General features: G+C 45.4%; 2 protein-coding genes across 6 annotated transcripts in view; one reads left to right on the top strand and one right to left on the bottom strand.

The window, feature by feature from the left end:
- The first annotated feature begins 12010 nt into the window (after window positions 1–12010).
- Window positions 12011–54637, top strand: LOC311243166 (UDP-N-acetylglucosamine--peptide N-acetylglucosaminyltransferase 110 kDa subunit). 5 transcript variants are annotated; one of them, XM_084332280.1, is made up of 22 exons: window positions 12011–12540; window positions 14986–15166; window positions 15935–16178; window positions 16838–16906; window positions 20610–20726; window positions 22429–22508; window positions 24490–24685; window positions 24773–24913; window positions 25468–25568; window positions 28861–29014; window positions 30156–30257; window positions 32468–32665; window positions 33123–33281; window positions 33410–33499; window positions 34148–34273; window positions 36571–36741; window positions 37288–37404; window positions 38436–38606; window positions 40972–41124; window positions 43606–43858; window positions 48471–48594; window positions 53519–54637. In XM_084332280.1, exons 1-22 carry the CDS (start codon window positions 12504–12506, stop codon window positions 53700–53702), a joined length of 3168 nt encoding a protein of 1055 aa, XP_084188406.1. In that variant the 5' UTR covers window positions 12011–12503; the 3' UTR covers window positions 53703–54637. The 5 variants fall into 5 exon arrangements, with proteins under 5 accessions (XP_084188406.1, XP_084188407.1, XP_084188408.1 ...); XM_084332281.1 differs by having other exon boundaries at window positions 32468–32647; XM_084332282.1 differs by having other exon boundaries at window positions 15016–15166.
- Window positions 54638–61058: 6421 nt separating this feature from the next.
- Window positions 61059–72089, bottom strand: part of gcna (germ cell nuclear acidic peptidase) — a gene marked incomplete at its 3' end in the record, with an annotated part of 38222 nt that continues 27191 nt past the window's right edge. Inside the window, exon 12 of the mRNA XM_084332289.1 lies at window positions 61059–61287. Coding sequence (XP_084188415.1) covers window positions 61059–61287 — 229 coding nt within the window. The remainder of the gene's footprint in view (window positions 61288–72089) is intronic.

The following is a 72089-nucleotide window of genomic DNA, read 5'->3' on the forward strand; positions in this document are numbered from 1 at the left end:
TAGGTGGGCTCCGTCACACCGACTACACCTCTTCTTGAGGCGGCACTCGGCTGCCATGTGACTGCGCGCACATCGGTAACAGCGCCTGTTGGACTTTATCCAGTGACTCACTTCTTCAGCGGTCATCTTCTTGAACAGGTCACATTGTGACAACCAGTGTTCCTTCTCGCAGTACGGGCACACCATCTTCCACTTCTCTTTCATCGAGGGGGTACTGTGGTTCTTGCTGCTCGGTACTGATTCTGATTGGTGCATGACAGTCACCGATCTTCGGCCATCGTTTGCTCTCCTAGGTCCCTCTCTGGAGCTTGGTGTGCTCCGCACGAACGTATCCAGCCGTAGGCTGCTGACTTCTCTCGCCAGGAAGTCGGCTAGGTCTAGGAGGGATGGCTCGGGACCGTTAGGATCACGGTGGTCTCTTTGCCGCCTGAAGCGCTCCTGTCGGGCGGGCGGCAGCTTCTCTAAAATCCTCTCGACGTTCGAGTTTGCGTATAGTTCGTGCATACCCTTTTCTCGTTGCGCCCCCAGCATCCCTACCAGGGATTGTACTTTGATAGACAGGTCGTCTAGTGAGCGATTGTCTGTTGCTGGGGGTAGGCGGTCAATATGCCTTATCTCTTGTATTACATAATCCCATATACGTCCATATCTTTGGTCTAGTGCTGCTAGAGCCGCTGTGTATGGGGTAGTAGAGGTGGCATAGGCCAGCGCTATGTTGTGCGCTCTGGGCACTTTCAGGTGCTTCAATAGGATAGCATACTTGTGGCGTTCATCAGCTACATCCACCATCATTGTCTCTAAGCACATCCGTAGCTCCGTGTACTGTGCTCGGTTCTCATGGGTGAAGTCTGGAAACGTCGGTGTGCCAATGTATGACGCCGTGGATGGCTGGCACATCGGTGAGCGTTGGAAGAGAGGCCTCCTGGGCGAGTCTCCTCTTACGCCTCTCGGTGGGCTGGTACCGGCAGGGTACCATGGCCCGCTGGTCCAGGTACTATTCCTCGGGACTGGTCGTGCGTCATGCTCACCCGTGAATAGAGTCGGGGGTCTGTAGCGCAGAGCCGCGGGGGTATAGCCTGGGCTGTACTGGACCTCCTGGTCCTGTGGAGTAATGTGCTGCTGTCGGGCTTGACTCTCCTCTTCTCCCTCTTCTTCCTCTGCCAGGTCTTCTAGATCCTGTAGTCGTCTATTTAGCCTCTCCGCGGTGTCCGCCGTTCCTTCCTTGTAGCTGGGTCTCACTTGGACCGGTCGGGGAAGGAGTTCGGAGGGGGGTGTAGGCTCTCTCTGGTGGTCAGGCTCAGGGTCGCTTAATCGGTTAGGGGAGGGTGCCCTTGACCCGTGTCTTGACAAGGCCCTGGAACCCCTTGTGGAGGGAGGGGGTGTTGCCCTGGTGATCAGCTGCTCCATTAGCTGCGCTTGTAGTCTGTCGCGCTCGGTTTGTAGTCTGTCGCACTCGGCTTGTAGTCTGTCGCGCTCGGCTTCGCGCTGGATGAGAGCGATGTCGCGCTCTGCTTCTCTTTGGGCACCGGCAGCGGCGCGCTGGGCTTCGGCGGCGGCGCGCTGGGCTTCGGCGTGGTCTCTTACCATATTCTCTTCCGTCTGAAGGCGTCTCAGCTCCAGACTTACGCGCTCTTCTTCGCTCCGTTGCTGCGCTTGGAGGCGTTCTCTTTCAATGGTAGAATGTTCGCGCTCGCTAAGCGTCTGTGCTTGGAGTCGATCGCGCTCCGTAGCGGCTGCTAGGCTGGCGAGGAACGCCTGTGCCAGCATCCTCTCCGCCTCGCTGGGGGAAGACGCTGGTTGAGGTGAGCCGCTCCTGGCAGTACCCGTTGGGGATGCGTTCCCCTGCGGGGAGTCCTGGAGTTCTATCTCCTCGGCGCTCTCCTCATCTTGTTCCGTGCAGAGTTCCATCTCTGGAGGGTTGTCTTCCTCCCGGAGCTCTTGGGGGACTACTTCTTCGGTCTTGGCGGGGGGTAAAGTCGTGTCAGTTCCCTCCTGGTCCCCACCGTGAGCTTGGTCAGTTACATTAGAACCCACTAGGGCCTCTGTGGTCGGGGTATCCTGGTTGATAGGGTCGGACATAATTTTACTTTCTACTTTTACCGCGTTTACCGTTTGTAGAAGGCTAGGTAGTATACTGGCAGCGTAATCCTCTAAGTACTGAGGTGGCTGTCGTCTACGCTGCGGGCGTTCTGCTTTAGGAGGACCGTTTCGTGGAGTGTTCATCATAGGCCATTTCAATATTAATACCACTATATTAATATTACACTAATTACCATCCGGCTCGAAGGACCAATTGTAACTGAGGGGTACAATTCCCTGACTGTATTGATAAGTATGGTATCATTAAACCACTACCGCTTTATGTACTTTAACTTCTGGCCATACAGTACACGATATCTAAATATGATGAACACTTTCCCACAATGAAATCGGGTCCACACAAAGGTAATAATCAAATATTTAATATATAGCAAAAGGTACATATAATAGTTACTATTACATTTATGATTTGAATGCACTTGTAAGGCAAATGAGTACTCGTAGGCAAATCAACACTGAATGTCCAATCTCTGGTTACGCAGGAAGCAAGTATACAACCTGGCTCTTAGGGAATTAGAACTATGGTACTCTTAATGATATAGCAGGATATTCTGGAAGGGGTCCTCCCGGTTGTAGGCCGGTAGGGGGGGTAGGAGAGCCGTCGGTAGTAGACCGTCTGGTCAACGATGTCTAGGGAGACTTCAAGTACAGAAGACAGTGCAGTAGACTCTTGATCCGCAGATGAATACACCTTGGTTCTCTCGTAGGCTGTAGCTCCACAGTGAAGAAGAAGCTAGGCGACCTCAGTCTCTGAGCGCCGACTCAACTTGACTCCTCTCGGGGGTAAATCCAACACTCACAGGCGTCTGCGATTATCCGCTCCACAAATCACAGTACCAAAGCAAATATATTCCAGCCGCATAGGGCTCAGCAGTCGTCGGGTAGGTAATCCAGTGTACATGTCCCTCGGTCCTCATCTAGATCTCCTCGGAAGAAAGCGCCATGTGTGGTCGGCCCCAGCCTGGATAAGACTCTAGATAACACGAGGAAGCGTTGGAGATGCTGGTCACTTTAGAACTCTAACCGCACGATGCACCATACACGATAGACTATTATTACTTAATAGAAATACGTCGCACTCGACGGTACAGTGCCAAACTCTGACAATTCAGTTATTAATTCGCACGAGGTCTCAATGCTATTCTAAGGCCAAACAGGCCATACTACACTGCACGCGGTATCGTGGGTGAGGCTTCACGTTCTGTTACTTAGTTGGGTAGAAGGGTAAAGGACTAAGGGTCTTCTACATTTACTTGCGCCATATTTATATGCACGGTGAACAAATAGTGCCACTCTCTTTTCGGTAGCCGTGTTCCTGCGCAGAGCCGGGGCTAGTAGAGACATGTCTCGTCGGTACCATTGAACTTGGCTCCAAGGGGCTTGTCCCCTGGCGCCAGGTCCTTGTCCAATAAGAGAATGAACTATTATGGGCTATAGTAGGCTAAAGGGATATTCCGTGTATATGTACAAGGAATATACAAGGGATATCAAACGATATACAAATACTATTCAATATATATCCATAAATAAATATATATATTCGGTTTAATCTGATCCTTCGTAACAGATAGGCTACCAATTTCCTGTCTGTGCGTTCAGTAGAAAGCTATCTGGCTGCAAGCGAGCCTAGCTTAGCAGAAATTAATGGAAGTGGATACGGACCACTAGCCTAGCCAGAATTTTAAACCAGGCTAGTGGTCCATATCTGCTTCCGTTCATTTCTGCTAACCTAGGCTAGCTTGCAGCCAGATAGCTTTCTACTGAACGCACAGAGGGAAAATTGGTAGCCTATCTATCTTCTCGTCTGATTCTGGAGAAGACATTTCCTATATAATTATGGCGTGTTCCTTTGAAATACCTCAAAATACTGCACAAATACTGTCATTTTGTCAATAAAAACACATGAGGGTAAAGCTATGTATTTCTTCATTGCATTTTCTACTTATTTTTTGGAGATAAAGGTGAGGGGTTGGAGGGAACAGGGGGGCCAGCCAGGGACAGAGGGGGTGAATGGACTGTGTGTGTGTGTGTGTGTGTGGGGGGGGGGGGGTGCTGTGGGAGCTGGTGGAGCTTCCCCGTGGAGTGATACAAGCCTGGGGGGGGGGGGGGGGGGGGGGGGGGGGCTCGGGTGGAGAAGGTGTCCGTCAAAACACTGCAATTGATAGCAAAGACTGACAGATGCTGTCATGACTGGTGTCACTCTCTGCTCCACATCATCACTCTCATCCGCGGAGGGGAGGGGGGAGAGGAGGGCTAGAGGGAGGGAGGGGCAGAGAGGGAGGAGAGAGGGGTCAGGGAGTCAGAGGGGGCGACATGGGTGATGAATGGAGAGATCCTAACAGGTCCTAACAGCCTCCTCACAAACTGCCAGCACCGGCCCTGACCTGCTCTGCAGTCCTCTCCTCGTACCGGCCCTCTCCCTCTCACACTGGGACCTTTGCAGAAACAGCCATGGTTGCAATACATAAGGAAACCCTACCCACCCTGGAAGACCGCATGCGGTACAGCTCTCAGGCCCGTAGCCAGACCGACATTTTCTACTGCGGACAACATCCCAAATAATGCGAGAGCTCTCTCTGGGGCCTCGCTTCATTTACGATACCGTATGATATTGCGATCCCCCTTTTTTTTTTTATCCACTTTTTCTCCAATTTTCTATATTTTTCTCCCATCCCAATTTCGTATCATCCAATTCAACCCTCCCCTGTCACGGACGCTGTTTCTTGCCTCCCACAAGCCGGCTGCAATGTGGACTAAGTCATACATAGCACAAGTCCCCTCCGGTACTTGAGGTAACAGCAGTCGCATCTTTTCACCTGCGCAGCTCGATCTCTGTGGCGAGGAGTAACGTGTGGGAGGCTGACGCTGCCCCCGACACTTCCTGATTCTACTGCGCAGGCGCACCAACCGACCTGTAGGAGTCGCTGTCCACAACGCCCAATCCCCACCCATCAGTTTCCCACCCCCTAATACGGCCAATGTGTATTAGTACGGACGACCAGCTAAACTGAAAGCAAATGTGGAGCGCTGGGCTCGAACCGACGAGCCCAGCGTCTCCAGCATTTCGTGGCGAGCGCCTTGCCCACTACGCCACGTAGCCGCCCTTGATATTGCGATCCTTTTCAATTGTGAGACTATGTTGTGCGTCAACAGTGAGCCGAGTGTATCGTATCATTCATGTCCATATCCTCGCCGAGATCAAGGAGTCACTGAGGGTTGTCCTCGGTTGGGTCGACTGCAGTTATGATCATGACAGTGTAGTCATAGAAGTAAAGGAGGTTTGTACTTAGGGCTGGAAAGTACACAGAATATGAAGGTATACCGTCATGGTTCCATGCAAAGGTATGGATTTTTACTATACCGTCGTCCATGAAAGAAATATAAATATAATAAAGGTATATATAGTATCTATACACATACTGTATATTTTTAAGTTAATCAAAAAAGAGTCCTTGTAGCAGTATTAAACGTAAAAGAAAATAGACCATTTTGAATTAAATATGACATGACTGATTGTCTTGTCTGTATGTCTGTTTGTAACATGGTTGTCCTATGTTTATCTTTTTTCGTAACGCAGTATTGTGTGTTCCAACACAAGATAAATGTCTGTATCAACAGACAATAAAGGACTATCTTATCTTATTACAAGATAAAGACATAAAAAAATATGTTGTATCACATTGTAATTTGTACCGGAAAGCTATACCGTCAAAATTCAGAAAGATATTGTGATATGATATTTTGGGCATATACATATATCTGTTCTCAAATAAGAAGTCTGATTTATTAGACGGACATTTCCACCCATCTGGCCTTGGTCATCGGTGTCGATGAAGCCCTGATGGGTGAAAAGTCTGTCTAACAAATCTGGGGTTTTATCTGCAAAGAGAAAAGCGAGTGTTGGCCTTCTCTACTTCTAGATATAATAAGTACACTAGGTGTGCAAGGCCTGCTCCAATTCATCTATCCATGACTGTCAAAACATCCACATAAATCATCTTCCAGTACTTCAAAGTGCTTGTATATTAGCCCACTGGCTGATGATCTGTCAGCAGCGTTTCTTCCCCATCCGAGCAACTCATAACCTATAACCCAGGAAATTAAAGGAACTTCAAACAGAAACCCCCGGTTTTACAGGGGGTGCATTTTTCCATGGTTGTTTTTTTTGGTTCAGGCAACAACAACAACTCCCAAACCACAAAATGTGTGGCTATAAAAACACGTTTGCAACAGTCGGCACCTGACAAATGTCTTAAATAAAGGCTAGGGTCATGAATCAAACAGCTAGCACCTGATGATTATAAGACCTGCGCTGGCAACTAGAGGGCCAACATTACCCCTGCCTGCCTGACGGAGCAGTTTCTCCACCCGACTGTTATCCGCACCATAGTTATCCTGCATACACAACAGGTTTCATAAACCCCTCTCATGTGTCAACTGAGGCAACAAGAATTATGGTGAGCTGAATCAGTGCATGTTGTTTGACAGTAAAAAAATTTTTTAAATAAAACTTCTCAAACATCTGGTATAGTGAGTCAATACCAAGCCAGGCCCAGCGTGTTGGTGTGTCAACAAACACGACAGAACTCCTCGATATACTAGCATGTGAGCAGGAAGAACAAATACATTATCTCAGCTCTCTCGTGGCTGTGCTTCTCATACAACGTTAGAAGATCACACTTCCCTTAAAGGAACACGCCAACATGTTGGGAAATTAGCTTACCATCTTCTCCAGAGAGAGAGACAAGAAGATATAGATACCAGTTTCCTCTCTGTGCGTTCAGTTGAAAGCTATCTGGCTGCATGTTAGCCTAGCTTAGCACAATGAATGGAAGCGGACATGGCCGGTTCCTTCGGGAGAGGTGTTAGTTGGACAATGCCTATAGGCTAACCGGCCATGTCCGCTTCCATTTCATTGTGCTGAGCTAGGCTAACATGCAGCCAGATAGCTTTCTACTGAACACACGGAGAGGAAACTGGTATCTATCTTCTTGACTCTCTCTGGAGAAGACGATAAGCTAATTTCCCAAAATGTTGGCGTGTTCTTTTAAGCACGGATCTTAGTAAAGACAAATACATGTGCAAGCTCTTGCGACCGTCTGACGGGGAAACTGATGTATAATCGTATAGGAAAGATGGTTATCTGATCATTAACACGCATAACTTGACAGTTGTTAATGTTCCTTTCCAATGTGGTGTTCAGTAGGCCTACAGAGAAATTATTGAGGTTATGGGAATAGCACAAAACAGGACCACAAGGCCCTGCAGAGCGGCACGGCCGGCTGGACATTCCACTGGAGGAAAACCCCCCGACCTGCGGGACATCTCTGGCAGCCGGTGCAGGGACTAAGACCAAAAGCATCATAAAGGATACCAGTCGTCCCAACAATGGACTCTTCTCTCTACTGAGGTCAGGCAATCGCTACTGCGGCATTAAAGGAAAACGCCAACATTTGGGGAAATTAGCTTACTGTCTTCTCCAGAGATAGACAAGAAGATAGATACCAGTTTCCTCTCTGTGCGTTCAGTAGAAAGCTATCTGGCTGCGATGAATGGAAGTGGACATGACCGGTTAGCCTAGGCATTGTCCAACTAACATCTCTCCCGAAGGCTAACCGGTCATGTCCGCTTCCATTCATTGTGCTAAGCTACTGAACTACTTTTCGACATTTAAAAATGTTTTACTGTATATTTTTGGCTGTATATTTTAGAATGTATATACATATTTCAGAATGTATATCCCTGACTGTATTTTTATTGTTATTTTAGATTTTTGACTATACCTAAATGTTTATTGGTGAGCGATCTGTAGTGTTGAATTTCCCTCAGGATCAATAAAGTACTTCTCTTCTCTTCTAAATATGAAAACAAGCACTACTCACTGACTGCATCTCAGAATGTATATCCCTGACTGTATTTGTATTCTTATTTTAGATTGTTGACTACCTAAATGTTTATTGTGAGTGATCTGTAGTGTTGAATTTCCCTCTGGATCAATAAAGTACTTCTCTTCTATTCTATCCTAAATATGAAAACAAGCACTACTCACTGACTGCATCATATACCCATATTCCTTTGCACAATCACTCATTTATACATCTACTGCTTTACTGTTTTCTTACACATGTTACGCATTGTACATTTAAGGGCATTTAAGAGTTTTATTTAGTCTATGAAGTATATTGAGTTCTTTATTGCTATTGAGGCTCATTGAGATTTTCATTGAGGTGGCTCTTTTCTTTGATGTGTAGATGCGTAAACCTAAAAGCAAGCACAGAGCAAAATTATTATTGTTTATTAAAATCTAACTTAACCCTTTCACTACCAAAGGGTTAAGCCTTTCACAGCGACAATACAGAAGGTCACTGCCACACGACAAAGGGTTAACCCTTTCACAACCACACTACAGAAGCCGTCTGTAGTGTGGTAGTGAAAGGTTAACCTTCTGTAGTGTGGTAGTGAAAGGATGAATCTAGCTGTCTTGGCCACATAGTAAATTGGTAATCATGGCCTGCGATGTCAATGTCTTGCCCGTCAAATGTCTCCAACAAGCAGATATTCCCTTTCTATCCCAAAACGAGCCCAAAGGTAGGCCTTCTAAACCCTGCAAATAATGTGGGTCAACGGCTCCAATTGGACCTTATCCTGAAATAAATAGGCTGAAATAATTTCGGTCACTCGTTTTAATGGCTTCACACACTGGCCCGGCAATTAAGGAGCACAACAAACCACAACATCGTCTCTGGGCCATCATGCTGAGAACGTATTAGGGGCACAGCCCAGATTGACCAGTGAGTGACTGAGCCTCTTGCCCTCACGTGTTTCCAAAAATAGCTTGTGTGTGTGTGTGTGTGTGTGTGTGTGTGTGTGTGTGTGTGTGTGTGTGTGTGTGTGTGTGTGTGTGTGTGTGTGTGTGTGTGTGTGTGTGTGTGTGTGTGTGTGTGTGTGTGTGTGTGTGTGTGTGTGTGTGTGTGTGTGTGTGTGTGTGTGTGTGTGTGTGTGTGTGTGTGTGTGTGTGTGTGTGTGTGTGTGTGAGAGAGAGCGGGGTCTGTTGTGGAGAGTTGCCACTTGCCCTTGAGGCAGGAGAAGATGTGTCCATGCTCTGACCGCCTGGCCAGTGATTACAGCTTTGCACAAAGATAAAGCATGTCAGATGCAATCACCGCACGGACACACTGCCCAGTGACATCATGCTCCACGCTAGCGACTGCCAGAGAGAGCTGTGGAGAGGGGAGTAAACAGACCCTGGACCCTACACATGCTCTGAGCACACAGAGCAGGCCTATAAGATGGGCAATGATGTCAACCCTTTTCCCATAGAAGGGCTATGGGAAAAAATGGGGGTGAGCCAAGCAGCGGTGGCCTCCTTTTCACCCTCCTCAGGCTAGAATGGGAAGTTAATGACTCTCACATCATAGGCCACACATCCTTTTGAACCTCTTTAGACATGTCAATCAGGTGGAGTGGATGGGGGGGGGGGGGGGGGGGGCATGGGTCTGTTTTCTCGCCTTTATTTTTGCCTATATTTGCAAAGTAAGAATGAACATTGCAGTGACATTGTGAGATGTTGGATAATATCCTTTACAAATATATATATATATGCCTTCTGGCAAACAGTTGTGGCAAACGTCTGATGAGTTTGCAAACTTTTCAGTTTTAGGCTACGGCTTCATCTGCTCATAGGCCTTATCACTGATAAACAAAGGGGGGGGGGGGGATTTTTGAGTCAGGTCAACCAAGTGCTCAGAGTATCATGTTGACCTGTAGCACATAAAACACCAAACCACAAATCATTTACATTTACATTTACATTTAGTCATTTAGCTGACGCTTTTATCCAAAGCGACTTACAAGTTCTGTACGACAAGTCATCAGGAAGGGTACAACTCTATCAGCTGAGTAACAATGTTCATCAAAGTGTTGCGTGTTACAGTGTAGGTTAGTTTATTAGGACAAGTGCATGACAGTAAAGTTAGTTGGGGTTAGATCCCCCCCCCCCCCCATTATTTCAGATAATGGTTGAAGAAGTGCGTCTTTAGTCGACGGCGAAAGATTGGACGGGATTCGGCTGTCCTAACTGGGGTGGGTAGTTCATTCCACCATTGTGGGGCAAGGACTGAGAATAGGCGGCTTCTCTTTGATGACCCTCCCGGAGCTCGGATAGGAATGGGTCTGAGACGGCCAGAAGATGCAGAGCGTATGGGGTCTTGAGGGTGTGTAGTTAGAGACCATTGACCGGAGGTAGGCGGGAGCGGTTCCCTTTGCCGCACGGTATGCTAGGTCGAGGGCCTTGAAGCGGATACGTGCAGCAATGGGGAGCCAGTGCAGGTCCCTAAGAAGTGGGGTGACATGGGCCGACTTCGGTAGGTTTGAGATCAGGCGGGCCGCTGGGGCGGATCCTTCTGACGTTGCTCAGGAGGAATCTGCAGGTTCTGGTTGTCGCTGCGATGTGAGCAGAGAAGTTCAACTGGTCGTCGAGGACAACACCAAGGTTCTTGGCGGTCGGGGACGCGGTCACAGCTGCATTCTCGACTGTGATGGAAAGGTCTGTCAGGGGGGAGGATTTGGCCGGCAGGTGAAGCAATTCTGTTTTGCTTAGGTTCAGTTTGAGGTGGTTGGTCGTCATCCAGGCGGAGATTTCGGACAGACAGCTCAGAGACGTGGATATGTGAGGGAGGGAAGGAGAGGAAGAGTTGAGTATCATCGGCATAACAATGATATGAGAAGCCATGAGATGTGATAATGTTACCCAGTGATTTAGTGTAGAGGGAGAAGAGAAGGGGTCCTAGGCCCTTCACAAGGCAGAAGACCTATTGTCAAGTTTCAAGTTCAAGTTTCTTTATTAGTTGTCATACAGAAGTACAGAATACTTTTATACAAACTGCTTCTTTCTGTTACGCTCCAGTCAACTGCACTGCAGAGGGAATCTGTGTAAATCAGATACAGAATAGGCTGTATACTGATATTGGCTGGAGTTTGAGTCAAGTCACTGAATTTGCCCTTGTTAATTAAAATCCCAGATGCAAGCCCAAATCATTTTCAAAGGCTCTGGAGGATGTCCCTGTAAAATTCTGTCTCAAGTCATAGGTTTGTGGAGGCCGCCCCCTGTTGGAGAGTATGATGCTTAGCCTACATGTTACACACACCAGCCACTGAAGTACCCCTTGCCCATGTTCCATCATGTCTTCATAATTTTACAAAACCAATGTGCTTAGTCTCCAAACAATGTGTCTTTGTTTGTGTAGTGGTTGAATATGATGAATTGAAAATGGGGGACCCTGATGTAAACAAGTCGAAAGTCTTTCTCTGGTCTGCATCCCCTTAACAATTGTATGTATTGAGCTGTACTGTACTGTACCCATTCTGCAATCTGTTAATAAACTTTTCAATCAATCAATCAAAACCCCTTGTCCTTTCTCTAACACCTGTCTGACCTTTATAAGTCAGTCCTCCCTGCTTCCTCAGGGGGAGCTCAGTCGATCATCAGATCATAATATAGATGTGTGTAGGGCATCGTCTCTTTCTCTCTGTGTATGTGAGTGTGAGAGAGAGACCCTGGACCCATTAGAATGTCCAAATGGTACCACTCCTCTCCACTCCCAGAACATTAAGATGCTGCTGCTGCTGGCTGCATCTTTCTGGAAGATGATTTACCGCAGTGAATCTACCCACTGCACCAATATGTATCCATCCGCACAGCATTACTCTGCGATATATAGGGTTTTGCGAAAGCCACACATGTTACCAATTAACAGAAAACGGCTCCATTTACACCAATAAAATATACAATGTTTCTATATTCCGAGCAAATATTTCCCATTAATAACGGCGTGGATCTATTTTCTGTCCAAGAACCACCTCGCCATTTTATGCTCCGCGGCCCGCGCCGCCGCTTTGTTGTGAACAGAGCCTCCATGATCATAGCGCGTCGTGTGTGAACTCGTTATATATTTACACATTTAATAGTCGTTGTTGTCGGTAGAAACAACACGTTATATGACCGTCTTTCGCTAAAGAGACAGGCGAACTAATGACCTGTTTGGTTTATTAACGATATATATATATATATGGTTCTGGTTACCGAACGAATCCAATATTATAGTGCAGTAGTGTGTGTGGCGGTCCTCGCTTTGGGTTGTTAGCTCGCTGGCTATAAGCTACTAGCTAACGTTAGCTTTGTGTTAGCTCGCTGGCTAAGAAGCTACTAGCTAACGTTAGCTTTGTGTTAGCTCGCTGGCTATAAGCTACTAGCTAACGTTAGCTTTGTGTTAGCTCGCTGGCTATAAGCTACTAGCTAACGTTAGCTTTGTTGGGTCAAAAAAAAAACTTGTTTCCCACCTGAATTGGAATTTCACCAAACCAACACACTGACGACCACCGTGCAAGACTCGAAGACCGAGGAGATGGCGAGCTCAGTGGGAAACGTGGCTGATAGCACAGGTAAGCTGGTGTATTTAATACATAGCTGTAGCTAAGTTACTAGTTAATAACGTGGAGGCTAAGTCAGTGGCTAACGTTGGGTAGTAACATGGAGGCTTGCATGCATGCAGCTCTGTAGCACACCACGTTAGGTTTTGATTGATTGATTGAACATTTTATTAACAGATTGCAGAATGGGTACAATACAGTACGGCTCAATAAGGGGATGCAGACCAGAGAAAGACTTTAGTCTTGTTTACATCAGGGTCCCCCATTTTCAATTCATCATAACATAACATGACATACAGACAGTACTGCTACATCTAGTTCTAGACATTTATGACATACCAGATTTACAAATACAGTACTGTTTGTGACTATTCCAGGTATACTATTTACATATATAGATAACGAACGTGCAATGTATTATTATTATTATTATTATTATTATTATTATTATTATTATTATTATATAGCCACTAGCTAGCGTCATTGATTGATTGAAAACTTTATTAACAGATTGCAGAATGGGTACAATACAGTACAGCTCAATACACACAACAATCACTCAATCACACACGGGGAGGGACAGAAGGGAAAGGTTAAATCGACTTGATAAATGTTACTCGTCTTCATTACTTAGACTAGAGAGCCATGTGATCGCCTGCAGCAATCATATATTTATCTTTTGACCACGTTTATTTCATTCAGAACATTTCGCATGCTCCTTCCTGAGCATGGTGGTGGGCGGTTAGCCCAACCTCGATAATATAAGCTCATCAAGTACATAGCGACCATTTTACCTCAAATCTTATGACCTAATTCATGTTTGCATTAAAAACTCAAATGCCAGGTAGGTAAGTGAAAGCTCAAACGTAGTCTTTACTATCTTTTAACCTAGGATCTCATACAAAATAGACCTCTTCTTAACCCCAAATCCACACTAAAACAGAATGCATACTACTAGTGAGTCACATGATTGTCTTTCATAACCAAGATCAAAAAAACTGTCATCAAGACCTGACACAACATAGTATGGCAGCACTATGGGTGGGAATCTCTGGCCACCTTATGATTCAGAGGAATACGGTGCGATGATAACACGATTATGCATCGATAATCTTGATGCATCCTTTTCGTGATCAATTATTTTATTACATTTTTGTTTGCATAATTAGCTGAAAGCAAGAGGAACACACACACACTTATGCATATGATATACCTCACTATGATGGTTATATTTTGCAAATAATAATCTGAGTTCCTTTTTAAATTTGTTCCATTTGTGAATTGATTCAGAATCGCCCACATCCGCATCACGATGCATCTAAGAATCACATTTTCCCCCCACCCCTAGACGGTACCCATGGTGACATTTCAGTGGTTTGGGTTACATGCCCTGCTTCAGAACTGCTACTCTACAACATATATTTTTTGGTGGAGGATCTGAAACAAACATTGAATTAAAATGAGTCTTTAATTCATTGTCAATGACGCTGCCCTGGGAAGTGTCACTTTATGGCATTTGAGTCGTCCAGATTTGAACTTTGGCAGAGAGTTGTTCATGTGAGTGTCACAAATATTGATCAAACCATCCCAAGATTATTTAAGTAGCCATAACAAGAGTTATGGGGGAGTACTTCCCTTCCTATATCAAATTCCTAAACTTGAGCTAGACTTTTGTCTTGAGTCCGATTGAAGTTGCTGTTGCACATGTAGACAAAACAACTGCCAAAATAAGGGAAGCACTTGTGTAAAAAAAGAGAGCTGCAGACAGAGTAGACCTATATCAAAAACGGCAGTCTCCCTCCTCGGCTTGTGTTGGTGCTCCAGAACTCTGGGTCGTGTGACACATTTCTCTTGGTCCACAGAACCACTCTTGACAGCAGGGGTAAAATGCCAGTGAATAAAGAGCCAATTCTGACTGATCATCTTCATGCTGTTTCTGTCCTGATGGGGAATGCTCTCTTAAGGATGTACAATGCTCCCGCCCACAAGACACGATTGGTCACCAGACCATGAGCATGAAACGGCGTAGCCATTGGCCGTATTATTCGGCAAATTGCAAGACTGCTGCTCAACACTTGCAAGAGATTCAGGATGAAAGAGCCTAACGCAGCATTTTTAACAGCTGTTAACGGAACACCAAATTACATTAGAGCATTTCTCACTGGGAAATTGCGCCACATCTCCAGTGAGAGCTTGAACCGCTTGCGCAATTGATGGCAAGTTATATTGAAGTTGTTTCGGCAAACAGCCTCTCCGTAGACAAACATTTACCGTCGGCATTTCCTTAAGTGGTTACTTACTACCACGCTGGCATTGTTATCTGTCGAAATCTGCTGGCCTTTAAATCAAGGACACCATTACTTTATCATTCATATTTTTTTTTTGTCTTGTCATCTTCTCCCATCATCTCTAACATGTTGTTTCCCCCCCCCTCCTTGGGTTGTGTTGGTGCTCCAGAACCGACAAAACGTATTCTTTCCTTCCAAGGGTTGGCTGAGCTGGCTCACCGGGAGTACCAGTCGGGGGATTTTGAGGCGGCAGAGCGCCATTGCATGCAGCTGTGGAGACAAGAGCCTGACAACACAGGCGTGCTGCTGCTGCTGTCCTCCATCCACTTCCAGTGCCGAAGGCTCGACAGGTGAGGTGGGGGGAGGGAGAGAAGGAGCCCCCAAAGAGCACACTGTTCCACACTGGAGTGTGCCGGAGCACAGAGAATACTGGGCCCCACTGTGGTTTTTTTGCACTGCACACAGCTCTCTGGTGGTGTGAGGAATCGGATGGTGATCAATCCGACTTGCTGGGACTTTCCGCCCGTCTCTTCTGTCTTGTTTCTCCTGTCCCCCGGTGTCTCTTCTCCCCCTTCTCCACAGGTCTTATGGTGATGGGGTTTGGGTTTGGTCTCACTTTCCTTTTATGTGTCTTTTGTGTACAAATCAAGGGGTCGCCTGTTCACTGGGGCACCGATCAGGGCTCTGTCCCATTCCCGTTTGCACACGCAGATACACCACATACGCACACAGTGGGCCAGTGACTTTGGTGGTATGTGCTATTGCACAGATGTGTGTCCCGTTCCCGTTTGCACATGCACGCACAGTACAAATATACATTTATAAAAAAAAAAAAAACTCTACTTGAAATATTTTCACTGTGCTCCTAAATATTTTTGTGTGCTCCTAAATTTCTTTGTGTGCTCCTAAATTTTTTCATTTAGGAGCACATGTGAGTCCAGTAGATCTTGTTCTTTTCTGCTTGTTTAATTACAGAGAAGTGGGAAAAAATCTCAAACCCTGCCCTCCTTTCCATCAAGAAAAGAGGGCACGGTTTGCGATAGGTTAATTAACGCCAGTCACCAGCCAAATGTTGGTAATTTTTTTCAGTGGCCCCCCTATCCGTTCTGGCCCTACAGGTCTGCTCACTTCAGCACCCTGGCCATCAAGCAGAACCCCATGCTGGCCGAGGCCTACTCCAACCTAGGAAACGTATACAAGGAGCGCGGGCAGCTGCAGGAGGCCATAGAACACTACCGCCACGCCCTGAGGCTGAAGCCGGACTTCATCGATGGATACATCAACCTGGCGGCGGCTCTGGTGGCGGCGGGGGACATGGAGGGCGCCGTGCAGGCCTACGTCTCCGCCCTGCAGTATAACCCTGTGAGTGAGCGGGCGGCACGCCACAGCCCACAGGCGCTTCACGTTTAGCCCTTTCACTACCACACTACCAAAGGGTTAACCCTTTCACTGCGACAATACAGAAGGTTAACCCTTTCACTGCCACAGTACAGAATGTTAACCCTTTCACTACCACACTACAGACAGTTAACCGTAGTGAAAGGGTTAACGGCCCCATGAAATCAAAATGGATGTTCTTTTATCACATAATGTCTTGCACTGATTCATCCTGCACACAGGGGTGTGTTTTTTGCATTTTTTGCATCCAATGAATGACATTTACAACACATTGTAACTAAGCTAGCACTCGGCCTCTTTAACTAAATTGAACAAATGTTCAATGTTAGCTTGCTACCTAATGTTGTGTAACATTGCTAACGTACATTGCTAACATTTGCTTGCTAGCTAATGGGTCGAACCGTAATGTGCATTCAGCGCTATTGGCTACTGTAAACGCTATCCATGACAAGTCCCTCCCTAGCTGTGTTTACAGGAAACGTATAAAATGTGAAATCAAATAGCATCCTGCTAGCCATTTCTTGAGGACTTTTAAGACCATACCACCGGCAGACGGAACGGTCAAGTAACTGGCTTCATCAGAGCTGTTTTTAATGTGGCACCGTTTCTCTCTTCTTCTTCAGGATCTTTATTGTGTTCGCAGCGACTTGGGCAACTTGCTCAAAGCCCTCGGGCGTCTGGAAGAGGCAAAGGTATGTCTTGACGGGACCACGTTTGCACAGCTGTTTGCTTTTTATAATTTTTTTTAAAATATTTGTTAGATTTTGTTTAGTTTCTTTTTATTTAGAAGTATTTGTTTTTAGTATCCCCGTTTTGAAAGCTTAAGGCCACAGACTATTCCTTTCAGCCTCTTTTAATGTAATGTTAACTATGAGCCCTTCCCATGCCTCTACCCCCATTACCCCCCCTATACACCCACACTCACTCCTGGCTTTGGGCAAGTTTAGCAACAGCTCTCTCAGCCAAGTGAAGGACGGGGAACGGAAGCTCTCTCACCTTCCCCACGGCAGCAGTGAGCCGAGTCTACTCCCCCCTCATCACCCCTTAACTTAACAATCCTCTGGGAAACATTGGCTTGATGTGACTCGCCACTTCCCATATATAAGGCAAATGTTTCTTCTTTTTCTTAAAGTATTTTCACTGTATACCCCAACCTTTTAGTTTTTTTAATGACTGTTAATACAGTATATATATATATTTTTTTTTTCATTTTTGTAGTGTAGTAAGAATAGACCATTCTCCATTCTCTCCACCCTTTACCACTCTCTGTCTTAGTCCTTAAGTCCCTATCCTTACCCTGACCTTTTACCTGAGGTCAGCCCCTCCACACTCAGGAAGAAAGGCTGGAGTTTTAAAATTGTATAGCGGCGATCCATATTAATGTCAATTATGAACTATGAACCCACTCTGATGAAGGTGGCTTTGGAGGGAAAATGCTGGCTCGGTCTTTGAAGAATAAATGAACTTGAGTTAGTTCATCTTTGCAATGCAAAAGATAAGATGGTCTCTAACCAAACTACTGTACTCCAATATTGTTGATCAATAACCTAACACCCGTTGAAGTTAATTTAGTTCCCTGCACATTTTCTGCAAGTGTGCCTCCTCATGCCCCCTGCCCCCCCCCCCCCCCCTCCCCCCCTTTTTTATCACTTTAAATCACCTCTCATCATATCGGTTAAAGGGAATCTATACTTGGGTTGGTTGAAAAATTGGAGATGTGGAGTTGTCAGTCAGGCCATCTTATTTGTTGCCAGAGGGGGGGGGGGAGTGGGGAGGAGCGCAAGGGAGTTACCAACTCCCCCTGCTCTGTCGCTCCACCCCCCGCGCGCTCGCTGAGGACCAGTGGAGTGCGCGCGCTCAAAGCTGTCTTCCTGACCCCTCAGTAATGCCCAGACGAGGCTCCTGCAGGCCCCACCGCGCTCATTCATTACATTCACCCCCTGTCGGTGTTCTTACCGGTATGCCGTGTAATGCCAACTGTTCCCAGCTGGTTATCTAATTTCATTGGACCCCACTTGCTGTTGAATTGAAAGACTTGGGTCTTTATAGTATTGGGAGGGCTGTAACCCCCACCCCACCCCACCCCCAGGAGCGCGTGGAGGGGCCCGCGGCTGCATCAGGCAGACAGCTCTCTATCTGCACTCCACTGCCCGCGTCAGATGCTTGGGTTAGAGAGACTGCTCAACAAAAGAGATGACCTCTTTATTTCAGAGCTGTGGAGGCTTCTAGATACAAGTCATTAAGCCACAGGCATTTCTCCCTCCCCCCCATTGGCCAGGAGTCGAGAAAGAAGGCCAGGATAAAGACAATCGAAGTACTAAAAGGAAAAATAAATACAGGAAAAGTAATGGTTATTCTTCCCTTTTCCTCCAAACATGCACTGGTGTTATTCCCAGAGAAATGTGATCAGTTCATTTGGGGTGAAGGTCAAGCCAGTAAGCCTCCCTCCTTGTCTATAGGACCTTTTGAGTTTTTCTCAAGTCTTAACTAAACGATGAGTAAAAAAAAAAAATTAAAAAAAATTATAAATAAAAAAAACACATCAAAGCCTTTCTTCTCTCCCTCTCTCCCCCTTTTGTAAGCATCCGTTTTGTTTTCTTGGAAAAGAAACATTCATTGCACGAGTGTTTGAACTAAGAACAGTTGTTTTATTTTTATTTTTAATATGCCCTGTTTTATTTCCATATGGAGCAAAAAAATATGTATTGTTTGCCAAACTTATACTAACGATCTTGTTTTTCTTATTTTGTCTCTTTTGGTTCTTTCCACGACTGATATTGTTATTTAGAAGGTTTCAGGTGGGTGACACAATTCCTGCGTAGGTGACTGGCGGGACAGGAACACTAGGGCAGCAACAGTCCTCTCCTCTTCTTCCAGCCAGCTGTGGTCGACACTCTGACAAAGTCCCAAAAATATGGTAACGGGTTTGTAACTGCCAGCGAAAGAAAAAAAAAACATATCACTCCATGCTTGAACTCCTCTGTCTTGTGGCTTCCCTTTGAAGAGCAAAACGAGTAAAAACTGAAAATAAAAAAATAAAGTACACTAAGTATTCCTTTAAAAAATATATATATATATTACACTTAACAAGCCCTGTTCTGTAGCAAGTAAGTAAACAGACTCTTGGATTGGATGCAATAAACGTGAAAGACAAGTAAGAACCCTCTAACTCTTACATGTTGATAATTTTTTCCTGTTTATTTTGTTTGTTTTTCCTTCTTCATTTGGAGTTGCAGCGTTCTGATGAGGCAGATTTTAAAACGCGCTGTGAGTCTGCAGTAGCGCAGGGGCCGCGCAGCGATACCTTCCAAAGCGACACCCAAACGGCGGAAAGCGCAAGCCCTCTACCCCTGCTCCCCCCTCACCCTCCTCGGCCTGACTGTTGCAGACCCTCTAACCCCCCCCCCACTACCCTCTCTGCCAGCCTTGCACCCAGAGGACCCCACACCTCAAGACAGGACACGATCGACTCATACACCCATTCTTATCGCCCTATTGCCTCGGGTCTTCTGTGTCTTTTTAAAAGGACATTGCCACTTTCCAACCGTTCTTATTCCACACTGGCAGCTGTGGCCCGCTCTACCCCCCCCCCCAATTGTCCTGAGAGGTAGTGTGGGTACCAAGTGTGTGCCGGTCTGGTCTTTGTAAGGGTTCTGCCGGGGGGTGCTCCGGGTCTGCAGCTGGCTCACCTGGCCAGTCAGTGAGCGCAGCGGCCAAACTGACCCTCGCTAGCAGCGGGGGTCGCGCAAGCGGCGAGCGGTGGCAATAAAGACACCCATCCGGACGCCCGCATGAATGTGTGCGCACGCATTACAGGGACCTCCACCCACACGCAGTGTCCACCATGCAAGGTTGTGAGAGAGACGACGCCCAAAACAAAAAGCTACCGCTAACCGATGTCTTACCGATAATCGTCGCTCGACGAGTCTGCCTATGGGTGATGTCCTGAAGGCCTTGGGGTTTGTTTTTATTAATCTGGGGAGGAATTGGGCGGGCGTGTCGCCCCCCCCTCGTGGTTTTGTGCAAACGAGGACATAACTGTAAGATGAAGGCCTGTGTGTGGGTGCTGGTTGGATCTGCGCAGCGTAGGAAAAAGCCAAGCAGCTTAGCGCGGCAGACTTGAGCGCAGGCGAGCCCATGCTGCAGACTCACTTTTTGCTGTCTCTGAGAAATGGACACTAATCCTGTTTCTCCTCCCCTTTTTGTTTTTCCCCTTTTTTCTTCCTCTATTTCTTTTTGTTTTTGTTTTATAACCTCCCGTCCTCCCTCCTTCCCACTATATACCTTGCCCCGTTCTGCCTCTTCCTCTCCTGTCCTCTCTCCCCACTCCACGTCTTCCTCTTCCCATCCTGTGTTTTTTTTTTCTTCTTTTTTTTCATCGTTAACCCAATCAAGGCTTGTTACCTGAAAGCCATTGAGACTCAGCCCAACTTCGCAGTGGCTTGGAGCAACCTGGGCTGTGTGTTCAATGCCCAGGGGGAGATCTGGTTGGCCATACACCACTTTGAAAAGGTCAGTTGGCACACTTTCAGGAATAGCTGTCATGCGGTATTAGGTCTACTCTTTATTTGGAACAATTAGTCCTGTGGCTGATCCTCCTGGTTTGGGAATAGCACTGCACATGACTGCAGCAGACTGCAGAGAGAGTAGGCTTTCCACTCTCCAGGACCTTTACACCAGGCGTTGCAGGGCCATGGCTAAGAGAATAGTCAGACTCTAGACACCCAAACTCTGCACTGCTGCGCTACCGGAGTCATGGCAGAGAGACTCAAAAGGAGCTTCTATCCCCAGGGCCCAGGAGTTCAAAACATTGAATCCCTATTGATTGATTGAACATTTTAATTAACGGATTGCAGAATGGGTACAGTACAGTACAGCTCAATACACACAATTGTTAAGGAGATGCAGACCAGAGAAAGACTTTCGTCTTGTTTACATCAGGGTCTCCCATTTTCAATTCATAATGAGTTGAAATTAATTAATACAAATCTGATCCAATCAGATAGGGATTACAACTCCTGGGCCCAATCAATCAATCAATCAATCAATCAATCAGATTTATTTATATAGCACATTTAACATGACACGTGTCAACCAAAGTGCTGTACAGAGGGTAGATACACATAGATACATATAGACAACAAGCACACTCCGTTTTATGGGAGGCCACACAGGCAAACACATAGGAAAACAGGGCATGAGTCAGTGAACGGGAAAGGCTAGTAGGTAGAAGTGGGTTTTGAGCCTCGATTTGAAGGCATCTATCGAGGGGGCGAGCCTAATGGAGGTTGGGATGCTGTTCCACAGTTCAGGGGCTGTGATAGCAAAGGCACGGCCCCCCCTGAGCTTGAAGTTAGACCTCCGGACTGTCAGGAGCCTCTGATCGGCTGACCTGAGGGACCTGGTGTTGGAATAGGGGGATAGGAGGTCTGAGATGTAGGAGGGGGGGTGACCATTAAGGGCTTTAAAAACAAATAGGAGAACCTTAAAATCTATCCTGTAGCGTACTGGAAGCCAATGAAGGGAGGCAAGGACAGGGGTGATGTGGTCTCTCTTGCGGGTTCCGGTCAACAGTCTGGCAGCAGCGTTTTGTACCAGTTGTAAGCGGGACAGGGAAGACTGGTTAATGCCTATAATATAGAGGGAATTGCAGTAGTCTAATCTAGATGAAATGAAGGCGTGGATGACTCTCTGAAGGTCTGCAGGGGAGAGGCTTTGAGTTTGGAAATGGTGCGTAGTTGGAAAAAAACATGCCTTTACCACTGAGTTCACTTGTCTGTCGAATTTAAATTGTGGATCAAAAATGACACCTAGGTTCTTGACATAAGGCCACCAGGCCATCAGGATGCTCAATGACTATGCAACACTAGCTCACCCATTCTACATTCATTGCACACACATCCACATACCGGTACATTACACACTCACTTTAAACATTCACTTTAGACACTTTGAACACGTTTTAACACTACATCATATTCTATCTATTACTAAAAGATTTGGACTACAAAATTTTGCATTTGTTTGTACTTCCGTTTTGTACATTGTATCTTTTGCGTAGTGTTTGGTCTTTATTCTTTAAACTTTTTTACTGTATGAAGCACAGCTATCTCAGGAGGCTCATACAGAACCAAGCATTTCACTGTAATGTACAGGTGACAAACGAAACTTGATCCCACATTTGAATACATTCTGTATATATTTGTATTTGTAGGCAGTGACACTGGATCCAAATTTCCTTGATGCATACATCAACTTGGGCAACGTGTTGAAAGAAGCCCGCATTTTTGACAGGTGAGTTTGCACTCCGGAACGGAAGGCGACAGTGAGCAACAGTGGGGTGACAGTGGCTCAGGAGGTAGAGCGGTCGTTCGGTAGTAGGGAGATTCCCGGTTCGATTTCCACTCCTCCCTGGGCAGCGTGTGTCCTTGAGCAAGACACTCTTAACCCTGAATTGCTCCCGATGTGCAGGTTGTCACCTGCTCTGCCATCGGTGTGTGAGTGTGTGAGTGAATGTGAGGAATTTTTTTAAGTGCTTTGGATGAAGGAGATGAATGCACCATTTACCATTAAGGCAGTGAGACACTCCCTCACTTATTCAAATCCAATCTTTTGCTACGACACCCCATCACACCCTGTGTGCTTATTTTTACACCAGTGAGAAATGCTGCCAAACTGGATGTCATTGTCTCCCTGTTCATGTTGATGATATAATAGCGGTGTGATGACGGCATGAGGCATTTGCATAACCTAGCGTGCATAATGGCCCTACAGTGTTGTAGTCACCAGAAGGATGCAGCATGGCTGAAAGCCAGAGCAGCATGTCCACCTCTATTTGCAGTAACGATGCTGCTGCTGCCACCTTGTGGCAATGGATGAACACTACAAATGATCTGGTCTCCGTCATCAACATGACAGTAGAGCATGGCAAAGGAGGACTTCATTGAAATCCGCAATGGAAACCCATTTCAAGTGTCACTAAGAATATAGAAATAGCAACGTTGCGCAACTAACCAATACAAAAAACCCTACAATAAAATGGAATATAAATTTAAATTAAAATAGAAGTATAATATAATTATAAAATGGGCCAGGGCTGTACAATTGTGCACGATGTGGCCGAGTATATACACTAATTGGAATAAAAATTACAATACTGTGGGATAGAATATTTAACAGGGCTGTGCAATTGAGCAGTAATGTGCAAAAAGTATGAACTATGCCTCCCCTTTGTCCAGTAACAGTTCCCATTGTGACTCATGTTGCCACTATAACTAATAAATGCTGCTGCAGTCACCAATAAAACATTGTTCAGTATATTGTTGCCGCAAATTACCCTGACAAAATGGTAATATTATTTTGAGGCTATAATCACCCACCCCCTACTACGCATCACTGTTTTTAATACTGGTGGAACAGAGCTGCCCTCCTGCCTACAGGACCATGGATTTCTTCTCTCTGTGTTGTTTGCACTGCTTTCTAAATGTGCACACTGGCAGCCCAATTAGAAAAGGCTTTTATTGTGCTCAAATATTCCTTTGGCTAATTACTGAACACGGCTACATGAAACGGTGTTGCTGCTGACGAGGACGAATACAGTTGTGCAGATGGCACTTGTAGACGGGTCAGGATGGAAGGATTGGGAGAGATACCCTTTTTATTTTTTAGTGATCCATCATGGAATTGCCATGCGTTAACATGCGTTAATTTGGTCCTTGTTAGTGTGCTATCCTCTGGGTTACCTTCACTTATACCGTTTTGTGTCCACAATTTAGCCTGAAATGCCAGGAGGTAGGCCAAGTAGCTACAGAAGGGGAGCTTTGACCTTTTATTTATTTTTATTTAACCAAATTATTATTTACAATGACGGCCTGGTGAGAGGACAATGGTCCTCTCGAAGGGTAACAGGAGTTTTTTTTAAAGAGACGGATATGCATACAACACAGAGGTAAGGGAAATAATTTAAACACACATCAAACCAAAAATTTTAATTCCAAGATATGTAATACATGAAGCAGAACAGTCAAACTACAGTTAAAAGGAGTCCTTAAAAGTAGTGAGGGGAATCTAAGATAAGATATTCCTTTATTGATCCCCTTGGGTACATTTGAGCAACCTAGCAGCATTGGGGAGGGGAGGTATGGGCAGGGTAATAGTAGGCAATAAAATTGGATCTGAATATAAAAAGAAAATGAATGAGAGGGGAAAAATAAATAAATAAAAGAGCAAAGGACTTGACTTTGTTTGACCATCAGTGGTGTCACTCTGTCACCAGAGCTGTGGCCGGCTACCTGCGAGCCCTGAGCCTCAGCCCCAACCATGCTGTCGTCCACGGCAACCTGGCCTGCGTCTACTACGAGCAGGGCCTCATCGACCTGGCCATCGACACCTACCGCCGTGCCATCGAGCTACAGCCCCACTTCCCAGATGCCTACTGCAACCTGGCCAACGCCCTGAAGGAGAAGGGAAACGTAAGGCGGCCCGGGGCTCCTCTTCTGTCCGCGTATCTGCTTATTGTGCTCGTATGATGATGTCTAAGCCTCTCGCATATCCGCCAGGTGTCCGAGGCAGAGGAGTGCTACAACACGGCCCTGCGCCTGTGCCCCACCCACGCCGACTCGCTCAACAACCTGGCCAACATCAAGCGGGAACAGGGCAACATCGAGGACGCGGTGCAGCTCTACAGAAAAGCCCTCGAGGTGATGTTTTGTATTCTCTGTAGTTTGTGATCATCCTTTCATTTTGATGCGAAGGCAATGCCGCAAAACAACATGAATTTGTTATATATTGTCACCACGTGATTATAATTTATGTCTGTACAAAGGACGGGAAAATAACAACATTGCGGTTTTTATGGTTTCCGAAGTCTAGTAGTCTGGTAGTAGTCGGATATAAATATAGTAAATGACTATGTGCAGGTAAGTACAGCCAGGTGTGGATAGATATATATGCGCTGAGAATACATATATATTTATATGGTATATACAGCATTATTGTACAATAGAGCTATGGGCTATATGCAGGTGTACAAGTAAGTATATAGGTCACGATGATGTCATCAGTCCTAGGGCTGACGGGAGTAGCTGTCACTGAAAACGCTTACCCCCAAGGCCCTCTTAAGTTAGAATTTGCAGTGTTGTCTTCCTGTAACATTGTCTTATTTTCCCATCATGGTTGCTCTCTTCATAGAGACCCAAGTGACAATATTGCACACTGATCATCTAAGTGACGGGGGTGTTATATTGTCTTACAGGTGTTCCCAGAGTTCGCTGCAGCTCACTCTAACCTGGCTAGTGTCCTCCAGCAGCAAGGCAAGCTCCAGGAGGCCCTCATGCACTACAAGGAGGCCATCAGGTAGGGATGGGCGTCCATCTTCCAATATTCCTCGTTCAATTATGAAAAATCTATTTGTTTATGCGTATATCGTTTTTATATATTTTCCCTTGTTTTATACCTACACTGTATAGTGTGTCGAGAGGGGAATCTATTAACCCTTTCACTGCCACACTACCAACGGGTTAACCCTTTCACTGCCACACGACAAAGGGTTAACACTTTCACAACCACACTACAGAAGGTTAACCCTTTCACTACCACACTGCAGACCGTCTGTAGCGAATGGTTAACCTTCTGTAGTGTGGTACTGAAAGGGTTAATGCATGAAACGGTTGAAGTTACTTATATGTGCTTATTCAGTCGGGTGCAACCCGTGCCGCTGAATCCATCATTTCGAGTCTAAAATATGAATTACGCAAATGTAAAATGGTACCGAAAGTGACCTGACCTCGCTTCAAGAATCGTCTTCTTTTGACACCGTTTTCTCATCGGCTGTGATTTAAACGAGATGCCCTTACCTCTCACAGCCACTGGGGGGTGCCGATCTCCCAAAGTGCAGCTTTAATGAGTGATTAGGGCTGCTGCGGTATTGATTTTTTCCTTACCGCACAAATTTGCGAAGCCATTCAAACCGCCGCGGTAACCAAAAAATAAATAAAAATGTATGTTAACTTAAAATAATTCGTTCCTAAATAAACTTTTCGAATGCATTTTCCCACTAAAAATGTAGCCTCTAATCGGCCCGCCTGATCGCAAACCTACCGAAGTCAGACCATGTCACCCCACTTCTCAGGGACCTGCATTGGCTCCCCATTGCTGCACGAATCCGCTTCAAGGCCCTCGACCTGGCATACTGTGCGGCAAAGGGAACTGCTCCTGCCTACCTCCGATCAATGGTCTCTAACTACACACCCTCAAGACCCCTACGCTCTGCATCTTCTGGCCGTCTCAGACCCACTCCTATCCGAGCTCCGGGAGGGTCATCAAGGAGAAGCCGCCTTTTCTCAGTCCTTGCCCCACAATGGTGGAATGAACTACCCACCCCAGTTAGGACAGCCGAAACCCGTCCAATCTTTCGCCGTCGACTAAAGACGCACTTCTTCAACCATTATCTGAAATAATTCTTTTTTTTTTAAATCGAACTATCATGCACTTGTCCTAATAAACTAACCTACACTGTAGCACTCAACACTTTGATGAACATTGTTACTCAGCTGATAGAGTTGTGCCCTTCCTGATGACTTGTCGTACAGAAGTACCGTACTTTTCGGACTATAAGCCGCACCTTTTTTCCCCATTTTTCGACCCTGCAGCTTATATAACGGTGCGGCTTATATGTGACTCGACGTGACCAAACCCGAAAATGTCAAAATCGAAATATTGCTTTTTTGACTGCATTGACATTTTATTTATCTGTTCCCTTATTTGCTAAACTTAATACAACTTGTAAATTAGTTAATTCTTGTTATTTGTCTGACAGTATTGTGTCCCAATGCTAATTACATATGGTAATTAAACATTAAAACACCTGCAGCTTATAGTCCAGTGCGGCTTATATATGTACACATCATTCAATTTAGCTGCTGCGGCTTATATTCAGGTGCGGCTTATAGTGCGAAAAGTACGGGTAAGTCGCTTTGGATAAAAGCGTCAGCTAAATGTAAATGTTATTGCCCGAGACGTAAAAGACGCTGTAAAAGATGAGCTAAAAACACAGACAACGCCACTTATACGTTATTCTGTGATGATAATCATCTGTATCTGGATAACCAATGCACGGATTTTGTCGAGAACATTTATATCTATAGACTGGTGTATTTTTCGTCCACGAAAAATGGAGGCTCTAATAACTTATTGCCCGAGCTGTAAAAGACAAGCTAAAAACGCAGACAACGCCACTTATTTCAAATACGTTCTTTGAGATGAAAATTCATACAGTAACTTTATTTCGTTAGTGTGTGGCTCGTTAGTGTGTATACTTGCCTTGATGCCTGGCAGTGTAAAAAGGTCATGGTGCAAGATGAGGGTATATATGCCCTCGCAGTTATATTTGCCCTATAAATATATATATATATATATATACCGGTATATGCGGTAAATATAAATGTAAATATTATTATTATTAACATACAAATATATATTTAATTAAACTGAAGCATTTATTTTACAAATAAAAATGGCTAGGCTATTTAACTCACCAGAACTAAGCTTTTTCAAGGCATTTTGAGTTCATCCTGTTCTCTCTATAGTTTTCTTTTCTTCTGCCATATTTAGTCACTCTGGCAAATGCCTCGGAAACTCCTAACTGACGCAGTGCCGAGCCGGTACCTCCCGAGGTAGATGCGGTGCCTTTCATTGCATTGTATACAGGGCGATGAGTGGTCCTCCTAAGATGCAATGCCAGCATCACATTTATTTTCTTGCTGCAAATGCGGCACACTGCCTCATCTACATTCTTTGGCTTTTTCTCTTCATCAGGTTCAAAGCCAAAGTGCTCGCAAACAGGTGAAGTAACATTCGGTTTAGCTACAAGATCCATGTTTTGAGTTGATTGAAGAGCAGAATTCAAAGCGAAAACTAGCAGCAACGCACGTTCTGGGGTTCGATCAGAATGTTAACTCGTTCTGGGGTTCGATCAGAATGTTAACTCGTTCTGGGGTTCGTTCAGAATGTTAACTCGTTCTGGGGTTCGATCAGAATGTTAACTCGTTCTGGGGTTCGATCAGAATGTTAACTTGTTCTGAGGTTCGATCAGAATGTTAACTTGTTCTGAGGTTCGATCAGAATGTTAACTTGTTCTGAGGTTCGATCAGAATGTTAACTGCGAAACTGCGAGTGGCTCGCATCACATTTATTTTCTTGCTGCAAATGCGGCACACTGCCTTGCCTCACCTACATTCTTTGGCTTTTCTCTTCATCAGGTTCAAAGCCAAAGTGCTCGCAAACAGGTGAAGTAACATTCGGTTTAGCTACAAGATCCATGTTTTGAGTTGATTGAAGAGCAGAATTCAAAGCGAAAACTAGCAGCAACGCACGTTCTGGGGTTCGATCAGAATGTTAACTCGTTCTGGGGTTCGATCAGAATGTTAACTCGTTCTGAGGTTCGATCAGAATGTTAACTGCGTAACTGCGAGTGGAAACTTTCGAACACATGGCGTGAAGAAAATAGGCTATACACTTATAATAATTATTATAAAAAAAACAGCGGTGATGCGGTATTCAGCTTAACTCTGCGGTGGGCGTGATGGCGATAGCGCTGTAACCGCGGCAGCCCTACTGATCCCATACGACGTGTTTATTTGGTTTTCAGAATCAGCCCCACGTTCGCTGATGCCTACTCCAACATGGGCAACACGCTGAAGGAGATGCAGGATGTGCAGGGAGCCCTGCAGTGCTACACGCGGGCCATCCAGATCAACCCTGCCTTCGCTGACGCCCACAGCAACCTGGCCTCCATCCACAAGGTAAGGGAGAGCAGGAATGAAACTAGCACCTGTCGTGGATGTCTGAGGCAATTATTTGCTGGTCAGATAGTTGGTTGTTGCACATTTATTAGGTTAAAACGGGAGTTGGCTTGAGAGGACCCAATTCACTGTGTACGTCGATATTTATACATGATGGAAGGGGTGGGGCCCAGGTAACCAGGTGGGAGGGAGGGGGGATTTAGATTGAGACAGGGGGTGGGAGACCAAGGAGGGGGTGGATTTGATTTGATTTGATTTGATTTGATTTGATTTGATTTGATTTTTATTTGTCTCGAACATGGAAACATAAAACAAGTTTAAAAAACAAAGACTATTTCCATACAATAAGTGTTCGAGAAGGAACAGGGGGAAGTAAAACAACTTATCAAGCCCCGCCCCTTCCTTACAATATTTGACATTATAATTTAATAAAAATAATATAACTAATAATAAAAAATAAAATAAAAGTACAGTTTTTTTTTATATATCCAAATGAGAAAAAATAATAGGGTCACATTACTGCTCAAGCTCCTCTCTCTTATGTGTCCATAAGTGCTTGTTTATAGCTACCTTTAAATGTATTGATATTTTTGCTTAATTTTATATTCTCATCCAGACCATTCCAGAGTGATACCCCACAAACTGCAATGCACATACGTTTAAGAGTTGTACGTACCGTAGGTTGCTTTAAAGCGAATGTCCCTCTAAAATTATAAACACTCTCTAGCCGTGAAATTTTTTTGAATTCAAGGAGGGGGTGGAGGGGGGTGAGACGCAAAGGAAGGCTAGAAGGTGGGACTGGGAGGAGGGTGGGAAAGGTATTCAAGGTAGACAAAAAGGAATGGTATCGATTAGTGGGGGAGGGGGGACAGTTTCTACCACACACCCTTTTCACTCCCTCTCATTGGTCTACATTTCTTCTGTGTAAAATGCAAAACATATGTCAAATATTGACGGCATTTGTCAAGTTTGCCATCGTTTTGATTTTGTAATCAATCCCAAGCTCTGCCCTCTCTTAGCTTGACTGAGGAAGGCAACAGTCATTGGTTGAAGGGTCAAGAAAAGATGGCGGCACGTGGGATCAGTCAATCGACCCCGACATCTGGTTGCTTTATGGTTGGTTTTTTGTTTCACCTTTCAGGATTCTGGCAACATCCCAGAGGCCATTGCATCCTACCGCACTGCCCTGAAACTGAAGCCGGACTTCCCAGATGCCTACTGCAACCTGGCACACTGCCTACAGGTAAACCATCCCTGAACCCTACCGTCATAGGCAACTACCGTCCTGTCTCTCTTCTCTCCTTCCTTTCTAAAACACTTGAACGTGCTGTATCCAACCAACTTACTGCTTATCTCTTACAGAATGACCTCCTAGACCCTAATCAGTCAGGCTTCAGAACTGGTCACTCCACAGAGACAGCCCTCATTGCGGTCACAGAGGCACTTCACTTAGCAAAAGCGAAAGGCCTCTCCTCTGTCCTGATTCTCCTAGATCTATCTGCAGCCTTCGACACAGTCAACCACCAGATCCTCCTCGCGGCCCTCGCAGGAATGGGAGTGGCTGGCTCTGCGCTGACATGGTTGTCATCATACCTCAATGACCGCTCCTACCAAGTGTCATGGAGAGGGACCCTGTCGGCCACCCGCCCCCTGCGGACGGGTGTCCCCCAGGGCTCGGTTTTAGGACCCCTTCTCTTCTCCCTCTACACTAAATCACTGGGTAACATTATCACGTCTCATGGCTTCTCCTACCACTGTTATGCCGATGATACTCAACTCTTCCTCTCCTTCCCTCCCTCAGATATCCACGTCTCTGAGCGGATCTCGGCCTGTCTGTCCGACATCTCCGCCTGGATGACGACCAACCACCTCAAACTGAACCTAAGCAAAACAGAATTGCTCCACCTGCCGGCCAAATCCTCCCCCCTGACCGACCTTTCCATCACAGTCGAGAATGCAGCTGTGACCGCGTCCCCGACCGCCAAGAACCTTGGTGTTGTCCTCGACGACCAGTTGAACTTCTCTGCTCACATCGCAGCGACAACCAGAACCTGCCGATTCCTCCTGAGCAACGTCAGAAGGATCCGACCCTTCCTGACAAAAGAAGCCACCCAACTCCTCGTCCAATCAACAGTCATCTCCCGCCTCGACTACTGCAACGCACTGCTCGCTGGCCTCCCGGCCACTGCCACTAAGCCTCTTCAACTCATTCAGAACGCAGCGGCCCGCCTGATCTCAAACCTACCGAAGTCGGCCCATGTCACCCCACTTCTTAGGGACCTGCACTGGCTCCCCATTGCTGCACGAATCCGCTTCAAGGCCCTCGACCTAGCATACCGTGCGGCAAAGGGAACTGCTCCCGCCTACCTCCGGTCAATGGTCTCTAACTACACACCCTCAAGACCCCTACGCTCTGCATCTTCTGGCCGCCTCAGACCTACTCCTATCCAAGCTCCGGGAGGGTCATCAAAGAGAAGCCGCCTATTTTCAATCCTTGCCCCACAATGGTGGAATGAACTACCCACCCCAGTTAGGACAGCCGAAACACGTCCAATCTTTCGCCGTCGACTAAAGACGCACTTCTTCAACCATTATCTGAATTAAAAAAAAATAAAGAAAAAAGAAAAGAAAAAAAAATGATCTAACCCTAACTAACCATACTGTCATGCACTTGTCCTAATAAACTAACCTACACTGTAGCACTCAACACTTAGATGAACATTGTTGCTCAGCTGATAGAGTTGTGCCCTTCCTGATGGCTTGTCGTACAGAACTTGTAAGTCGCTTTGGATAAAAGCGTCAGCTAAATGACAAAATGTAAATGTAAACCAGAACTTCAACGCCCTGACACACTGTACTGTATTTCTCTTGTTCTGTGTGCACTCAGGGAGAAACCTGGTTATCTACTCGGAAATTAATGAATGAATGATCATGAATGAATGAATACTTGCAAGAATTGTCACCTGCAAATGCTCACCAAATACACACACACACACAACTTGTGAAACCAAATGTAACCAAAATTAAGATTAGAAGATGCTTCTTTGTAGGTACATTTGGTGAGAGGACCGGACCACCACAACAAAATGGATCTTTTGTGGTGGATTATGATTTATCAATTATATCGTACACGGATCTTCTGATCAAAATAAGTTTAATAGTAAAAACAATTAATACAAATACATGTGGGTTAAATGAGCTTTGGCTGAGAGGAGTGCTCTCGTTGTGGCCAGCTAGAAAACACTGAGGAAGAGACTTAAATAGAGAGGGGTGGGAGATGTTCCGTTCCAGGGTTACGGATTTCCTATTTGGGCACGTTATGTACTCTGTTCTAAATGTATATAATATGCTATTTTAACCTTTTTTCAGAGGTTCAAATCTCTACCCCAAAACTACAAATGATGAAATGTCTTATTGTCTTGTCTGTTTTACCACGTCTCCCTCTTCTTCCAGATCGTGTGCGACTGGACGGACTATGATGAGCGCATGAAGAAGCTGGTGAGCATCGTGGCAGACCAGCTGGATAAGAACCGGCTGCCGTCGGTGCACCCCCACCACAGCATGCTCTACCCGCTCTCCCACGGCTTCCGCAAGGCCATCGCCGAGCGCCACGGCAACCTCTGCCTGGACAAGGTACACGCACTGATGAAAGCAAGTACAATTTTTCTCATACATTTTTATGGCTTTGGAAGGTGCTGGCTGGTGATGGCTGCTGCTGCCTGCAGGGGACATGGGTTAGGTAAGGGGTGATTTGATGGGGGGCGGGGGGTCACTGGCCAGAGGGAATGTTTCCCCCTGTGTAGCGCGTAAGGGTCTTATTTTGAGACCAAGGGAGTGAAAGACGAGCTAAAGCTGGCGGTTGGTGGCAGATTGCTTGCAGGGATGAGGATGTGGTTATTAGATGCCATTTAAGACTGGACAAGAATTGTAGTCACAATAATAAGTTATCATTTGAGATTGATGTGATGACAGTGGTTTGACTTGATTATTCTCAGTCCTAATAAGAGTCTAAAAGATGTACTCCAAATAGAGAATGAAGTTTGTGTTTGTCCACCCTGCTTTGGCTGTCCCGTTGGGCTGTGTTTTTATACCACCGCTTGTTCCACAGATCAACGCCCTGCACAAACCCGCCTACGAGCACCCCAAGGACCTGAAGGCCAGCGGGGGCCGTCTACGTGTGGGTTACGTCAGCTCCGACTTTGGCAACCACCCTACCTCCCACCTGATGCAGTCCATCCCTGGCATGCACAACTCTGAGAAGTTTGAGGTGCGTTACGGCTCACCGGCGGCTATGTTGCACTTGTTTTTCAATTCTACGAGTGGTGGGGTTTTAAAAAGTTGTCGGGAGGGTTGTCCGCTGAAATGTCAAGGCGGTCGTTGTGCTTTCCTCTCCAGGTGTTTTGCTACGCCCTCAGTCCCGACGACAGCACCAACTTCCGTGTCAAAGTAGTAGCGGAGGCTCACCACTTCACAGACCTCTCTCAGGTGGGTGTTTACAGATGAAGGCGAAGGCCGAAACGTGTCAAATATACTTTTTCTTTTAAGTCGGAGAGAAGTGTGCACTCTTCAGGTTTTCTTCTATTTAAAAAAAAATGTATATAATTTAATAATACCGTACTTTTCGCACTATAAGCCGCACCTGACTATAAGCCGCAGCAGCTAAATTGAATGATGTGTACATATATAAGCCGCACTGGACTATAAGCCGCAGGTGTTTTAATGTTTAATTACCATATGTAATTAGCATTGGGACACAATACTGTCGGACAAATAACAATAATTAACTCATTTACAAGTTGTATTAAGTTTAGCAAATAAGGGAACAGATAAATAACATTTCAATGCAGTCAAAAAAGCAATATTTAGATTTTTACATTTTCGGGTTTGGTCACGTCGAGTCACATATAAGCCGCACCGTTATATAAGCCGCAGGGTCGAAAAATGGGGGGAAAAGCCGCGGCTTATAGTCCGAAAAGTACGGTACATTATATAGAGTGCTCAAAGACTCTTTACAGTGTAAATGACAAAAAGAAAAATGTCTCCAAACCGATGACCTGCACCTGTTGTTGGGTGTGTGGTCGTTGTTTCATTCCTGTTCATCTCTTAATTCAACACTCCTCCTCCTCGTGCCAGATCCCCTGCAACGGCAAGGCAGCCGACCGCATCCACCAGGACGGAGTCCACATCCTGGTCAACATGAACGGATACACCAAAGGAGCTCGCAATGAGCTGTTTGCCCTGCGCCCCGCCCCCATCCAGGTCTGCCTGCTTTTTCTGTTGGTGCTTTATCTAATAGGAACGAAGTTACAGGAGTCAAGAGAAAATAGTTTTAATAAGGTGCATTGCAAAACATTCCACACAGAAGCTAAAAGCCAATTTTCCTAATTTGGTGAAAATTCTTTGGGAACATAAGCGTAAGCCAATCACCAGAGCGAGTGTGATAAGGTCCAGAGTTCCAGTCCAGCAATGACGGAAACGTCATTTATGCAGAAACGGATGCCAGTGCAAGTCATGTCTCTACCAGGGAGGACCACCCACCCGTATCATACAGGATACAATGATGGCCACCATAACTGTCACCGGTGATAAATCTAAGGGCAGAATGATTTACAGAATCCAAAGGCTTTAGAGTGGAACCAGCAGCATGTCTATAAACTACGGCTTCAACAGGCTGTACTAAGGCTGGGCGATATAACGATAACGATAAATCGCGATATATTTTTTTAACACTTTGGTTGCCTTGGGTTAAATTCATGATATACCATAGGTTGCCGGCTCTATTTGTCTATGGAGAAAGTCCCCTTCTTTGCAGGGCTATAACTTTTTAAATTCTATTGCTACATTGCCATTATTAGGGCCCATTCAAAGTCCTATATGTATTGTTCATTGTGTAGCAACGTTAAACTTTTTCATTCACATATTCATAGTAAAGTATGGTCTAATGTATAAGTATGTTTTCATCTCTTTCTGCAGCTTTCTCCAGAACGTGATATATAGCCCCAAATGCATTATATTGATGATGAAATACAGTTTGATGGCAATCAGCGCGATATAAAAAATTCCAACTAGACGTACTTCTAGAAGTTACTACACGTCATCTGATGTTGACCGGATGGGCGAGGGGGCGCTTATAATTCCGTGGGCAGCGTTATACCAATCATCTAATGTGGGTCAAATGTTGATAATAGCAGTTAGTATCGAAGACGGTAACGTTACACGCTGAAACTCACCCCAGTCTCCGCGCGCCGTTGGGCGATCATCGTAGAGTAGAAATCTTATCATTATGGGATATATTTTTACCCGGTCCATCTCCAGCTTGTATAATGGTATATACGTCCAAATCATGTTGTTTATCGAGTTATTGCCAATCGATCACTGTGTAGCGTGACGAGCCAGAGTCCCATGACCTATAGCGAGCGCCCGGAAGTACTACGGACGTCTAGCACAACCTCTATGGCACATCCTGTTTGGCGATTGCGCCGATCGGCCACCAGATGGCGCTCCTGAACCGCCAGAGAGCTCAGTGGGTCCTGCTGGTGGATCTCAGGCCAGCGGAGGGGACATATGAATCAGATCGCAGATTTTTGAAATATTGATATAAGGACGCTGTACAGCGTCCTCCGGCAACTTGAGCATGGCCCGCAATGACGTCAAAAGACGTTTCATGGCAGTCAAAGTGTTAATAATCGATATAAAAAAAAATCTATTTTTTTTTTATTTTTTTTTTGACCTGCAACAGGGCAGTTTTAAAACCAGAGACAGTGGACAGACTTGTCTTTCTTGCCTGCAACTTAAAGTAATTGCTTTGCTTGTCCAAATGACAATACTGACCAAATTGAGATTTCTTTTTCTCTTGTCCATTTATTTTGTTTGCTTTCTAATTTAAAATACAGTTTGAAACCGTCTGTACACAGTAGGCTATGTGTGCTAGCAGAGCTAGACTCCAGTCACGAGTCACGGTGCACATGTGCAGTGGTTTGTCCACCAAAAAAGCGCCAAAAGATGGAAAAGAAACTAGCAGAGCCAGAACTGTTCAACTCCCCTGGAGCCACAGCCAGCAGAGAAGCCGGTTTACTTTCGCCTTTAAACCAGCTGCAGCCTGAGAACTGGAGTGTGAGGGGATGTAACACTAAAGATGGCGGCAACGACAAAGAATTGCTGCAAAATAAACATACATCTGTTGTTTAAATTTTTATTTATTTTTAATAAAAAAAAAAAGAATTTACTTATAACAATTTCGATAATTATCGATATCGAGTGATATGATAACATTATCATATCGTTATCGCGATATGATTTTTTGCCATATCGCCCAGCCCTAGGCTGTACGTTGCAAATGGTGGTCACTTGTCCACCGACTCTGGGGCATGGAGAGCCATGTGTCTAGTTAGTATAGTTGACAGAATAATATCCCAAATGACATATATTTCCTGATTACCTTACATCCCAGTTGATTGTTGTTGTGTAGCAAATTATAAATTTTCATCCTAGCGCCACGTATAGGTTCAGCGATCGGTCCCGTCTCTTACTTATCGGCCCTTCCTCTTCTCCATCAGTCTATGTGGCTGGGCTATCCAGGGACCAGTGGTGCTCCCTTCATGGATTACCTCATCTCTGACAAGGAGACGTCGCCCTTCGAGGTGGCCGAGCAGTTCTCCGAGAAGCTCGCCTTCATGCCCCACACGTTCTTCATCGGAGACCACGCCAACATGTTCCCTCACCTCAAGGTGAGACAAAATAATCCTTTTTGCTTAAATTCTCACTTGTTTATTAGTCCAGTGTCAATGTTTTTAAATATACATTTTGTATTTATTAATTTGACATTTATCTTAAATAAATGTAAAAATGGACCTGTCCCAAGCCCCCCTCCTCTTTTTTTCGATCCTCCAATCACAACAGTCGTTGCGACGCAATGAGGGCAGGGTTTGAGATGAGATGGGTTTGTAGCTCAACGGGTGGAGTGCTTGGTGCTCTGAGCATGGCACTAATATTATATATTTACTGCATATATATATATATATATATCTGAGTGTCAGATATATGTATCACTTTCTTTATACCTGTATCACTACATATTCTACTACAACTCTGTACATACATCTGATTAGCACTACACTAAGTTTAATCACCTGTACATTGTATATATCGCTGTTGCACTTTACTGCTACATCAGCACTCTGGTTGGATGCCAAACCTCTTTTCGTTGTACTGCATCTAATAGACAATGCTGTCATTCAGGCATCAACATGCTTTTTCTTTGTGTGACCCGACAGAAAAAGGCAGTGATTGACTTCAAGTCTAATGGACACATCTTTGACAATCGCATCGTGCTGAACGGCATCGACCTGAAGGCTTTCCTGGACAGTCTGCCAGACGTGAAGGTGGTGAAGGTGAGTCAGGAAGGTGAAACCCATCGGTCCTAGTGATTATTTCTGATGGTATATAAAGAATCAAGAATCAAGAGGTTTATTTGTCACATACATACCAGGGCATACAGTGAAATGTGGGTGGTCATGCCCGCATTGATTGTGCAAAGTACAATAATAAAAATAAAATAGGCATAGAAAAATAAAAAAAATAAGGTAAGACACAAGATATGCATGGTAAAAAAAAAGACATGCTAAGTTCCTGAGAAACTGGTTCCTATATACACTACTATACAATATACAATTTACAATTTTAACTCTTAATGTATCTAAACTATACTATACAGTACCTCCTTCCTGTGACTTTCTATTTTTTAAAGTGACATTTTGTTTAAAGGGATTGTTTTAGCGGTTGCCGCATGAGTGTTATGTTTGTGTGTGTGTGTCTGAGGCCATGGTTACACTTACGTTTCATTTTCGAATTATTTCGGTTGCATGTCCAAGTTAAAGGGCAACGCGGAGCTGTTGTGATTCGAGGATGATGAAAGGGGGGAGGGGCTTGAGAAGTATCTCAAAAACCATTTTTATATAAAAGAAAAGCGATGGGGATGAATTGATGCATAATGAAATATATGAATCACCATGTAATCTGTTGACGGTCAATAACATTCTTAATAATAATATTAATAATAAACTTTATTTGTATAGCACCTTTCATACAAGGATTGGAGCCCTAAGTGCTTCACAGCAGTGATGTAGACACAAAATAGACATAGGTGTAAAATCTGTATAGAATTGGCATAAATATAGACAGGCATAAAATGAGCAGAGAATTGACCAAATAAAAGCAATGCATAAAGTGCAGACATAAAATGAGTATAAAATAGACAGAATAAAATAATGCAATAAAATAGTTCTCATTTACAGTGCAACAATCGTAGAAATTAGACAGAATAAAATAGTGCAATAGAGCAGTTTCTTCCCCCGTTTCTTGTCTCTCATATTCCCCAAGGGGATCAATAAAGGAATATCTTATCTTGTCTCTCTTTGGCCAGATGAAGTGCGACAACAGCCAGGACACGTCCGGAGACACCAACGGAGCTCTGTCCATGCCTGTGATCCCCATGAACACCGCCGCTGAGGCCATCATCAACATGATCAACCAGGGACAGATCCAGGTCACCATCAACGGCTTCACCGTCAGCAACGGCCTGGCCACCACACAGGTATCACACGCCGTTTCCTCTGCCGTGGTGAACCGCCACAGCCCAAATGGGAAATGAACAGATCGTTATAGTCCAGCAAAATGTCTCCCTCTTATCAAGTATCCAAAGGTAACCGTTTTTTTTAGCGCTTGAACCAAAACTAGGACCCAACAAGATGGACATGGGAAAACAAACAATTACCCCCCCCAGCCACAACTGCTACAAAACAATTGGACAAAAAACACAGGTATCCACACATCTATATCCATCCGCACCCAACTCCTGCTACCAGCAGTCATGTCTCGCCTCGACGATTGCAATGCACTGCTAGCTGGGCCACCGGCTGCCGCCACCAAGCCACTGCAACTCACACGGAACGCAGCGGCCCGCCTGATCTCCAACCTACCAGCCCGCATCACCCCACTTCTTAGAGTGCTGCACTGGCTTCCCATTGCCGCTCGAGCTCGATATTATTTGACGAACAACGAGATGTACCCCCCCCCCTGCTGACGTGTTGTTCACGATCTGTAAGTCACTTTGGATAGAAGTGTCAGCTAAACGACTCGTAATGTGTCAAAACACAAGACTGGCGCTGGAAGATGTGAATATAACAACGCAACGTCCATAACATCGGCGTGAGCGTCCGTTCATTTATAGTGCGTTGCTTTTTGCAGATATTTTCAGTGGAAGAGGTTGTAGTGTCCGGGACTGTGGCCTTACAGGTATGGAGTGCTGGACGGGGAGGCTGCTGGTGAGGGGAACACTGCGGTTTTGGGCTTTAGAACTATTCTCAACGCCATGGCGTCACCATTTATTCACAACACGCCACCTGCTCAGTCACCAGTGGCTTCTTTCTCAGTAGTGCGTTCGTAAGTCGTTCTAGACTGCACCTTTCATTAGGGGTGTTCCAATACACCAGGGTTTCCGTTAGAAAATATTGGTGCCGGTCTCCGTGTCCTGCAAGATTTCAATCTCCCGGGCAAATGTGAGAAATTCCGTTCAGTTTATTGAGCTTAAAAACAATTGATAGGCAGGCTATATAAAGAATGACATCCTCAAGGAATGTCGATTTATAATATTTTAACTTAAAACTAGGCTACTTTTGCGTATACAGTAATTATATTCTAAATAAAATAAGTCCCTCGAGACTCCGTGCTGCTGCTGACTTGAAATCAAATACCGGTAGGTGTCTGTGGGCAGTCGGCCCGACATTAAACAGCAGTCTGTTATAGCTAACGAATTCCGTTATATTGGACATTTGTATTAATTATATCAAGCGAAGAACTGAGAAATTTGGCAGAGAGACGGCAACATTATCGTGGGGTTCACTGAAATCTATTTCCGCCTCCCAACGAAGCGATAAACTAATCCCAATAGTATGCAACCGCAGAGCCAGCGGCGCTCTCAGGTCCGGCGGTCTGGGAACCGCTCAGCAGCGCCACCCACCTAATGGCTGAATTGCCAATGGCTGAATTGGAGTATTGCACTGTGCGGGCACAACAAGCATCAAGCTCCCGCCCTGCCATTCTCATCAGCAAACCACAGGTCGCGCTGCAAACTTGCTGTGCGCGTGATATGATATAGGAACACACATCGTTGTCATTATTAGACCTGCTTGGTGAAGCAACAATGAAACAAATGTAACTATTTTAATACAATTCAAATTGTGCTTGGAGGGAATTATTTTTTATTTAATTATGTCGGACTTCAACAGATTTCCCCGGTAAAAAAAACGGTAATTACCGGACAACGGAAACCCTGCAATACACACAACACTGGTAGCATAATCAGGTTCGGTGATCTGATGCCATAAGCCATATACTGTAGAACAATTCAACTGCAAAACGTATTTTTTTTTCTTTTTTTCTTTTATCTTTTTTTTATAAAGCAAATAATGAATAGGCATGGGGGTGAGAAAGCGGTGTTAGAATAGAATAGAAATACTTTATTCATCCCGAGGAAAATTTGGCACTACAAATCGCTCACAGTAAACGGTAAACATTTAGGTAGACAAAACAAAGTCACGAATACAAATAGCCTAAGAGTAAAATATGGTCCGGGATATACATTTCCTATGTTACATTCTAATATAAAATATACAGTAAAGAATATCCAGAATATACACTAAGTGTAAAATTGTACTATGTCGGTCTAAACGTAAGAGTTCAGGAAGATGGTACTGTCACCCTGTGCTCAGTGATGCAGTGAGGCACAGTGATGCATTATAAAGTCTGATGGCTGTCGGAATGAACGACTTCCTGTGCCGTTCAGTGCTACATCTTGGGGAGTATTCCCATGTTGGCGCATCCTTACCCGTCACTCAGCGAGCGGGGAAGAGGAGACGGGAATATCTTTCACTTAACGCCGTCTTCTCCACTTGTTTTAGATCAACAACAAAGCTGCCACCGGAGAGGAGGTGCCTCGCACCATCGTGGTGACGACCCGCTCCCAGTACGGCCTCCCGGAGGACTCCATCGTCTACTGCAACTTCAACCAGCTCTACAAGATCGACCCCCCGACCCTGCAGATGTGGGCCAACGTACGTTCAGTCCGAAAGCTACACTGCGCTCTCTGACATGCAGAGTCGTTATTTTGTGGCTGCTTGGATTGTTTATTTCTGTTGCTAGAGATTTGCACATTCCCTATTGTTTGTAGTCAAAATAATGTGATGGTCTAGCGCGGCTGGGTAGCGCAGTGTACTAAGCAGTACTCGCCTACCACCGCAGAGACTCTGGGATCGAATCCAGCGGTCAGCGGTACCTCCGGCTTGGTCAGTCATCCCTACTATCACAATTGGCAGTGTTAGCGGGTGGGAAGCCAGTGGGGTGTGTGTCCTGGTCGTGGTAAACTGCGACTCCTACTGGTCTGTCGGGGCGCCTGTTCAGCAGGGAGGGTGTCAGGGGGAAATAGCGTGAACCTCTGCCTGCACACGTTACGTACCCCCAGTGAAACTCCTCGCTGTCGGGTGAAAAGAAGCGGCTGGCGACTCCACGTGTATCAAAGGAGGCATGTGGTAGTTCTATACCCTCCCCAGGCCGACAGTGGGGCAATGGGCGCAACGACCAGGAAGGGAATGGGCAGGTGTAGTCTGACGTCACTGGTTGTTCCACCCGTATAGGGATTTATCATTGGGAAAATGGATTATCTGCTATTGTAACAATTCTGCCGCATGGAAATTGAAAAGCTTTCCATTTTTGCACAAAATGAGTTCCCTTCTGTCACTAACATTATTTCTTAACACTTTGAGTGCCACGCCGGGTTTTCCTTTTTACCCCCTGAATGCCACCATCGGCGCCAATGTTAACGTTAATATCGCCTAATCTATGTTTTAAATTATGGCTATGTGTCTAATCTGCCCATCGCATTATCAAAGACTATTTTCCAGTCAGTGCTGTCAAGGCAGATTGGTTTTTTATCGCGTCATTTCCGTTTCAGAGCATTTAGAAAAGCACCCGTTTTGAGATAAAAAAAACAGCCCATTCTGGACCGTTCTATGAAAATCGTCTTTTACTGGAATATTCCACAACGTTGATATTCGTCAGCCTTTTTATGAATCGTTTTCAAATAAACGCTAGATGATCAATATTATACGTGCACGCAAGCACATTCGGGCCGCGCACGGATAATCGCCGCGTTGATTTCCTCTTGGACTTTTACAGTGAAACCGAAAGAGCCCATTTCACAAAACAGCTTATAACTTCATCAAAATTAGTCTGATTATCCTAACACTGATAACATAGAGTCCTTACCTGACATCAGATGGTATCCAACTGGTATATTCCAATTCCTGATCACCATTCGAAAAAATCGATAAGTGTATAGATCCAACGCGATACAGTAGAACTCCATGATCAGCGGGGCTCAGAGGCTCCAGAATGAACTGTGGTAACCCCGGCTGGATCAGTGGACTGGAAAATGTGGAGTACCGGATTTTTTTCCCCATCCATTTTCATTGAGTCCATTCCAAAATCCCTTATGTCATCTGAAAGACGATAGGGGGCGCTTTTTTCCACATATGATCTCCGGCGGTCCTCGTGTATACTCGGGTAGGCTCGCGTGATGCAATATGATTTCATATCGCTAAAAAAATAAAATAATAATAATTCCGAGAAATCTCGTGAGTGGCTTTCAACCACATAAAAATAAACCCGAGATATCTCGTGTGTGTCAGTTAAAGTGTTAAGCATTTTTAGTTGAAATAAAATTTGGCGATTTATTTTTTATGATTAATTGCGAATATTTTCATGTTGAGCTATAGATTGTGTATGAATAAGCACAGAAGGGTACACCATGCAAATGTTAATGCTTTATTTGTTTTAAACAAGACGATCTAGAAATGGGAAATGCATTGTGTTCCACAGAGGGTGGAACACAAAAAACGGCAATGACTTAACCACTACACCTCCCAATAGACCACCGCAACACTTCCGGGATTCTGAAATCGGGGAGGAGATTGCGGGGGGGGTCAAATTAATGAATGTGGATGAGAGCCTTGACATTAAGTGATTGCAGCTACGGCGCAGAACACGGCGCGAGACATTCCTAATCGATCAGAACTAAATTGGCAGCGAAAAAGACTTCCCCATGCACATGCGCAGATTGGCCACAGAGTGTGACGCAACGCACATCCACTGGAATGTTCCATTAGAGGGGGTGTTGTGTTGTGAGAATGATAAGATAGAATTAAATATACAGTAAAAGGAATACAGTACAAATATACAGAAGTCTACAGTAAGTGTAATATTGCACAGTGTTGGGCATGTATAATCAGTAGCTTAGGCTACATAGTAGGCTAATGACAGCCTATTCTAGTCTAGCAGGTGCTGGTATAGACTAGTAATGTTGATTTTCAGTCATCTATGACATTTTTTGCCTAGATATACCGTATATCTAGGCAAAAAAATTCATATATGTCATATATTATACATCTATACCAGCACCTTGCAACTAAATTTGGATGGGTGAAAAAAAAATAAACTAAAATAATAATAATAATGTGATGGTTTGTGAAACCCGGCAGATCCTGAAGCGCGTGCCCAACAGTGTGCTGTGGCTGCTGCGGTTCCCTGCGGTGGGCGAGCCCAACATCCAGCAGTACGCTCAGAACATGGGCCTCCCCGGCTCCCGCATCATCTTCTCCCCCGTGGCCCCCAAGGAGGAGCACGTGAGGAGGGGCCAGCTGGCCGACGTGTGCCTGGACACTCCTCTGTGTAACGGACACACCACAGGCATGGACGTCCTCTGGGCTGGAACCCCCATGGTCACCATGCCAGGTGAGGACGGTGATTTAAAGGATCTGTAAGAGGTATTTATTTAGTTGAGATAAGTGTTAAATAGCTCTACATTCCGACCAGTGTTTGGTCAATAACATGGATGCGGTAAACAGAAAATTACATTTCCTGGTATCCCTTCCCACTTTATCCAATCAGGAGAGCGAACCCTAGATATCTTTAACTTATTTCAAGAAATCTTGCCAAGCCAAATTTGCTTACTGCACTGGTAAATTATTTAACTTATTTCAATGACACATTTGCTTAAAACTAGTTTTTATTTCTTGTTTTTAGTGTGGAGTTCTCTCTCCTGATTGGATAAAGTGGGAACAGGATAACAGAATATGTATTTTTTTTCTGTTTACTGTAGAGTGGAGGGACTGGTAGACCCATGTTACTGACCAGACAATCTATATTAGTGATGGCTGTAGGAGTGCAGAGCTATACATGTTGACCACTTATTTTAACAAACAAAAAAATACCACGTATAAGCCTAGTCGTAGAACAAGTGTTTAGTTTGGGACAGGGTTCGAAATTAAGGGGGGCTTGGGGCAAAATGCCCTCGAAAATTTACCAAATGCCCTCGAAAATCAGTTAAGGGGGGCAAGAAAAGCCCCCGACAGTTTACTAATTATATATATAATTATATATATGCTCTACAGTGCGAGCATTTCACTCGTATTTGCCCCTAATAATATGTGTGTGTGAACCGGAAAAATCATTTACTCGCAGTTTGCGAGTGAAGATTACAAACGGCTCCGCTGTTAACACTTTAAGTGCCGGGCGTGTTTTCTTTTTTACCCCGTTGAATGCCACCATCCACGGCCAATGTTAACGTTAATATCGCCTAATCTATGTTTTAAATTATTGCTATTGCTATATGTCTAATCTGCCCGTCGCTTATCAAAGACTAATTTTCCAGTCAACATTGGCAAGGCGTTGTATTTTTATCGCTTCATTTCCGTTTGATAGCATTTTGAAAATCACCCGTTTTCCGGGGAAAAACAACGCATGCCTATGATAATCGCCTTTTACTGGAATATTCCAGAACGTTGTCATTTGTCTGCCTATTTATGAATCGTTTTCAAATAAACGCTAGATGATCGATAGTATATGTGTGCGCACGCACGCTCGTGCCGTGCGCTGATAATCGCTGCACTTATTACCTCATGGCTTTTACAGTCAAAACAGCCATATCACATATCACATAAACGCTTATATATCAGTGAAAACGAGTCTGATTATCCTAACACTGATAACATAGATTCCTTACCTGAGGTCCGATGGTATCCAAATGGTTTATTCCAATTTCCGATCGCCATTAGAAAAAATCGATAAATGTATTGATCCATCGTGTGTACAGTATAACCCATATTCGCCGTGGCTCAGAGGCTCCAGAATGAACTCTGGTAGACGCCGGCTGCATCAGTGAGAAGTAAAATGTGGAGTCAGAAATCCGTTCTCCCATTAACTTTCATTGAGTCCATTCCAAAAGGGTGATTTACCATCTGGGAGACGATAGGGGGCGCCGGCGGTCCCTGGATCTCCAACGGTAGGCTTGCGTGATGCAATATGATTTCAGATCGCGGAGAAAGAAAAAAAAAAAAAAAATAGAATACTCGGGCGTGGCATTCAACGGTCGGGTCGTAAACCCGAGAAAAGCTGTGAGTGGCACTCAAAGTGTTAATAGTTCAGAAACTACAAGTTCCACAAGGCGCATAAACGTCCAATCACAGTAGAGTTTCCTGCGGTGATGCTGGTTTCATGCGAGTGAAAGGAAATGAGAACACAGTACGCGCTGGAAAAGAAAGTCACGGTACCGGCATAGGCAAGTTATACATTCAGAATCAGACAATGCAAAAAATTCAGCCAGCCATGAAGCCCATTCATTTTTATTTTGAGCAAAAGAGACGAGGAGAAAGGAATCCGGCGAGACAGCTAATGTTACTGAGGCGGATAACGTTAGCACACGCACATACACGCACACTGTGACTTTGGTGGTGTGTGCTATTGCACATATGTGTGTCCCGTTTCCGTTTGCACACGCACGTACACACACGCACATAGTAAGCCATCACTGGGAACGTTCAGAGGAAAGGGAGGCTGAGAATATCTGTCTATCTGTGTGTGTGTCTCAATACCGCCGCCTGGTGGATGGTCGGGCAAGTTACACTCTCGCCAAAACCGGAAGTGGCGCTGGTGCATCGAGGAAATCCCTCGGGCAGTAATATCTTGTTACGTGGATCCAGACAAACACTATCGTGCATTTGGATCGCTTTCTAAACGTAATAATCGATATGATTTCGGCGTTTATTGCGCCATACAAACCGGAAATGGATCTAGGAGATCGGCGTCAAATAATTGGGATCTTTTTCCTCCAGTCTCATCGGCGAACGGTAAGAGGACAGTAATGTTATTTTCAGCCCGATTTGTTTATTCATTTCACTGCAAACCATCTGATCAATATATCAACCCATACTAAATAAAGCCGTTACTGACTATCAAGGAATTATAAACGACCCCCCCCCCCCCCCTTTCCTTCACGCATGATGAAGCATAATGTATACCGATCATATACATTTGAATTTTTTAATATAGCATGTATAGGAAAGAAACGCCAATCGATAATATGCGTCAGGGCCTATAACTCTCGTTTTTGGAATTACAGCAGAAAACCTTAAAAACATACTTATATTCTAGATCAGTGGTTCTCAACTGGTCTAGCCTCAGGACCCAACATTTTCCTTAGTCATTAAGTCGCGACCCACATTTTTGAACCACTGATTTATTTAAAATATATATATATATTTGCAGTAATACACTTTAAAATCTTTCATGCACTGTTAACACTTTGAGCGCCACGCCTGGTTTTCCTTTTTACCGGCTGAATGCCACCATCGGCGCCAATGTTAACGTTAATATCGCCTAATCTATGTTTTAAATTATGGCTATGTGTCTAATCTGCCCATCGCATTATCAAAGACTATTTTCCAGTCAGTGCTGTCAAGGCAGATTGTTTTTTTTATCGCGTCGTTTCCGTTTCAGAGCAGTTAGAAAAGCCCCTGTTTTGATATAAAAAACAGCCCATTCTGGAGCATTCTATGAAAATCGTCTTTTAGTGGAATATTCCACAACGTTGATATTCGTCTGCCTTTATTATGAATCGTTTTCAAATAAACGCTAGATGATCAATATTATACGTGCACGCAAGCACATTACGGCCGCGCACGGATAATCGCCTCGTTGATTTCCTCTCTGACTTTTACAGTGAAACCGAAAGAAGACATTTCACAAAACAGCCTATATCTTCATCAAACTTACTCTGATTATCCTAACACTGATAACATAGAGTCCTTACCTGACATCAGATGGTATCCAACTGGTATATTCCAATTCCTGATCACCATTCGAAAAAATCGATACGTGTATGGATCCAACGCGATACTGTAGAACTCCATGATCAGCGGGGATCTGAGGTTCCAGAATGAACTGTGGTAACCCCGGCTGGATCAGTTGACTGGAAAATGTGGAGTACCGGATTTTTTTCCCCATTCATTTTCATTGAGTCCATTCCAAAATCACTTATGTCATCTGGGAGACGACAGGGGGCGCTTTTTTCCACAGTGATCGCCGGCGCCGCTCGGCTATACTCGGGTGATGCAAAACATTTTCAGATCGCTAAAAAAAAAAATAATAATAATTCCGAGTAATCTCGTGAGTGGCTTTCAACCACCTATAAAAAAACATCTCGTGAGTGGCACGGAAAGAGTTAAAAACATGAAATAAACACAAAAAAGTGCACATAGGGCTAAAACCCCAATGAAATAAAATAATAATAATAAATAATTATGCTTCTTAGCAGACTTCTTAGCTTAACATCCCAGGGAACTAATGGGATAACTGGGGATGTAGTTTGCTCCTGAGTCTCAAAGTCTGGGGTGAGTAGCCAAAGCAACTCTGAGGTCATGCTCAATGTCCAATCTGTTCCTCTGCTTTGTCTTCAGCTGGACCAGAGCTGAGAAGCCACTTTCACAAAGATAGGTAGTGCAAAAAAAAAAAAATTGTTTAAAAAAAAAAAATTACACACACATCCGCGACCCACTCAAAATGACCCACCAGTTGAGAAACACTGTTCTAGACGGTATTAACACAACAATGTATGAATGAAAAAATATAACGTTCCCACATCCTGAACGATAGATAATCGATGTTGAATGGGCCATAGTAATGTCAATATAGCAATACAATTTAAAAAGTTATAGCCCTGCAAAGAAGGTAAACATCTCCATAGGCTTTCAACGGTGGCAGACTGGGTACAATGATGGGTACAATCATTGTACCCAATGTGTTAAGGGGGGGCAAAAAAAAAACTGGGGATTTTTTTTTAATTTCTAACCCTGGTTTGGGACTAGGCTTAGGCCACATCTGTGAAACTGGCCCATTATGCTTCTACAACGATTTGGATACGGTGATTAAGTTGGTGCAAGATGAATTATCATTCAAGTTTTAGCAACGATAAAGATGATGATAGTGAGGGTAAGATTATATAAGGAAATGCACTAAGCGGCTATTGGTACGTCAGAACTTGTTGAGTAACTCACGGCTGTCCTTCCAGGTGAGACCCTGGCCTCCCGCGTGGCTGCCTCGCAGCTCACCTGTCTGGGCTGCCCCGAGCTCATCGCTCCGACCCGCCAGGAGTACGAGGAGCTGGCGGTCAAGCTCGGCTCCGACATGGAATTGTAAGTAGCAGCCGTATCCAGGAGTGTAGTAGACGATCTTTTGATACTTTGCTGCATCATCACAGTACAAAATACAATGTACTTATCTCAAACCCGTCCTCTTTTCTTGATCCTCCAATCACAACTATTGCTTCGAGGGGTAAGCGACAGTTGTGATTGGAGGATCGAGACAGGAGGGCAGGTTTTTTCAAATTTGGAGGGAAATTCGTGACAGTAGGATACAATCCATTAATGGCCTACTAGTAATATAAAGAAACCTGAAGTGTGTGTGGTGGGGGGGGTGCTTGCTGATGGCTACTTTAGGCTATATGTTTGTTTCAACAAAGGCTTTTACTAATATTGTGGTAATCACCGGCATGGAATTCAAGATGGGTAATTTAATAGATGACTATCTAGCTTCGCTGGCTATTCATTGAGCTAGCTAGTTAACGTGCTAAGCTTGCTTCATGTAGACCAATCTATTAGACCAATTTATTAAAAAAGAGAAGAAAAAACAACCAGAGAGATTTCGGGGAGCTGTCGGGCTCAGCCCCTCCCATTCCTCACTGCTGGAGCTGGAGCTGTCGAGCTCAGCCCCTCCCATTCCTCACTGCTGGAGCTGGAGCTGTCGAGCTCAGCCCCTCCCTTTCCTCACTGCTGCAGCTGTCGGGCTCAGCCCCTCCCATTCCTCACTGCTGCAGCTGTCGGGCTCAGCCCCTCCCATTCCTCACTGCTGCAGCTGGAGCTGTCGGGCTCAGCCCCTCCCATTCCTCACTGCTGGAGCTGTCGGGCTCAGCCCCTCCCATTCCTCACTGCTGGAGCTGTCGGGCTCAGCCCCTCCCATTCCTCACTGCTGGAGCTGTCGGGCTCAGCCCCTCCCATTCCTCACTGCTAGAGCTGTCGGGCTCAGCCCCTCCCATTCCTCACTGCTGCAGCTGTCGGGCTCAGCCCCTCCCATTCCTCACTGCTAGAGCTGTCTGGCTCAGCCCCTCCCATTCCTCACTGCTAGAGCTGTCGGGCTCAGCCCCTCCCATTCCTCACTGCTGGAGCTGTCGGGCTCAGCCCCTCCCATTCCTCACTGCTAGAGCTGTCGGGCTCAGCCCCTCCCATTCCTCACTGCTAGAGCTGTCGGGCTCAGCCCCTCTCATTCCTCACTGCTGGAGCTGTCGGGCTCAGCCCCTCCCATTCCTCACTGCTAGAGCTGCAGCTGTCGGGCTCAGCCCCTCCCATTCCTCACTGCTAGAGCTGCAGCTGTCGGGCTCAGCCCCTCCCATTCCTCACTGCTAGAGCTGCAGCTGTCGGGCTCAGCCCCTCCCATTCCTCACTGCTAGAGCTGCAGCTGTCGGGCTCAGCCCCTCTCATTCCTCACTGCTGGAGCTGTCGGGCTCAGCCCCTCTCATTCCTCACTGCTGGAGCTGTCGGGCTCAGCCCCTCCCATTCCTCACTGCTAGAGCTGCAGCTGTCGGGCTCAGCCCCTTCCATTCCTCACTGCTGGAGCTGCAGCTGTCGGGCTTGCGTGTATCGCTTCCGCAACGGAATTCGGTTTCCGGGTTCCTCTGATTGGCCGCGACCCCCATGTGACCCGCCCCCCTATCCACCGCTCTGCCGCTGCCACGGCAGCGCGATTGTTTACATCAGGGTCCCCCATTTTCAATTCATATAGAACGACTACGCCGTAACAAATCATTAAAAAAAATATACCGTTAACTGGAATATGTTGTGCCTTTACACATATGTTGGATTATGTAATTGGTTTGTCATGACAAACAAATAAAAAAATCGCGATTTACCAGCTGGCTACAACATGTGTGTTGATGTTGTAGCCACCTCCTCCGCGGCAGGAATACTAAGCTCCCCCTTAAGCTCCAGGAGAGAGGGGAGAGGCAGTTCTTGCCCGCCTGATGGGAGCCGAATCCCCGCATTCGATTTGTCTGATGATTTGTCTGTTGTAAAGGCACAACATATTCCAGTTAATGGTATATTTTTTTAATGATTTGTTACGGCGTAGTCGTTCTATATGAATTGAAAATGGGGGACCCTGATGTAAACAAGACAAACGTCTTTCTCAGGTCTGCATCCCCTTAACAATTGTGTGTATTGAGCCGTACTGTATTGTACCCATTCTGCAATCTGTTAAATAAAGTTTTCGTGGCAGCGGCAGAGCGGTGGATAGGGGGGCGGGTCACGTGGGGGTCTCGGCCAATCAGAGGAACCCGGAAACCGAATTCCGTTGCGGAAGCGATACGCGCGTCGGGCTCAGCCCCTCTCATTCCTCACTGCTAGAGCTGGAACTGTCGGGCTCCATAAATGTGCGAATTGGCTATAATAAAGTCATTTATAGGCCTGCTATTCTATATTCTATAATAATATTTCAAATTGCATTGGTCCGGATGGGAGAATTCAGTACTGTATCTACAAAAGCTTCTGTTCATCTTCCCTTTATTCATTTCCTTAGATTTTTTGTACACGTGATCTCAAGAAGGTACTGAACGAGCTCAGTGGCTGTTTTTCATGTCTGGTAATTTTTAACATGGTGTTATTCACTGCCAAAGATGCAAAGACAAATCATAATTCATATTCTTTGTTTCATCACAATTTAAGCAAGCCTAGTAATAGACGACAATATTTCTGACACTGGGAATACATTCACTGAGGTCCATAGATGTCCCTAGATACCAAGAACATGCCAATGGACCTTGTAGAAGTGGAGCAATATTCCATTTACTTGGGTATGTATTTAGGCGGATTTTCAGAAAATAGGGCTCCGGGCTTAAGAGGTTAAGTGAAGCTAGTTATATTTCGAACGTGATTGATTCATTCATTGCTCACTAGTTAGATGACATGTTATGACTTTGAACGTCTGCCATTTCCACTGCAAAGACTAAGTGACGATATGATGCGCCGTACGTGAATATGCAAATCGACAACATTTCAGGGTCTACTTCGACTCCTCATTGCAGCCCTACTCTTTTCTTTTTTTTTTACTTTGACCAGTCTGCTGGTTCTTTTAGCGTTTATCGCTTTTTCATCGCATTCATACTTGGTCAAGTTCGACCGACAGAAGCAGGCTGAAAGGGTTCAGATGGGGGGGAAGACACTCTGGGAAAGGCACGGCTGCCGTCCGGGATTCGAACGCGCTCAGCCCCAGATCCGTGACGAGCACGGTTGTCCACGGCGCTGAAATAGCACTCGCGGTACGTGGTGAGCTACTGGAGCTCCCCTGCAGCCCTACTCTTAAGCCCTAACTGATGAGCAGTTGCCTCTGCCGTCTGTGTGTGAATGTGTGAACGTGAGGCATGCAGTCCATTTTCCATTTAGTAGATGGTGTCACTGTCAACACCTTGATTCTAATGTTTGGATGGTGAATGCAGGGATATTAATGACACTTTTAATTTTGTGTTTCCACAATTTTGACACTGGGGGAAACGACACAAGTTAAATCATATTGAATCAAGAGCTGAATCAAATGTGTGCCTAATCTTATCAAATCATCACATTTATCTATGTTTTTTGTACACCGTCGTCTTGAGAGATGCAAGCCCCTGGTATTTGATGTCTTACTCGGCCATTCCCAAGTTTTCATGTTTTAGTTTTATTTGTCACATATAATGTACATTACAGTGAAATGCTTGGTTCTGTATGAGCCCCCTGAGATCATGCTTCATACAGTAAAAATAATAAAGGCCAAACACTATACAATATACAAACTAAAGTACAAATTGAAGTACAAAATGCAAACAATAAAGTACAAATGCAAACCTTTTAAAATGCAAGAATGAGGTAGGGATGTCATGCAAATAATTTGCATGTCTTGGTATCTAGGGACATCTATGGACCTCAAGGAATGTATTCCCAGTGTCAGAAATATTGTGTCTGTTACTATTCTTGAGTAAATTGTAATTAACCAAAGGAGAATATAAATGATTATTCCACCATATTTCTTTTCCATCTTTGACGGTGAATGACACCATGCTAACATTGACAAAGTTTAAAACTGAGCTCATTCAGCACTTTCTTGAGATAAAGTGTACTAGAAATCTAAGCAAATGAACAAAGGGAAGATGATTTACAGGGTTTGTTGTAGATACAGTACAGATTTTGCCATCCGGACTTATGAAATATGAATATTGAATATAGAATGTCACACATCTATGGATCGGCCCAAATCTCCTTTTTCCAATGGCAGAGTAAAATCTTAGTACCACCAGGCGCCCGATACAGGGCGGCAAAAACGTAATGAAATCTACTGTAAGTACAGTTACTTTTGTATACTGTTCATACCTCCGCCATTTTTTTTTTACCGGATTGAGACTTGTTTTTTCCCCCTAAACGTTCACAGAAAGGTAAAAAAAAAAACACTAAACAATATATGTTGTATTTTATGGCAATAGAGTTGAGGTTTGTTCGACCCGTGAGATATAATCACGACATTCACGTAAATATTTGTATTCACGTCAACGTTTGTCTGCGTCTGGTGGAGCTGGGTAGTGTCGTTTTATTAAATTTAGACGTCCATCGAAAGCCCTGCGTCTCTTTTTTCTTAGGACTACAGCAATTTCATGACCGCTTCCTGTCCTCGCGTCTAAATCGTCCGTTTCCGGTGCAATGCGCAGAGATTTTTATAGGCTCGTATTTAGCTAATAACACTTCAAATCATTGGTAAACAAACATAGTGCTGAAATTAAACACTTTGACTGGTGTTTTGATAGGGTTTTACTCTTGGCTACATTTGAAAAAGAAACACAACATCACTTAATACGGACTATTGATCTATGTGTGATGTGAAATCAATCTTAAGAGGTTAAAGTGTCTAAAGTGAATGTTAAAGTGAGTGTGTGCATGTGGATGTAGATGGATGGGTTCGTGTCATTGAGCATCCTGATGGCCTGGGGAATAGAAGCTCCTTTTGAGTCTCTCTTAACCATCCTCCCTCCCTCTCCTGCAGCCTGAAGATGGTCAGAGCACGCGTGTGGAAGCAACGGATCTGCAGTCCGCTCTTCAACACCAAACAGTACACCATAGACCTGGAGAAGCTCTACCTGCAAATGTGGGAGCGCCATGCCAACGGGGGCAAGCCAGACCACCTGGTCAAACTCCCACCAGTAGAGGGCAGCAGCGAGAGCGCCTGAACTACACACACGCCTTCTTCCTTCCCCTCGGTCCTGTCCAATACTCCTCATGTTCAGCCAGTATCGGAAACCCCAGCTAGGTCTACCATTGACTTCCACTCCATCCATCTCACCCGGAATGTCCACCCCGGGACTACCCCTCCCATCCTGTCGATAGGACTCTTTATCTGTTACGGAGCCTGGCAGGTTGTTCCCTTCCTTCCTGTGTTCCCTGAGCCAGTCAAGAGAGCCTGTGCCCATCAGGCTGTTCACTGAGACTTGTGTCCTAAACCACAGCATCCTTAAAAAAGGTGTGAGAGGAGAATTAACCCCTCCCCCCTCCCCTCGCCAGTGCTTGGAATCTATCGATGGAGTTTATTTCCTGTGTGTACGGGACGAGTGCCCAGCCTCCCATCGCGTTGTTGATTAAATGTTTAAAAAGGACAGTGTTGCACAATGGAAGTTGTAACTCTCCCGACTATAAAGTTTAACTGGCTGTAACATGAATTCGTAAGACATTTTCTTAGTTTGTAACTCTTCTGTTTATTTAGTCTTCTATGCTGTTATTGGTAACTCTTGACCGTAGAGAGTCGATCGTGGGTGGATCTCCCCCCTCACCAAATGCCAACTTGTAGGGATTTATTTTGTGTCAATGTAAGAATGCTCTCAATGGCTGTTGTCCTTTTTGATGTCTCGTTATGCTTGATGTCACGTTATGCTTGCAACAACCATTGGACAAAGCTGGACATACGAGTTTGGTGTTAGTGCTCTTGGCGTGGGCCTATTTCACTAGTTGTCACCTTCCTTTAAAATTAGATTTGTATCACTCAAACCAGGAACGGCCTAGGTAAGTATTTTTTCTAAGCAGTTTTTGTTTTGTATTGTTTATTAACTGTATGCTATCAATGATACTGCAAGGCAGGGGTCTGATTAAATCCTATAAAATAAAGAATTATGACAAACCTTGTTTGTTGTGTTTGACTGGAGCGAGAAGATGAGGCCTAGTACTGACGGAACTAAGAACTATCTCCTTTTTGCCAATAAGCCAGGATATTAGGATATTGTCAAATTTTGCTCATTCGGTAAATATAATTGAATGGGGTAATTAGTTGGGGTGGCTTTTATTTACATTTTTCAGTGTTTCAGATGTGTAGGCCATCATACAAGACCAGGGCCAATTCCCCGTACCTGATTCAACGAAGTCGATCAAAATAATTAGCCATCTTCGGAGAGTCAGCATTGCCTTGGCTTGGGCTGATCGCTATACTAACTCGTTTGGCTGAGTTAGGGGGAGGGAAGCCGTGGGTGGGTCCTGGGCGTTGTGGACAGCGACCCCTACAGTTCGGTCAGGGCGCCTGCACAGCGAGGGTAGGATCTGGAGAGAGGTAGTGTGACCTTCCACACGTTACACTCTCCCAGTGAGAATCTGCGCTGCCAGGCTGGCTGCACATGCGTCGGAGGAAAGCATGTGACAGTCTCCGGCCTCTCGGACCAACAGTAGGGGGGGGTGCGCAACAACCAGGAAGGGGGTTGGGAATTGGCATAACGACTAACAGTGGGATGGGAGAAAAATCGGAAAAAGGAGGGGGGAAAAGATAATATAAAAAAAAATAGCCATCTTAAATTAACCCGATGATTAAAGTCAGGCGATCTCGGTTTCTCGAAGGCTGATTCGGTCTTGTTAATTCGAACCAGACTTCAGTAATCAGGATAATTGCGCGTGGCCGTCTTACCTGAAAAGGGGGAGGTGTCGATCCCCGAAAACCATGATTTTCTAACGGCAAGATATCGCAGACAAGTTAAATGCATATCTATAGGCTAATTTTAAGTCCCTCATTACCCCAATCAATCAGATTATATTTCTTTAAATGTGCCTGCTGGCAGTAGGCTTAATGGAATGAATAATCGAATGAGATCTTGCTAGCGAAAATAATTATTTCAACTCTTTCAGAATAAGTAGATAAAAACAAGCCCAAAGAGTATCTAATTGAGTACTGTATGCGCTTAGGTATCATGTACTATATAAATACATGGTTCCCAAAGTTTTCAAGGCGCGACCCCCAAAATAACGGTGTCAGAGAGGCTTGGAGGCTATTAACAGTTTGAAATTGAATGTCAAAAAATCTATTTAACCAGGCTCTCAGCCTTTTTAATCCCAGTTACAATATCACAATAACGTGTGACAGCCAGGGATACAGTTCAACAATCCTCAGATTCCTCGTAATTCACATCCACAATCCACGCGTAAAGACGCTTGAATGAAACACAATCTGTGCGCTCCGGTTAACCCATCCACAGCGGAGAATATGAAACGGATCAGAGCCAAATGCCCAGTAGGCCTTCCACAATAACCTCTGATCCAAGTTTCATTCATTAAAAATATCCCTGCAGGGGAGCTCCCGTAGCTCACCGCATATCTCGGCGCTATTTCTGCGTCGGGGAAAACCGTGCTCGTCACGGATCTGGGGGACACGAGTTCGATTCCCGGACCCGCCGTCATTTCTCAGAATGTCTTCCCCTGCTCTACATCCCATTTCAACCTGTTTCTGTCGGTCATGCTTGACCAGAAAAGCGATAAACGCTAAAAAATAAAGTAAAAAAAAAAAATCCCTGCAGGATTCACATTTGCAATGCTCTGTTACTTATTAAAATAACCACAGTGTGTCGCGTGCGCCGTAGCTATGACGTGCATTATTTAGGACAAAGTAAATCCATAGGCTGAATATGATTTATCAGCATTTTAGGTATATTTTTTACATTTCAAAGGCATTTATTTGACCAGTTTAATGTATTTAAAAAAAAATTATAGGCCTATTTCACACTTTCTATGAAATTCTGGAAATCATCTCGTGATACAGTTAGCATGATGCTAGCTCAAAACAGCTGGGGGATGCATTTTCTTCAAAATAGTAGGCTTGGGGTGATTTGTGCCAAAGGGCCTGGGTTAAGTTGTGCCAGATGTTCTGTTTGTTAAGTTGCCCCAACTTATAATTATTAACTATTAATTTATTGTATTTTATTGTTATTCATTGTATTCTTACATTTGATCACTAAAACTATGTGATATTCTTAATTTTAGACCAAAATCCATCATGCCACGCAGATACAAACGGAAGACAGACAGGGTTTCAACTCCTCTTGAGAAGTTGGAAAGAGCAGTGAAAGAGGTGCGACAGGGGAAGACTATACGTCAGGTTGGAAAGGAGATGAAGATCTGCAGGATGCTTTTACCGCTTTTGAGATTAAAATGATCCGTTTTACTTACAATTATCAATGGCACAATTTACCCCAGTGTATTCTCTCTAATGTCACAACTTACCCCGCACCGGGGGCAAGTTGTGCCACAAAACCACTTTTTCTTCCTAAAGCTATATTTCTGAAACAGTTTATTTAAGATCCAAAGTGATTGTCCCCAGGGATGCACAACATCCTAAACTATGTGTACATATTTTAGTTGGACTTGGGGGCATTACTGTAATCCCCTTGCTTTAAAGGCACTTTAAGTAAAAATTGGCACTACTTACCTCACTCTTCCCTACTGTGATTGTACACAGTACTGTGCATTGAACGGCGGCTCAAGTACTCTATGAATATTTATACAGCTGCTTTAATGAGATTGCATGCTGCAGTTGAACATGCATCCAGCAGAGGGCGTTCGTCGGCTGTGGATAAATGAGATTTGGACCTTTACGTCGTATGGGCAGGGAGTAGGGAACATAGATATATATATATAAAGAATATGTGTGTATATATAAATCTATGGTAGGGAACTCGTCGTTTGCTTTCACGGGTGTTCAAAGAACAAACTCCATGTGACAGAGGAGCTCATCTTGTTACTCTGCTGCTGTAAGTGCAACTGGCTGTGGATGAGTTCTGTTTACTTTAGCTTACTTAAAGATCTCCAGATGTATTTTAAACCCTTACAAATATTACAATACTTTACTAATTCCGCAAGGGGAAACGGAGTGCCACAATACACATGTATGCCAGACACCAGTTAGTAGAGAGAGAGAGAGAGACTGGCCCCTGTAAATGTCCTAACGCAACCCCCTCCAATGTACAATAAATGTCCTATTAAACCCAATAATACACGAGACCCTCTTCTTGGGACCAAGTAAGATTTCGTCGATAATCCAATGTAGTCACCCCCATTCCGCCTACCCAACCCCCCCCCACCACCTCCTATGTAGTTTCCCCCCCACCCCACCTACCCAACCTCCTCCAATGTACAGTTTCTTCGTCAAATGTATATACTCTTTTTTTAGACTCTTCTTGTATCAAAAACAGTACTGTATTTGTAGATCTGGTATGTCATAAATGTATAGATGTAGCAGTACTGTCCATCTGTATGTCATATGTCCTGATGAATTGAAAATGGGGGTCCCTGATGTAAACAATACGAAAGTCCTTCTCTGGTCTGCATCCCCTTAACAATTGTGTGTATTGAGCCGTACTGTATTGTACCCATTCTGCAATCTGTTAATAACATTTTCAATCAATCAATCAAGACGATGGGATAAAGATAATTTTACATTGAGGACAACTGTAGATTCCCCTCTGATCATGTTGATCCCAGCAGTCTCACAGAGAGATGTATTACAGTTACAAACTATTAATCATCTGGAAAATTATTCATCCGTCATCAGCAGAGATTGAACTGAAGAAAGATAAAACAATAAAAGGGTACAAATAAGGGGAAATAATAAATAGTAATCATAACAGTGACCTGAACTGTCAAACATTAACAATTAAAACCCGTTCTTCCTTAGGCAGCTCATATCACGGAACAGCCAAATGAGGAACAGTGACTGGTTTTAGGCTACTGGTCTATAATAAACTCACACAGTTCTGAGTGAAGGATTCCGTTTGCTTTTTTTTTTTTTCATTCGTTTTTCTTTTTCTTCATCATAATGCTTAGCAGGTCAATATATTGTGGGAAGTGGGTTTCTTTTCACAGTTGCAGTGTGAGTTATAATGTGAACAGATATAACTGCTCACTCACAGTATCACGACAAACAAAAGACTAATCAAATATTGGGACGAGTAGTTGCTTTTATTCTGTAGCTGCCTATACCATTGTTGCCTTGATATGGACGTGTAGCCTAGCAAACCACTTGCTTTAACATGAAGGGCACTACTATGATTTGCCTTCTCCAATGACTGATCTTGGGACACCCCATAACATATGATTATTCCTAAATCATCAATGAATGCAGTCTTCACAAAGTAAATAATTGTTTGCAATAATACTGGGGCAGCAGTGTTGAATGAAGTTGGGTCCAGGTAGAGACTGGTGTTGAATGAAGTTGGGTCCAGGTAGAGACTGGTGTTGAATGAAGTTGGGTCCAGGTAGAGAGAGACTGGTGTTGAATGAAGTTGGGTCCAGGTAGAGAGAGACTGGTGTTGAATGAAGTTGGGTTCGTAGAGACTGGTGTTGAATGAAGTTGGGTCCAGGTAGAGACTGGTGTTGAATGAAGTTGGGTCCAGGTAGAGAGACTGGTGTTGAATGAAGTTGGGTCCAGGTAGACTGGTGTTGAATGAAGTTGGGTCCAGGGAGAGAGACTGGTGTTGAATGAGGTTGGGTCCAGGTAGAGACTGGTGTTGAATGAGGTTGGGTCCAGGTAGAGACTGGTGTTCAGGTAGAGACTGGTGTTGAATGAAGTTGGGTCCAGGTAGAGACCAGTGCATCATGCATGCAGCTCAACAGAACTGTTTTATCTACCCATTTGCTCTCTCCCTCATACAGCAGGTAGCAGGGTGAGTTAAAGCCAAGACCAAGTTCACCAGCAAAATCCTATTTAATGCATTTTCCATAGAGCAGCACTATAAAACAAATGGCAACCAATGCACTTTAGATAAATAAAAAAGGTTTTGATTGATTGATTGAAAACTTTATTAACAGATTGCAGAATGGGTACAGTACAGTACAATACATACAATTGTTAAGGGGATGCAGACCAGAGAGACTTTCGTCTCGTTTACATCAGGGTTCCCCATTTTCAATTCATCATAAAATGCATCAACGAGCTGATTCTAACAATGTGTGTGTGAGTGAGTGTCAGTGTGGTGGGTGTTAGCGAGTGTGGTTTGTTAGTTATTGGAAACGACATCAGCATTTTTGTTAGAGGGGCCAGAGGCTGTGTGACATCATGCACTCTTAAGGACCCGACAAGGATCTCTGGCTTTGGTCAGACTGCATGTCTGATAAGGACAGACACCACAACGCTGACATACTCAGTGTATCTGTGTGTGTGTGTGTGTGGCTGGGAATCGCCTTTCTTAAATGTCTCTTGCAGTGGAAAATAGCTGAGTTGATGCAAAAGCTTTTCTGTGCTCCTTTACGAGAAGTTATTTCTGCATTTCTTGTCTTGCACCATCAGGCTATATCCATTTAAACTGTCAAACCACAAGATTTTTTCAAGATCTGTGAAAAATACTTGTTTGAGAATGTTCTGCAACACATAGCTTGTGTGTGTGTGTGTGTGTATATAGATAGTACACACAGTGATGCAAATAAGCACTGAATCTTTATTAAAAAACATTTGGAAAAGAAAGACAAATATCAATACAAACACTAAAATGTGAAACACACACAAAGCCAAAAATATCTACAAAGTTCAGTCACAAATTCACACCTTATACACAAGGTGACACTTTCACAGTGCCTGTCCATTAATGACAAGATTAACATTTGGCAATCAATGAGACATCACACAAAATTGCTCTATATGCGGATGACTTATTCATTTTCATGGAAGAGCCCTCCCAATCAGCCTCAAAGTTACTTAACACATTCCCCGCCAACGATGAGTATACTCGTTATTGGCCGCCAATCGTTGAACGCCAAGAATGAGTATACTCGTTATTTGATCGTTATTTCTTTTATTCGATATTTCTATTCATTACAGGCGCACAGACTCGGGGTTAACATGGGGAATCCTCATGAGAATGTAAAAGTGCAATACCGGCCGCATCACACTAGACGGCGGTATCGAGCACCCTTTCTACCCTTGTATCTTTCTCTGTGGGACGGCCCCAGGTCTCCGGTTTCACTTTTCCTTGTTGGGCGAGGGGAGCGGTTCTCCCGGTTCCATCGAAGCGCATCAAATATCTCCGATCCATATGTTGTGGTGAATTATGCCGTCGACGAAATGGACATTGGATATACCAGATGGCGACCAAACAATTGGAATATTATTTTTGGAATACTCCCCCCCTCCCCCCTAAGTTATAGCTCTACAAACAAGGTGACTCAGTCCTATATTTTAACGCGTGGCAATGCGACCACATGGCCCCGACAAGGCCTGACTAATCCCCGGTGCTGAATGAGTCAACATCGAGACAAATGTACAGTGTGTGGGAGGTGCAGCATGTATCTCAGCTTTGACTGAGTTTATTCTTGTAGGCAAAGTCTGCACTGAGTTTACGCATCACCTCCGCGTGGCTCTGCCCCCCCACCAGCTCCTTGCGCACACTGCCATAGTTCTCTTTGACAAAGTTAGCGAAGGGCGCGGGAGCCCGAGAGGGGGTGAGCAGGACCAGTTGTCCCGTGCAGAAGGCGCACACGAACCGCTGGGTGTCCAGTGACTTGGAATGACGCCCGATCCTGTGTGGAGAGAGAGGGGGGGGGGGGGGGGGGGGGGGCATGGTACAGGATAGCATTAAGAACATGCTTTGTGGGAATTGACATGGAAGTCTGTAAATGAGAGGTATACTATTAATCTAATCTTAATCTAATTTAATTTAATCTTATTCAGGGATGCAATGACTGAGATAAAATCGGCAGACAATCGATCACAGATCACAATCGATCACAGATCACAATCGCATATTGGCATCGGTGGCCATGCATCCCTTGAGCCAATGTGTTAATTCTAAACAATTCAAGTAGCTGATTTTTCCAGTGACAGTTCAGAGCAGGGTTTCAAAAAATGTCCACAGGGAGTTGAGCGCTGGAATTTTGGAAATGTTCCCCAAAAACAAAAATTTGCTTAAGCTCATTGGGCGCCAAACACGTAATATATTACGTGTTTCACCGCCAATGCTTGAGCGTCAAACACGTAATAATATGTTTTTAGATCCTTTGATCTTTTTCCTCTGATCCCCGTTCTAAACCATCATCTGGATCATTCTATGTGTCCCTGGCTTGTTTGCCCACGTTGGAATTGCAATGCAGATTGAATCTCACCAGGTGGCAGTATCGCTCTACCTTTTGAACTCAGAAAGAAATGGGTCAGGAGAGGCAATGAATGAACCGGACTATCGAGACTCGCTCTGAGGGGGAGGAGCTCTTCCAAAGCAATCGCTAGCAGATCTGCTCGCCTCAAAACCTATAGTGTCCCGTAAACATGTTACATATAAACGAGGAATCGCGATCGCCGATGGGATCATTGGAATTATTCTTTTTGGATTACCTTCTGGCTAAGGTAAGGACCCACTATGTTTATTTTACCGAACCTGAAACATGTTTCTGTAACGATCACAGTTTTGTGTTTTACCGGTCATAAAACCTGCTCGACAGTGATGCCGGTAACGCGTTACTAAGTAACGCGTTATTGTAATCTGATTACTTTCCCCCGAAAATAGTAATCTAACGCGTTAATCTTTAAAAGCCAGTAATCTGATTGCAGTTACTTGTCCAAGTGGCTGTGCGTTACTATTTCGTTACTATCTCATCATAAATTCATAATGCAGGCGGAATGCAGTATTTTATTTCGTTTGACAGTCAAAAATACATTTTGAGCTGTTTTTCTTTTGGGAGTGACGTAGTGTGGCAGTGAAAGGGTTACACAAGAATGTGTCCCGCGGCGTGACTGGACACTCTGTGAGTGACTCTGCTTTGGTACAATCACATTCCCCATCCACAGTCTGCGAATCAGAGGCAGAGTAGGGCGGGTCTTCACAGCACGTCATGTGACATATGCGCCAATCGTGTGACAGCAGGGCTCCGTCGTCGGAGAATTCCACCCCAAAACGCTTGGCAAAATTAAAAGTGAGTTTCTGTTCAGACTTCCATCCCAAAAACGCTTGTCTAAACGGGGCCTCAGTCACTACTTCACGTTCATATGCGGAGGAAACAAAATACTGTCTACCGCTAAAAACAGCACATCCAATTGCATTGAAAGCATCTGGAATCACAACACTAGCCGACGCTTCGACTAGGTACAGGAGGACTCGGAGGCCAGCCAAACAGCAAAAGAGAGAGATTGTTTCTTTCCCTTTTGATTAATGTATATTTGATGGTGGCAGAGCAAAAGCTCTTATTTGCCAGATTTACAGTTAATTTACATGTTAAAGAGAGACTGATTGTATGTTTATAGAGAGACATTTATAAAAACAATTTAATAGTTACAGTTGATATAATTGAATAGTTCAGCCTGCATTTGTTAGATGTGAATGGATACACTGGTTTTGTAAAACCACTGGCTGGCTGCTCTAATGCTGTGAGCATCATAGACTGTTGCTTTACCATACTTGATGGTACAGAAGCTGAAGCACTAGTTTAACAATTTACGTTATGTGCAGAGAAACAAGTTAAAAACAATTTATGCACTTTCAATAAAGCGTTTAAAAAAAACGGTTGGGGGAACGACGACGACTTCGTAACCTAGTTACTTTCAAAGTAACTAAGTTACTCTGATAATCAAGTAATCAGTAAAGTAACTTGGATTACTTTTTAAAGGAGTAATCAGTAATCGGATTACTTTTACAAGTAATCTGTGGCATCACTGTGCTCGACAAACCCGATCACAGTTTTGAGTTAAAACGACCACCCCGGGCGGTCAGGTGGTGTAGCGGAGATTGCGCTCGTCACCAATGCAGGAGACGCTGGGTTCGAGCCCAGCTCTCGGCGTTGCTACCAGCTTGGCTGGCCGTTCATACTAATACAATTGGGGTGGGAAGGCTGGCGGGTGGGAATCTGGCGTTGTGGACAGTGACACCTACAGGTCAGGTCTCGGCGCTTGCTAAGCGGGGCAGGACTTGGTGGAGATAGCGTGCCCTCCCACGCGTTACACTTCACCAATGAGAGTCCTCGCTGCCAAGTGAAAAAAGCGTCACTGGCTTGACGGCGCACATCTCGGAGGAAGCGTGCATTCGACATCAGGACACCCTTGTACCGACTCGTGGGAGAACATGCATACAACAACCAGGTAGGGGAGGGGGGGAATTGGCACAACGACTAATTGGGACGGGGAGAAAATCAGAAAAAATTGGAGAAAATAAAAAAAAACGACCACCCCACCCCCTTGATGATTTTGTGAATGCACATATGTACATGGTATATACCTTTGATTTGGGAGTATTTGGGGTTTCAGGGGATCAACCAGAACGGTTTGGGCTTATTTGGCATATAACGCGTTTTATCTCGCAATCTATGGAAAAAGTCTGGATTATCTTGTAAATGGACGATGTTTAGCGTGTAATAAACTACAAACTACAGTGTGTAAACAAACTCTGTTTTACATGTTGGACTAGAAATAGTGTCTGTCAAATGAGCCATACTATTGTCTCCATAGCTATAATATAGAATATACAATAGTGTCCGCAAAGATCGTGAAATATCGCGAAAAATTGTCATGAAAAGCTGGCGCTAGACAGTGAAGGATGGGGAAGCTTATGGCGCTCAATGTGTTAAGGGGCGTCCTGGTGGCTCACCACGTACCGCGTGATCGCAACGTCCTGGCTTCAAATCCGGCCCAGGACATTTGTTGAATGTCCTCCCCCTTCTCTCTACCTGGTTTCCTGTCTCTCACTGTCCTGTCCCCAATAAAGCACAAAGTGCCCTAAAAACACATCTTAAAATGTTTTCTTAAATAAAAAAGGTCTTGTGGCATGTTTATCCCCCATCCCCATTTAATGGAAATTCTGTTGAATTGCAACCCTGCATTGTGCTGCATTCCATCACATGTACAGGTAGCTGCCAGCATCCAGAGACAGTCTATATATAATGTGTAACTGAGGGGTTACAAAACCCTGACTGTATTAAAGATTGTGATAGATTAAACCACTGCTAGGTATGTACTTTAATTACTGGCCAGACAGTACATCGAATATATGGTGGACACTCATAATAACACGGCATCGACAAAGAAATAGTATTTGAGGGTATTTATTATTATGCAACAATAGGTTACAGAATGAGAATTAGGGTCGCGCTTGTATGGCGAAGAATATGCATAAAGTCAGTCAGTAGCATAAGTCACTGGGAATAGAATGATTCCTACGATGGGTACTAGGCTAACACCACCTGGCGTATAATAGCAATTATAGAGAGGGCAACGCTGGTACCGCCTGGAGACACTGGGTTCCTCCCAGAGTTGTAAGGTCTGGAGGATAGAGGAATGTTCGGATACTCAGTCTGATTCAATTGAAGAAGAAGGGGATTCACGTACAGAAGCCAGTCCTTGTAATCCAACGCTCAGCAACAAAAGCAATAACTGTAATCCAATTGCACGATAGCAACAATGATAGCCAGCTAGCCTCGGTCCATGAGGCCAGCCCGAATGTAGATCCTCACGAGGTTAAATCCCAAACGACAGTGGAGATTAACGATGCTCTTCTCCGGGTAACACGTTCCACAATCAATATAATCCAACCAGTAATGGTTCTGCAATCGCCGCCGCTGGTTCTCCTGTGCACATGTCCAGCAGGTTCTCCGACTAGGCCTCCTTGTGTGCTGGCACCAATGTATTTAGTCCACGCGCACTGGCTAAGGTCCACTAGCTAAACGAACGAACCGTTGGGTAATGCTACACACGAACGAACTGTGGTTGGCACGATACACAATAAATGAACGACTATTTACTTCACATTAAACTAAGTCGAACTTGACGTTACTGCATTAATCTGACACTTTACTATTCAATTCGCACGTGGTTCTCAACGCTCTGTTAGACGCACTGCTGCTCACTTCACTAAATGGTAAATGGCTGCTTTTTTATATAGCGCTTTTATCCAAAGCGCTTTACAATTTGTTCCTCACATTTTACCCATTCACTCACACATTCACACACCGACGGCGGAGGCAACCATGCAAGGTGCCAACCTGCTCATCGGGAGCAATTAGGGGTTAAGTGTCTTGCTCAAGGACACATCGACACGCTGCCCGGGAGGAGCGGGAATCGAACTGGGAACCTCCAGATTGCCAGACGACTGCGATACCTCCTGAGCCACTGTCGCCCCACTACACGTTGAATCGGGATGAACTTGATGAACAGCTACTTAGACGAACACTACTACTGTTCGCACCTGCCGCAGCATATATACTTAAGTGGTTATCTAGTCCCAAACCTCAGTTCTCGTCTCGAATCAATACGCTGTCTCCGGGCATGTTGCGACATGCCCAGGCTCGTCTTTGAACCTGACTTTGGGGGCTTGCGGTCTGGCGCCTAAGGGCGTTATCCAATAAGGAGAGCGAATATTACTATGATTCGAACGCAGGCTTAAAGGGATATACCGTGTATATATAAATAATATACAATGTATATAAAACAATAAATGTAGATTCTCAGCTTTAATCTGGCCCAACACAACAGCCGCCTCCTAATTAGTCCGCACCTAATTAGTTAAGGGAGACAGATTAATAGTCCAGTCAACTGCTCAGTACCACGACTGGGCATCCTTTGGGTCCGATGTGGGCCGCCTCGATTGGGACAATGAGGTCCGCGTGGTCGGAGCCTATGAGCAGGGTCGGTGTGGCGCCGCGGATAAGCGGTATAGGTAGTCTGCGTAGGTGCGCGTACTTCGCCATCAGCTGTGGGATGGGGTAGTTGTAGCTTGACAGACCTATGTCATGGCCTGTAAATGCCTTAGTGATGCTGTACCGCTTCTCGGGCTGCCCGACCGCTGCTATTGTGAATGAGACGTTCTTGCCCTTTATGGTTTTTAGGTCTCTCTGAATAGTGCGGATTGTCATTGTTTCTTTGGTACCCCGCAGGCCCAACTGGGCTGTGGCGGAAGCGAGGAGGAGAGTCTTTTCAGACCCATCGTCGAGGACGGCGTAAGTGTCCAGGACCTTGTCCTCGTAGCTCAGGAGCACTCTGACCACTTTGATGAGCACTCGGGGGCTTCCGCTGTACTTGGGGTCGATGTGGAGCACTCCTGTTGGTGAGTTGCCTTGTAGGGCTAATCTTCTCTTGTGGGCCTCGCGCAGTGTATCGCAGCGAGCGTGGTCCTGTGTGTTCGTCCTACTCCACTGATCCATTTCGGCGGGGGTCAGTTTCTGGTATTCGTTACACCGTGACTTGGAGTGTCCGCTGCGGCAGTAAGTACACCAGGGGGGGGGCCAATGGATCTTCTGTAGTGGTGGGTAAATATTCCCTTCCTCTGTGGCGGGGGAGTTGTGACTCGTCTGTGATGATACCGCCTCGGCCTGGTACATCACCGTGACGGGCCTACTTTGGTTTCCTGGCGGGCGCTTGTTGCTCTCATGCAGGACTTCTAGATGGGCGCCGTCACACTTGCCGCATCTTTTCTTCAGGCGGCACTCGGCTGCCAGGTGGCCGCGCGCACAGCGGAAGCAGCGGCGTTTGTCCTTAAGCCACTGACCTATTTCGGCTGTGGTTAGGTCTTTGAAGGCGTCGCACTGTGACAGCTGGTGTTCACTGTCACAGTACTGACAGACAGCCTTCCACTGCTCCTTAACGTGGGTGTTGTGGCTCGTCTGCCGTGACACAGCCTCGGCTTGGTGCATCACGGTCACAGACCGGCGGTTGTCATTGAACCTCCTCGGTCCATCTCTAGGGCTAGCGCCACTCCACACGAACGTGTCCAATCGTAGACTGCTGACCTCCCTGGCGAGGAAATCAGCCAGGTCTAGGAGGGATGGTTCTGGGCCTTGGGGGTCACCGTGGTCTCTCTGCCGCCGAAAACGCTCTTGACGGGCTGGAGGGAGCTTCTCCAGTATCCGCTCCACGTTAGAATTTGCATACAGTTCATATCTCCCCTTCTCCTTTTGGGACCCCAGCATCCCCACGAGGGATTGTACCTTGATAGAGAGGTCATCCAGTGCTCTATTGTCTTTGGCGGGGGGGAAGCGGGGGGAGGCAATCGATATCTCGTATTTCTTGGATCACGTAATCCCATATGAGTCCATAGCGCGCGTCGAGGGCCACCAGAGCATCCGAGTATGGGGTTCTTGAGTTCGAATATGCCAGCGCTATGTTATGCGCTCTAGGCACCTTGAGATGCTTGAGGAGGATGGCATATTTATAAGACTCGTCGTGGACATCGGACATTATAGTCTCTAAACACATGCGTAATTCTGTGTACTGTGCTCTGTCCTCGCGCGTAAAGTCTGGGAATGTCGGTGTTCCAAGGTAAGACGCCATGGATGGCTGGGACACCGATGAGCGTAGGGGGAGAGGCTTCCAGGGCGAGTCTCCCCGTACGGGTAGTCGTGGGTTAGTACTGGGTGGGTACCAGAGGCCGGGCCCCCAGGTGCTGCTCCTCGGTGCTGACTGTACATCAAACTCACCCTTGAGTTGGGTCGGGGGTTTGTAGCGCAGTGACTCGGGGCTGAGGTCGGGGCTGTACTGGGCCTCCTGGTCCAAAGTAGGTTTGTGCTGGTGGGCTTGATGTCCCTCCTCTTCCTCCGCTAGGTCTTGGAGTCTTCTAGTTAGTCTCTCGGCGACGTAGGCCGGTTCTTCCCGTTGGCTGGGTCCCGTATAGACCGGTCGGGGAGGGGGCTCGGCGACGTAGGCAGGTTCTTCCTGTTGGCCGGGTCCCGTGTAGATTTGTCGGGTAGGGGAAGGTGCCCTAGACCCGTGTCGTGATGATCTCCGGGAGCTCCGTGTGGAGGGGGGGGTCGCCCTGGCGATCAATTGTTCTATCATCTGCGCCTGCAGCCGGTCGCGCTCCGCTTCGCGCTGTGCATTGGCGTGTTCTCGCTGGATGTTCTCTTCAGTCTGGAGGCGCCTCTCCTCCAGTCTGATGCGTTCGCGCTCACTCTGTTGTTGCGCTTGGAGGCGCTCTCGTTCCACTGCAGAGTGTTCGCGCTCACTAAGTGCATCCAATAAACTGGATGACATCCGAGCAAGGATTCAATACCAAAGAGACGTTAGGGACTGCAACGTTCTCTGCTTCACCGAAACGTGGCTCACGTCGGACGTTCCAGACCACGCAATCCAACCAGCTGAACACTTCTTTATCCACCGCAAGGATCGTCCACACAGAGTCCGGTAAACAACGTGGAGGAGGTATTGCCTTCATGTTTAACAACAATTGGAGCGATCCAACTAACGTGAAGGAATTATCCAACCACTGCTGCCCAGACCTGGAATATATAACCATCAAGTGTCGTCCTTTCTTCCTCCCGAGGGAGTTAACGGCGATCATCCTTGTAGGAGTGTATATTCCACCGCAAGCCAGCAACAACGTCGCGCTCTCCAGACTCCACGACGAGGTAAATAGAATACAAGCGGCGAACGTTAACGCCGCCATTTTGGTGCTGGGTGATTTCAATAGCGCCAATCTGAGAAAGGTATTACCGGACTTCTATCAGCATGTGACTTGCAACACCAGAGGCGGTAACATCCTAGATCACTGTTACACGCAATTTAAAGGTGGCTACAAGGCTCATTCTGATAGTGGCTTTGGTAAATCAGATCACGCGTCCATCTTTCTTTCACCAATGTACAAACAGAGAATCAAAAGTACTCCTGTAGTCTCGCGAGAGGTGCAGAAATGGGATTTGACGTCAGAGGAGACGCTCCAGTCTGCGTTTCACTGCACAGACTGGAATGTGTTCCGCGACACAGATAACATTAATGTCTACACGGAGACAGTGCTGGACTATGTTTGTACTTTGGTGGAAGAAACAATCCCCACTACCAAAATGAGAGTTTACCCAAATCAAAAACCCTGGGTAGACAAATCCGTCCGTGAAGCTCTGAGAGAGCGCACCAAAGCATACAACGACGGCCTAGTGGCAGGCAACATGAATGACCACAAGGTGGCGCGATACAACGTAAGGAGGACAGTGTCAGAGGCCAAACGGCGCTACAGGGATAAAATTGAAGGGGGCTCAAAACGATGACAGACTACAAAGGCGCCTCCCTCAAACTGAACAGTGACATCTCCTTAGCAAATGACCTCAATACCTTCTATGCGAGGTTTGATGCTGGTAATAACAACACCAGCTCACAAGCCACGGAAATGGGGGGGGGGGGTCGGCTGCTGATGGAGGCGCAGTGTTCAGGGTAACAGAGCATGAGTTGAGGCGGACCTTTAAAAAAGTGAATATCAGGAAGGCAGCAGGTCCGGACGGCATCCCCGGCCGCGTCCTAAAAGTCTGTGCCGACCAACTGGCCCCAGTATTCACTGACATATTTAACCTGTCCTTAGAACAGGCTGTCATCCCCACCTGCCTGAAGAAGTCCACTATTATCCCTGTACCCAAAAAATCCAAGCCTGCTTGCCTCAACGACTACCGCCCTGTAGCTCTCACCTCCATAGCCATGAAGTGCTTTGAGAAGCTAGTAAAGGGCTACATCTGCTCCTCCCTCCCCATCAACATGGACCCCCTGCAATTTGCATACCGCCCCAACAGGTCCACGGAGGACGCCATAGCCCATGTGCTGCACACAGCAGCATCACACCTGGACAAGAGGCAGGGGAACTATGTGAGAATGCTATTCATCGACTACAGCTCGGCATTCAATACCATAGTCCCCTCCATACTCATAGCCAAGCTCAGGGACCTGGGCTTGAACTATGACCTCTGCCAGTGGGTCTTGGACTTCCTGACTGGCAGACCCCAGGTGGTGAGAGCAGGCAACTGCACCTCCTCATCCATCACCCTCAACATAGGGGCCCCCCAGGGCTGTGTTCTGAGTCCCCTCCTCTACTCCCTGTACACACACGACTGTGTGGCTCAGCGGAGTAGCAATACAATCATCAAATTTGCTGACGACACAGTGGTGGTGGGCCTGATCTCTGCCAACGACGAGAGGGCCTACCTGGAAGAGGTCAAGGTCCTGGCGGGATGGTGCCAGGAAAACAGCCTCTCCCTGAACGTCAGCAAAACAAAGGAGATGATTGTGGACTTCAGGAGGTCGGGGGTCAAGGACTACAGCCCCCTCAGCATCGACGGGGCACCGGTTGAGAGAGTCAACAGCTTTAGGTACCTCGGAGCCTACATATCCGAGGACTTGACATGGACCACACACATTGACAGTGTAGTGAAGAAGGCACGACAACGCCTCTACTTCCTCAGGCGCCTAAGGAAGTTCCAAGTCAGTCAGAAGATCCTTAAGAACTTCTACTCATGTACAATAGAGAGCATCTTGACCGGCAACATCACCTCCTGGTTTGGGAATAGCACTGCACAAGACCAAAGCAGACTACAAAGAGTGACACGTTCAGCCGAACGCACAATTGGAGGGGGGCTCCCCACCCTCCAGAACATTTACAACAAGCGTTGCAAGGGCAAGGCTAAGAGAATCATTAAAGACTCCAGTCACCCGAACAACTGCCTCTTTGAACTGCTGCGGTCAGGCAAGCGATACCGGAGTCTCAAGGCGAGCACAGAAAGACTCAGAAGAAGCTTCTATCCCCAGGCCATCAGGCTGCTAAACGAACAATGAACACTACACAACAACAACCACCAAACGCACATAGCACACACATCCACACGCACACACTCACTTTAAACAAACACACTGTAGCACCCACTCCACACACTTTATAGCACACACCCACTTTAAACAAACACACTGTAGCACCCACTCCACACACTTTATATTTATTGATGAAGGATTGCACTACAACTCGTACACCTTACTGTAAATTGTACCTAAATTGTACCTCATCCCATTTCTGCTTTGCACTATATAGTACTGTACATTAGTACACTGCATAGTATTGTATATTATATGGTAACTCAGAACATTGTACATATGTCTATACCAAACACTGTGACCTCATTTTCTTCTTCTAAATTACATGCTATACTATGTTATTTGATACTATCTTGTCTAGCACAGTCTCTGGAGCGTAACAGTAAGAAGCATTTTGTATGAAAGTATTCTGTACTTCTGTATGACAACTATTAAAGAAACTTGAAACTTGCTTGGAGTTGCGCGTGGAGGCGCTCTCGTTCCGCTGCAGAGTGTTCGCGCTCACTAAGGGTCTGTGCTTGGAGACGGTCTCTTTCGGTTGAAGCTGTCAGCGTGGCGATTAAGGCTTGCGCCAGTCTCTGGTCAGCCTCGCTGGGGGATGACACCGATGGAGGTGATCGGGCGCTGACAGGGCTTGGTGGAGACCTGTTCTCTTGCCGCGCCTCGAGGTCCATCTCTGGAGCGCGGTACTCTTCTCTTGGTTGCGCGCCGAGGTCTGTCTCGGGTGCGCGCTCTTGGGTTGGTTGCGTTCCGGGGTCTATCCCGGTGGCGCTTTCTTTATCCTGGGGCG

The sequence above is a fragment of the Notolepis coatsorum genome (genome assembly GCF_963971535.1).
Source record: "Notolepis coatsorum genome assembly, chromosome: 16".
In the NCBI taxonomy this organism is placed as follows: domain Eukaryota; kingdom Metazoa; phylum Chordata; class Actinopteri; order Aulopiformes; family Paralepididae; genus Notolepis; species Notolepis coatsorum.

What these genes read in the sequence shown, in the direction of transcription:
- LOC311243166 (XM_084332280.1), top strand. Translation starts at nt 12,504, where the DNA reads ATGGCGAGCTCAGTGGGAAACGTGGCTGATAGCACAG. An exon ending in AAACGTGGCTGATAGCACAG is followed by an intron (nt 12,541 to 14,985) that starts GTAAGCTGGTGT and finishes TTGGTGCTCCAG; the next exon opens with AACCGACAAAACGTATTCTT. An exon ending in ACAACTCTGAGAAGTTTGAG is followed by an intron (nt 33,282 to 33,409) that starts GTGCGTTACGGC and finishes TTTCCTCTCCAG; the next exon opens with GTGTTTTGCTACGCCCTCAG.